The sequence below is a fragment of the Lagopus leucura genome, unplaced genomic scaffold (assembly GCF_019238085.1).
Source record: "Lagopus leucura isolate 7727_CA_CO unplaced genomic scaffold, USGS_WTPT01 Super-Scaffold_100002, whole genome shotgun sequence".
Classification (NCBI taxonomy): Eukaryota; Metazoa; Chordata; class Aves; order Galliformes; family Phasianidae; genus Lagopus; species Lagopus leucura.
The window spans coordinates 71,625,265-71,686,212 of record NW_024962263.1 but is presented as its reverse complement, the minus strand read 5'-3'; the positions used below and the strand labels follow the sequence as shown (position 1 = coordinate 71,686,212).

At 41.6% G+C, this 60,948-nt stretch overlaps 2 protein-coding genes across 2 annotated transcripts in view; both read right to left on the bottom strand.

Annotated features, from left to right (window-relative positions):
* Positions 1 to 275: 275 nt before the first annotated feature.
* On the bottom strand, positions 276 to 28,206 carry FZD6 (frizzled class receptor 6). The gene is made up of 7 exons (XM_042869984.1): positions 28,126 to 28,206; positions 27,333 to 27,714; positions 9,280 to 9,476; positions 6,436 to 7,453; positions 4,352 to 4,500; positions 2,674 to 3,102; positions 276 to 2,221 (listed from the first exon to the last, which is right to left on the bottom strand). Exons 2-7 carry the CDS (start codon positions 27,510 to 27,512, stop codon positions 2,065 to 2,067), a joined length of 2,130 nt encoding a protein of 709 aa, XP_042725918.1. The 5' UTR covers positions 27,513 to 27,714; positions 28,126 to 28,206; the 3' UTR covers positions 276 to 2,064.
* Positions 28,207 to 51,180: 22,974 nt separating this feature from the next.
* Positions 51,181 to 60,948, bottom strand: part of BAALC (BAALC binder of MAP3K1 and KLF4) — a 19,995-nt gene continuing 10,227 nt past the window's right edge. The window contains exons 2-3 of the mRNA XM_042869713.1: positions 54,167 to 54,324; positions 51,181 to 51,285 (exon numbers count right to left, since the gene is read on the bottom strand). Of these exons, the coding sequence (XP_042725647.1) occupies positions 51,181 to 51,285; positions 54,167 to 54,324 (263 nt within the window). The remainder of the gene's footprint in view (positions 51,286 to 54,166; positions 54,325 to 60,948) is intronic.

The following is a 60,948-nucleotide window of genomic DNA, read 5'->3' as shown; positions in this document are numbered from 1 at the left end:
AATAGATATTCTACATAGGGTGAAGGAGGCCTTAAGCAGGTCATGGAAAAAAGAGTGCCATAACTGCTCAGGTAGAAGCTCCAGATCAGTTTCTCACTCTTTCATAACTCTGTGTTCACCTGAACCATTCCCACCACTGTTCTGTTTCCATTCTTCAGGAGGAATAAAAGCATTGCAATACTTACTACCTCATGCAGCCCTAAGTCAGGATACATCAAAGTGTCTTAGGTGCAGAAATGCCCCAGTAACAGAAAAACAAACATGCCGAGTCCAGATAATAGAAATATCAACTCAAGTTTTTACTATACAACAGTTTATTACTAACAAAGACAGTAATAACCAAAGCACTGAACACATGTAGGAAGTTACCCATTTACAAACAGAACGGAAAGAAGAGTACTTGGTGTGCATTTCCACAGACTGTTCAGGCTCTTCCCACTGTCCTCAGCAGTAAGAATATTAGATATTGTTAGCAGGGAAATTACAAAAGAAATAGCACATCTTGTTTTAGGCAATAAATTACAAATGCTAAAATGCACACGACAGATAAAAGTAAATACATTCTATTTGTAATGCATCGTCAATAAAACAAGTAACTTTGGTTTATCATTCAGTGTTTGTATGACTTTTGTGCCATGCTATTTTGCTCCACGGTCCAAAGCATCACCTCGAGCGCTGCACAAACTGCAACCACTGCTCGGCACAGTAGCAAAACCAGAACATCAACTAAAAGCAATTTTCCTGTTGGCAATCAAACAGAAGATGCTGAACATTCTCACAAAATGCACTCAGCTTCTGGTTCACCGGAGCCAGGATTCTTAAGAGCTGAAGAACCCAACTCACCCACATCAGCAGGACCTGCTCTTGTGCCGCTCTACCCTAAGAGAAGCATTAGAGGTTCTAAGGCCTTTCTGAGTTACAGAAATTATACTGTTGCAGTGTGTAGAAAATTAAGACTCTGTAGAAACAGCATTAAGGTCTTATTTTAAATAAATGTATTGTTAAACAAACCTGCATATTAACATAACTTTATTTTCTGCAGGGTACCTCCCTACAGAATTAACATATATAGATATCAAGTGACTTGCATAGAAACAGAAAGGAAGTACACTGTCACTGCAGCTCTGTGAAAAACAACACCAACCACCACCAACACCCAACAAACGAGTCGTTCAGATTCCGCCCCTGTGCTGCCCAGGATCTGAAGCACTCCTGTTTGGCACGATGCCCCAGGACAGCACAGCAGGAGATGCTGAAAGCAGCACTTTCCTGAAGCAGCGCTGCACCTCAGGCCCTGTCCCTCCAGAGGGACGCAGTGCTGTCTGCCCAGCCTTGCCCAAACGTGCAGGGTATGGTGGAGTTTTGCACCCGTTTTGCTCACAACTGAATAACATTGCCCAATCACCACAGAACTGCTGACTTCAGTAGCATCTGACAGAAGCACGGGAACTTGACCACATTTGTACAGTACATACAAAACAGCAGCTCTAAATATAGGCCTTATGCAGTCAGTTATTTACATAATTCATTTCTATGTACAAAATAAACCATTTCGATTTCAGATTCAGTGTAAAAACTACCATAAAGCAGTGCTATAAACGACACATCGTGACACCATTTAGAGAGTAACTTTTTGCATCCCTTAAAGTGATAATGCTGTTTAACAGGTAGTAAAAAAGGAAAAAGTAAAAAACTTGTAAGATATCAAAGCTGCAGATTGACATCTTACACCTTGAAAAGTAACAGTGCTTTTTCTGCATTAATTCAATGCAATTTACTTAATAGTGTTCTTTGCATTGGGAATAATATTTCTCTCATCTCCTTAAATTACTACTAAGCAATCCAGCTGTGTCCCATAGAACTTCAATTTCCATTATTCCTGGATGGGTATAAATACAGTACAATTATTGCCAGTTGTCCCCAACACAAAAACTTACATCTTTATAAGTGCAAAACAAGATGTGTCTGATTTTCAGTAAGGCACAGAACGTCTGCTGTTTTCAGTGTAACAAAATCCACATCAGTTTTATAGAAGGAAAGAGTTCATATAAAAATGTCAGTCTTTCAATGGTTTGAACTGTTTCCTGAATCCAGCTCCTTCCTGCCATCTGCGGCCGAGTAGACAAGCAGTGATATGGAGCCCGACTGGGAGACATCTGCTATTTGGGAACTGCTGCTCTGTAACGGAGGAGACTCAATAAAATCATTCCTGGGAGTTACCCTGTCAGTAACGAGAAATAAAACCATCCATTTTAAGCACAATGCATTAGGCTGGAGGAGAAAAAAAAATACAGCTTGTAGTAATAAACTGCTAATATCTAAAGCTGTTTTCCTGTACAGAGAACACAATGGGGGTTCCGTAGGCTACTTCAAGATTCTCCCACTCCCCTTTTCTTCACACTTCTCTAAAAATGACTGTATTGCAACCAGATTTCTTGAGGATCAACAGCTCAAAACTATCCTACAAGCTGAAGCTCCAGCATTGGACCTTGAAAAGGAAAAAGAATCCAAAACCCCCAGTAAAATAGCCCATATGCTAAAGATACATAGTCAAAGTTTGCAGGAATTACAGTACTTAACAGCTACTCAGGGTTAACTGCATGCTGATTCTTCATAGAGAAGTAGAAATAATGGTAATAGACATACAAAAAACAAAAAGCAAAGGACTCTCACCTGCCTTCACCAATTCTCTTCAGGCTCTCAGACAAGCTACTCATATCACACATGCTGTCTGCTTTGTTTCTTTTTTCCACCTGATCCACGGTCAGCTTAGAAATACTTAACATTTGATTTCCACTGTTTTCACCTTCCTCAGCTTTTTGGGCTGATGTTCCACCCGCCTCCATCTCTTTCTCAGATGTCTCTGGAGAAGTTTTAATTTCTGCAACAGTTTCTTGGCTCAGGTAATCGTGATTGGTGATTGCTACTGCAGAAGTCCCATGATTCGTTGTGCCACCCGTGCTAGTTCCCATTGACTTAGAAATTACTTTCAATCTGTGTGAACTTGATTTGTAGTGCTTCTTCTTATGCTTAACTTTGGAATTGTGCCTCAAGAAAAATTCGCATGATTCTTGTAGTACTCTTCGACTCTCACTGATTGGACTGAAAGAAAACACACAGAGCACTGAATTAACCTGATATGTAACTTGATAACCTGAAATATAACTTGGTACACCAAAATGTAGAAGAACAGCAACCAATGATGTAATCTGAGCTGGATGTTAATGAACACGAGGAAAACAAGTGTATGAGAAAAGAGGAGAAGAATCTGACTGTCATGGTTCCAAAGTAATTATGTCTGTGGAACAATTAAATAAAGCCGATTTCCACATTTCTTACTTCTGCAAGTAGGTCCAATGCCTTCAGTAAGTCAGTCATCTAAGAGAGGAAAGCAGGATTAGCTCATAAGCAGCTGTATTACCAAATTAACCCTATGCAACGTAAACTTTGTTCAAGTGAAAAAATGGTTGGTATTATAAAACCCACTTCATTACTTTAAAGCTCTTGTAGCTGAAAGCAGTTAACATCTGAAATGCAGGAAAAATTATACAGGAAATGGAAAGTGAGGAGAGGGAAAGAAAGCTATAAGCTCACCATCATGGAATGCAGATGCAAAATAAAAGGAGCTTAAGGACTGCTGGCTTGGGAAATTCAAAGAAACAAAAAGACCTTAAAATACATTATAACCTATGAGCAATACAGATGATCTTAAAAAACAACTACATGAGGAATAAAAAGGCAAAATGACAGCTGCAAGAAATGGAGATATTTGTAACCTCTTTAAAATCACAGATATATAATTACTAAAATTAGATAATAAAACTGAGTTGTTCTGTCTCAGAATACAAATAAGGAACAGTACTTTAATACAATAAAGCCTAACTAAGGATGGCACAATGAAAATTCATTTTCAAACAAGCAAGCCGGGCTAACAAGAAAAGCAGAGGATGTTGCTATTACATGATAGTAAACATAGCAGTTATGTACTGTGCCAAATGAAGGAGCTGAAATACAAGAAAGGATCTAAACAACCAAAGTTATCTTTCCTGACCTGGACTGGAAAGCAGAGATGTATTACCCAATGCATTACCACGGTCACACATCTGTATGCAGAGAACAGAAGAGAGGAAAATATTTTGTCTTCTCAGAATGCAGTCAAAGAGTCATTGTGTCCATAAAGTCTCCACAGAGTTCAGCAGAAGTTTTTGCTGATGCCCATATGCAGACTCCAAAAAAAGAAAGGGTTCAAGGACAACACTTGGACTCCTGAGCTACACTTCAGAACCATGTCTGAAGTCCTACATATTTTGAAATACACGTTTCAAAAACCAGGAATTAAAATTGCTCTTACTCTCTTTTGCGGTTTCTGTTGAAGAAATTGGCCCACTCCGAACAGGTCTTTTTACTTCCCACCCAGAACACTGGAGATATGCCAACAATTAATGTCAGCAAATATTTCATCAGAAACAGAAATATTTCTGGTCTTGCGAGCGCCTTTGCCTGGAAGATAAAGTTTAATCAGTACAAAGTCAACAACATACTTGTTGATTCATTTTTTAAATGCAGAAAAACAAATTATGTTGGAGAGATCTAACATAATTGTCCTCACGGCTGCTCTGCTTTGTTGAGGCACATACTGCAGACACACACAAGACATGTACAGACAAGACCTGGTCACGTCTGCTCACACTCTCCGTTGAGTGCAGAGATTAGTTAGAAAGAAATATTTTTCTTTTAAATTGAAAGGGTAATAGTATTTGTAACCACGTTCTCCTGAGATGGCTTGCACGAGTCAGATTCACCCTTTCAGCATAAAGGATGAGTGGATGATCTGGGTGATCACAAGACAGCATCGCTGGAGCCATGGGGAGTCACACAGCTGTTTTCTGGTTATTGCCAGATTTAAGCAACCATCTGCAAAACTGGATCATAGGAGCTCTGTAACAATCTTTTGCTCCTAAACTGCTAATTGAATTTACATTACCTGGTTACCGTGCCAAACAAAAGTTAGCATTTGAGTCAGCCATGTAACATCAACTAACCTGTACTAACATTTATTTTTATTTGGTTCTGCTCTGATCAGTGTAAAGAGGTCTGCAAGCTAGCTTAGAGAAGTCACAGCCAAGCACACCTCTCTAAGTTACTCTACAGTTAGCACATGCTGTTTACTATACAGACAGATCCCAATAATTACATCTTATTGGGATCTGTTATTGTAGAACACTCCCTCTTGCTATTTACTCTTTCCAGTAGGTTAATTCCAGACTAAGAATGCATGTTCTTTATGCCTTATTATGCTAAGATGTTATAATTAAGCACTACAAAACATTATGTGTTTTGGGTTTTTTTTTTTGTTTTTTTTTTTTTCTTTGGTTGTTTTTGGTAAAATGAATACAAGCTTCATTTTCAACCTTGTTTATTCTAGACTAGCTAAGCTGATACTGAGCTCGATCTAAGACTTGCTGAAATGCACTTGTTAAGAACGTTGCAGAGGGCACAGAAGGATGTTTGAGAACATGGAAGGATCACACCTTATCCATGCCACAATGCTTGTGCTTATATTCTCTGATGACAGCTTATTGCAGTAAAAGCATAGATGTTATATACAAAGCAATGAAAGATAATGTGTGAAACTTGCGTTTTCCTAGGAATGGTTTCTACTTTCTATTTGTTCTTATATAGAAAGACAAACCACAAATTACTTCCAGTTGCAGAGAGTTCTGTATCTTTACAAAAGATTTAATCCACTGAGAATACTGAATATAGGATACCTTGACTTTAAAAGCTTCCCCAATAAGTCAATTTCTTTTTAAGAGTCATTTCTGAACATCTCTGCAATTTAAAGCATATTTTTGTTTTTAAAAGTTTCTTCTACGTTACTGAATATCAGCCTACAACTGACAGCTATCATGAAAAAAATACATTGGAAAGGTGTCATTTCAAGTGTTTCACAGTTCTGCACTTCAAAGAAAAAAAGATGAAATTATTTTAAATCTATGGTAGCAAGTAACATTTAAAATTCAATCTAGACTCAATTTTCAAGACTCATTTTTTCCACCTCAATAGAAAATGATGAAAATTCACCTTAGATACTGAAACACTGAGCCAGACATCCAAACACTGAGTAACTGCTCTTAAGAACAGATATGGTGAAAAACAATCCCCCAGCATTATTTGTGAAATGGAGTGGAAGCATTTCCTCTGCTGAGTTGGAACTTACATGCTGAATGCAATCAATTTGCTCAGTCAAAAGCTTCAAAGCAGAAGTGTGATACCATCAACTGTGACTCAAAAAGCAACTTATCACTGTATCTTCTTGAGCTGACTACTTAACACAAAAAATATTTGCTAGGCTACACTGCAGGACACAGCAACGCATAAGGGTTTTTGCTAATTAACTCCACAATATTATTGACAAAGCAAACTGCCACTTGCCTGGTAAGGACAAGGAATATGGTACTGGTCACAGTGGTCAAACACCCAAGTTGTTTCCCAGATCTTCCGGTTCACCAGTTCATAGACATAACATCCAAGCAGTGCCACAAGCGGCACTAAGTATAAACCACTAAAAACTCCAATTCTGATCATGAATTTCTTTAGCTTCTCTTGGTTTCTGCCATCATGCTGTATGACTTGGCGCACGTGATTTAAAGAGATAATACCAGCTAACAGAAGAGAGAGACCAAAGAAAACACAAAGGCATAACGGCAAAAGCACGAAGTACAGAGAGGCATCCACATCATAGAGACCTACAAAACAAACTCCACTGATATTGTCCCCTTCCACTTTGTTCATTGCAAGAAGCATAATGGTTAGAAAACCAGGTATCCCCCACGCAACTGCATGGAACCACATGGCCTTCTGTGCAATAGCTTCACAACTCCATTTTCTTCCTGCTGCAAGGAACCAAGTGATTGTCAGAATCACCCACCATATTGTTCCTGCCATCGTGAAAAAGTACAAAACCATGAAAAGGACTGTGCAGGCTTTGTTCTGGGAGCCAAGAACAACTGTTTCCCCGATTTCTAGCTTATCATCTGCCTTGTTACAGGCAGTTCTATTCCCAAGAAGAAATCCAATAAAGTACATTAGAGACACTATGCTGTAACAGACGGAGTAATAGATGATCGGCCTCTCTGGGTACCTAAACCTTTTAACATCAATCAGAAAAGTAAGGAATGTGAAAAGCGTAGCACAGAGACAAAAGATTGAAACTATCCCAATGAAGCTTTTTGCAACATCCAATTCATAATTTTTGAAGTACATGTTGGGACACGGTGGTGCACACTGATCGATGCCCAGAAATTTGTAGCCTTGTCCATTGGAAGTGTGTAGGTGCCGTGGACACCAGAATCCAAAATCCCTTCGTGTCTGCCCTGGGGTCTTCTGAGTTCCATGTGCATTGGTGGTTACAGGAGCAGTGGCAGGAGCAGACTCGTCACAGTTGACTAGTCTAGAAAAAAAAAAAAAATAACAAAAATATTAATATCATTATCAACTACAGTTATTTCTTACTAATAGTAAAATCTGATTCCAAACACTTCAGTTTTACACATAATGCAAAACGTGCATTATATGAATATCAACTGGCATTTTAAAAAACAGATCAAATACATTGTCAGTTTAGAAGGCTCAAACACAACTGCTTAATGTTGCTCTGTTTTACTGCTTACAACACAGTTTACTCAAACTGCAATTGTTCTGTAGTCTTAATCCAAAATTTTACACCTGTGTACTGAGAATATTTATAGTATAGATTTTATCTTGATAATAATAGACTGTTGGAGAGACATAGTAATGATCTGTCAAAACACAAGCTTCAAATCAAGGAGCAAAGAATGAAGGCTCATAGTAACTTGAACTAACTGATGACTGCCATATGATGGTGATGATTTTGTGTTACGACGACACTTTACTGTCTATAACAGAACTACCTGAGAAAGACAAAAAGCAAAAAACATAAGTACTGCAAAAAGCTCTGTTTCAGCAATTGTCTTCTAGCACCATAATGTTCTTCTAGAGATGGCTCACGACTCAACTGCTTACAGGCTTACCTAGAAAAATACAAACTTTTTAAAAATTACATTAATACAGGATTAGTGGTGTTGGCCAGATCTTCAAACAAGATTATTTAATTATAACTCAGGTAAGCATTTACTCAAAAAGGGATTGATGTTCATTTGCATTCCAAATTTATGTATTTAAAAAATAACATTTTTTGCATTTCAGCTGATAAAGTGAGATTCTGTTGCCTCAAAATGTTCTCTGTCTAGTGCTATTGTGTGCAGACCTTAAATGTAAAAATATTTTTCCTCATCATTAATTTGGAAGCTCAGCTTGAGCTAAGAAACTTGTTCTTACTTTTTCCTCTGCATTATTACGCTGTCCAAACAAAGCCAGGATAATAATTGAGAAAACTGATTCTGTAGCAGGTTGTTTCAATAAACATGGGTCAGACCACTATGCATCAGAACAGCAAAAACTTCATTCACACATGTATTAGGGAGTATTTTTTGTGTCTGTAAGAATATTGGAGTGTGAATCTCAGAACTGCAGTTGAATCTGAGGGCCATCCTCATGCCAGCTGCTCTTCCACAGGCCCCAATAGCAGCATCTCTGCTGTTTTCAGAACATGGCACACTATCACATGGACCTCCCTACCTGTTGGGCAGACAGTGCTTCCCACATGAACAAAGTAAGAACATTTCAGTGAACAGTAGCAGTAATATAATGATTTACAGCTGTAATGACTGCTGAGGGGAAAAAAAAAAAAGGAAATTGAAGTGTAACAGAAAAAAGGGAAATCAAGTTAATGCCATCTATCACGTTCTTTCCTGAACCACCATCTATCAAGAATCACGGCAGAGTACTACTATCCCAGCTCTGCCTCAGCACCAGCATGGTTTAGTAACTGCAGGGGGGCCAGAAACTGGATTTAAGTTTCTATTCCCTGCTGCTTTCCTATACTTCTTGTAAAGAACATCTGGCCTTACACATTTATAGATATCTGCAGGTGAAGGTCAGAATCTCAATGTAGCATAAGTTGCCTTGTCTCCAGAACAAAGACCTGAACAACTGAGAGAAAAAAGCTGTCATCACTGAAAGTGAGACCTCTGCCATATGGAATGGGACAAGTAATGTAAGGATGAATTTGCACACACAGGTGGTTAGGACAAAGGTACGGCTTCTACTATTTAATGCTTCAACTCAGTCTGGGTCAACTATACAACATCTGAAAATTATCACCTCCATCACTTATCACATGAACAAATACCACACCTGCTACATTCCAGCTCTTCAGGCCACGTGATTCCAAAAGTGTCAATCAGTTGTTTGCAGTCGGAATACACTTTCTCACAGAGGTTACGACAAGGGTGAATCACATGAACTTGCTCCAGGCAGGCAGGAACAAAGGCCTTGCACAGAAATGTATGGACGTCTGGTGAACAGTGAAGATTCATGAGAGTAAGAAAAGGCTTTGGGAAAGAAAAAGGCTTTGGTTAGTCATTTCAAAGACACAATTCAAGTCAATAATACGACTTTTCACTATCACAGAATCACAAAATTGTAGGGGTTGGAAGGGACCTCTAAGAGATCATCGAGACCAACCCCCCTGCCAAAGCAGGTTCCCTAAACCAGGTCACTACTAGGATTCATGCTTGTTCCTCTGAATATTTGAAAAGCTAGAGAGTACCATTCAGCAGTTGTGGAAGAGTCAAACCTGGTGGCTTAGAGTGCTGAGGAACCAGACTTCTGGGCTGCAATAGCTCCAGTGCAGCCCCTACTCTGGAATCTTCGCTCACCTGCAACTACTGAAACCTGATTTTTCTTATCACCATTAGAAAACTGAAATCAAAGCCCAGGTTCCTATATTCCTTTATTAGCTACAAAATAACTGGTCTGAGATATTAAAGGTACATCTGTCCTTGTGGATTCTGTTGGAATTGTATTTACAGTTAGAAGTGTGTAGTGTTCATTTCCACTCAGGCTACAGAGTTTGGTGTGCTTCTCTATTAACACGATCCAAATATCACTGTTGCCCATTTTTTAAAATGCATTTCAAAATCTCAACATGACAGAGAGCTTTTCTACCTGCGTTACTGAATGCTGGGCAGTGAATTACTGACAACTGTGATAAGTAGAGCTCACAAAATGAAATATATTGCAACACAACTTTGCCATCCCCTGTTCATTCAGTCCATTACTTAGATACGCTTTAAGGAATTTGCAACCCCAAAACAAACCTTTTCTTTGCATTTTCCCAACATTATTGCTAGGGTAAGAGACTTTAAGCAAAATAGTACTATGCATATAAACTTCAGATAAAGCAGTAGTTATTTTTCATTTGGTCACTTTTCCAAGCACAGCATTGTTGTAAGGCCAGCACACCCAAGGAAGCAAGGATGTATCTGCAGCAGAAGCACTTCTGTGCTCATTAGGAGGCCATACCCACTGCCATCTTGCTCTGCTACACAGTTTGCTCTGCTTTTGACACCAGGTGCACACTCCTGATTCGCCTCATTACAGTAAACCAAAGAGCAAGGGATGCACTGAAAGCAACACCTCCTATATCATTGTGTCAGCCCACTACAGAAGCAGGTGTTGGTGCTGTGGCAGTAGAGGCTCAACCTTCCCACCAATTTTCTGTTGCACATTGCTCCAAAAATAATGCCTCCTGTGTAATTTAAACAGCACTCAGAGCAGGGGATATTAACTGATGGCTGTGGGTAAAACAAATCTGCAAGATATGTCAGGCTGAGCTCTTTGACAGCTTATTTGGTAACTTTTTGATAAAATGTCTTTTCTATTTCAGAAAAAGGGAATCTTTGTATCACATATTAATAGTCCAGTTCATGCATAAGAAAAGCTGTAAGAATATTTAACACATTTTGAAACGTGCTTCTGAATCAGGACAAAATTCAAAGTTTTCTAAGCATGGAGAGCTTCTGCTAAAAATACAACCACTGAGAAGTTTCTTTAGATCACTGCCATTAACAGCCATGTATCTCTGAATTCACCATCCCTTCCTGAAGGGAGGTTGTGATGAGGAGGGGTTTGGCCTCTTCTCCCAGGCTACAAACAGGACCTGAGGAAATGACCACAAGTTGTACCAAATGAGATTTAGATTAGACATATCTTTTCTCTCAGAGAGTGGTCAGGCACTGGAACAGCTGCCCAGGAAGGTGGTGGAGTCACCATCCCTGGCAGTGTTCAAGAGGCGTCTGGATGAGGAGCTACGAGATATGGTTTAGTGCTTGTGGTAGCAGTGGTATTGGAGGGTGGTTGGGCTAAGATGATCTTGCAGGTCATTTCCAACCTTGTGATTCTATGATTTTATGATCAACAAGGGACTGGAAAAGGAGGGTAGGGACCTCTGAGTCTAGATTCACATCCTTATTTTGCCAGCTTTTAAGTATCCCAATAAAGATATACAGGCATGCATCAAGCAACTGCAGTGCAATGCAAGCCTGCAGTTCAGAGAGAAAAGACACTGATAAATAATAAATAATAATAGATGTCTCTGTTCAAGAGGGATATCTTGGTAACAAACACAGGAATGAGGGTTGTGAAAAAAGTGACCCTGAGTTGGATCACACCCTAAACGCTACACTACAGTCAGGAGTTACATCTACATGAATTACTTTTCCTTTGCACAGCCATCACAGCAATCACAATGCAATCAGTGATTGCTGTACATGAGAGGCAGATAGAGGCAAGTGAAAAGTTGATTGCCAGAGTTCTACTACAGCATGTTGTCTTTGGCTACTGTGGTTTAAAGAGATGCTTTTATTTAGAAGCAGAACTGTCTTGTCAGACAAATGGAAAGCTGCCAAATCACAGGAAGAAGGCAACGCTCAGCCTGTGAAGTACTTGAAGTTGAAATCCAAGGACTTGGCTGACATAGACAGTAGTTCTTACAATATTTTTAACAAGCTGAAAAAAAATATATTTACATTTTGATCCCTGGAAGCATGACGAGAAGGAAGTCAGACATTGTGAAAACACAGCAGGGATTTCGCCATCTCATCTTTAGCAAGCTACTGCCAACACCTAACAGCAAGGGAACCATTGCTGGACAAGCCAACAAGCAAGGGCCCAGGACATTCTATGAGCTGCAGGTTATATCACCACGATTGTGGTTAAAAGACAGTGACAGATCCCTTTTCCAACCACTTGTGATATACCCTTTATAAGAGATTACAGCAGTAAGTTCGTTATGTAATTTAACCAGGCACTGCCAAGAAATACACAGCATTTTGTTTATTTTAACTTCCAATTTTGCAACATAGTTTGTGTTTTGATACAGCTAGCAGATCACTCTCTACTTTTTCCACGCCGTTTTACCATCCTGCTATAATCACAGAACCATAGAACTGCTCAGGTTGGAAAAGGCCTTAAAGATCATCGAGTCCAACCACGACCCAACCATACAACCCTAACTCTAACAACTCTCTGCTAAATCATGTCCCTGAGCACCATATCCAAGTGATTTTTAAACGCATCTAGGGATGGTGACTCAACCACCTCCCCGGGGAGCCTATTGCAGTGCTTAACTTACATCTTACATTTTTGTATTAGCATAATACCATTTTAAATCTTGACTTCCATTCCTTTCATGAGGCAAACAGAAGTCTTCACGTTTCCACAGAGCCACGTATCCACAGTGAGTGCAGAGGCTCTATCCTGAGCAACAGTAACCAGCACAACACCATGCCCCTCACCTCTGTACTCATGACCCAGCATTTCCCAACACAAAGTGCCACCTACCAGCCACATCTACCACCATGCCCTTCTGCAGCTCTTCAGTCAGTTCTGCTCCCTTAACTCAATGCCATCCCCTCGCCAGGTCAGTGTTCCTCGCTGTGTATCTGAGGCTCCTGTGCAGACTGCTGGGGAACAGCTCTAGTCACATATTTGCTACAGGACTCAACAATCATCTGATGATTTCACAAATTATACTGTTAACAAGGCATCTGTTTACTACCTCTTTTCTTCTTGTTCTTTAGACGTGGATTAGAAAAGAAAGCCCTTGTCAGACTTCCATCATAGCTTCTTGAACAACCTTCGCATACGACCACGTCAAAGCCTTTTAGAAAAAGGAAGTACAGTACGCTGGCTGAACCACCCCCTTTCCACAGACATATTGAGTCTATTGAACTCCAACAGATTTTATCAGCAATAAGTTCCTTCAAACAAAGAACCCTCTACGAAATGTTTAAAAAAAAAAAAAAAAAACAAAAACAAATAAAAACTCACACCATCTTTGCCGAAGCACAAGAAAATAAGATGTGTAAAAAACAGATTTTCATGAACTTCCCTCTTTTATCATTCAAGAACAACGAAAGAAGTAGAAAGCTGCCCTGGGAACTCTGTTTTCAATTACGTATCTTTGAATGCAGGCTTTGTGTCCGGCCAGTCAATTTGGAAATGTTGCATTACAGAAAATAATAGGTCTGCACTTCCCAGACCACGAAAGCAAAATCTCATCAAACCCTCCTGCTGGACAGCATGTGCACAAAAAGGCTCAAACCAAGAGCACCACAAGCTCCCTTAAGGAACTGCTTGCTTCAAGGCTGTGTTATCTGACTCGTGAGTGACCCAACTTCCAGTTTTTTTCATCCAAGCAGTTTGTTGTGCCCGTGTTCTTCTCTTGAGCATTCACCTCTGAAATTCAACCCACAGCCACACAAAGCTGTTGAGAATGAAATCACAGTCCTCCACTCTCCTCCAGAAAGAGCCAGACATGCAGCTGGCACAGCCACAGGCTCTTTCAGGAAAGCAAGCCATGCACCAACAGCAGCAACTGCTGTCACTCAAAGGACAGTGAAAGCCTGCAGATCCAGCAGTGGCTGTGCCAAAACAGAGTGGAACTGAGCTGTCTGAAAACCAGGAATGGAGCCGCACTGAGCCAATCTAAGTCCTGAAATAGAAACTCTTATCTTCCTGGAAAATCCAGTGAATATGAGGCAAACTAAAATATACTAACAGTAGACCAAAACAAAAAATACATCACTTAATAGCTAGCAGAAACTCAGTAAAACTAAAGATGATGTAGTCTGTAACTGCCTCAAGTAATAGAGGAGAACTAAGGACTGAAACGCAAGCTTTCCCACATTGCATCCCCCATGCAGTGTCCCCATACAGAAACCTCCCAGTGCAAAACCACATGCAGCAAACCCCATGAAGCAAACAGGTGACCGCTGATGATAGTGAGTAGTGTCAGACAACCAAGGGATACAACATCACTACCAATAAGAGCCATATTCTCAGCACTGAGCAAATCACCTAGCTCAGCACAGGACTCTAAGGAAGCAAGTCCATGTTACATTTTCTCCAGAGGGAAATCCGGGCTACCTCAATGCAGCTGTAGTAAAAATGTAGTAATGCGGTTCTATCGTGGTCCTGCAAACAACACCACCAGTGAGATGAGTGAAAAGAAATGGTGCAGAGTACACAATAAATGTCCAGGTACAAATGCTCTCTCAAACACGCTTTATGAGTAATTAAATTGCAGCTTTGAACTCATGATCAGCAAGAAGCTTTTCTGTTTTGTGCTTAGCAGGCTCAGAAATCCAAGGTGTAACAGAAATTTTTATTCCAGGATGCCACTACAGGCGACTTTTTTCTATCTCATTTCTGTTGGTTGTTTTTTTTCCCCTGGAGAAAAGGGCTACCAGCAGCAGCCAGATGTCACCAGGGTTGGGATCAGGGTATGGGAACTACTAATGTAGCAGCAATGGCAAATGGAAAACAGTCCATCTAAATACCAAGGTCTTCATTAAAATCAGCTACTGTAAATCCTAACTGGCAAGAGCAAATGTTTTTCAATTGCTGATAGAACATTTGCTCAGCTATTTGGAGCCAGTTACACAAAGCTAACAACCTACATTCCTAACTACTGAGGTTTAGCTACCATGTTAAAACACTTAGCTCAGTTAACTTAAGCTGATTGTTAACTAAGTTAAAACAGTAAGATCCTAACTGCCTCCATGTTAAGCAATAGTGACTGTTCCATGGCTTGATATGAGTTTTGTGACTCAAAACAACATTACAACCTTGTTACTTAGATAACTGCATATGCCAGTTGTGGAACCAAACATGGGGGCTACATTTGACCTTTTATAATTATACAACACTAGGTACTCCAAATTCCTTTCTATACTGAAGATATACACTGTTATCTAGTGCATTATGCTTGTGTTCTGCAGATCACATACAGTTGTTTAATAATTTTCAATACAAGATTTGAACATAACTACTGTCCAGTAAGTGCCATTACAGACAACTCACAGCCTCAAAAGCCATAACACACCACACTTTACATACACATTTTCCTGCATGGTATGTCAGAAATATGCCCACCATTAAGCACTGTGTATAAAAATGCAGCAATCTCATAAGACTAGGGAGTCATCACTGTCCATACTCACAGAGCTATACTACCTTCAGAGTCCTTAGCCACTTCTATACTGACCATCTATTCCAATTAAGAGGAGTATATATATACATATATGGCACAGTTGATTTAATCCTGCACTGCTGTTTCCATAGAGTTGTTCTGGACTGCGCTGTAAGCAAGATTAACATCATACTGTGAGAAATATAAGACACTGTACTTGTACAATTGTTCATGGCTACACAGTGAATCAGCTACCAAGAATCTGATTTCTAGTTTGTGCACAATTAAGTGATGATAAATAAATGTACCAACACATGAAACTAAATAAAGGACAAAATTTTCAGGTTACATTAGGTTCAAAGCAAAGTCCAAATGAGTCTAGGTTATTCCTATTGAATGCTCTATTGGTGACTTAAACACTGCAAGCTACAGACATTTAAGCTCATGAGGATTCAAACATTTTGCAGAAAATTTGCATTTTGCAAAGCAAAGGCGGTTGAAGCATCAGCACCTTGGTGCTATGTGCCTGCTAGAAGTTGCTACCACAGAATCAAAGAATGGCCAGGGTTGGAAGGGACCTCAAGGATCATGAATTTCCAACCCCCTGCCACATACAGGGCCACCAACCTCCACGTTTAATACTAGACGAGGCTGCCCAGGGCCCCATCCAATCTGGCCTTGAACACCTCCAAGGATGGATGGGGCATCCACAACCTCTCTGGGCAGCCTGCTCCAGCACCTCACCACTCTCATAAAAAAAGAACTTCCCCTGACATCCAACCTAAGCCTTCCTTCCCTCAACATAAAACCATTTTTCCTTGCCCTGCTACTTCAACAGTAGAGCTGCAAAAGCAGAAATGCAGGTGCAGCTCATGAAAAATCAGTGCAACATCAGCCACCCTTCTTTAAGCCACCAATGAAGATGGTGTGAACTAATCTGCTACTGATTTAGCATGCGTGCAGAAGGGAGGGGGGATGTATTCCATATCATTACCTGATCTCTGAATAATAACTGACTACTGACGTCAGCAGCAAACATCAGTCATTTCTCCATTTGGTAATCTCATCAACAGATCTGGCTAACTCCAAGACAAAAAGGTTTTCAGTACTAAAATTCAGTAATAGGAATATAGTATTTACATATGGATGCATTTAATACACAAAGAGTAATCATAGAACCATCTGAATGAGAAATGACCTTTAAAGATCATCCAAGTCCAACTCCCCTGCAAGGAGCAGAGCCACGAGCAGCTAGATCAGGTGCTCACAGCCCTGTCCTGCCTGACCTGGAACATCTTAGGGACACGCATCCAACACCTCTCTGGGGAATCTGTCCCAGTGCTTCACTACCCTTACCATAAGAAGGTTTTTCATTATATTCAGTCTAAATCACCCTTCTTTTAGTTTGAAACCATTTTCCTTTGTTCTATCACAACAGACCCTGATAAGGAGTCTGTTCTCTTCTTTCTTTCAGCCCCCCTTTAGACACTGAAAGAACACTATCAGGTCTCCCCAGAGCATCATTAATGTGTATTGATTTGACAGACATAAAAACATTGCTGAAAGCATACATTTGACTTTTAATCAGCTGCTTTTAAAGCATTACTTCCTGCAGCTTGTGAAATAGAATTAAGGCAAACACCAGTCATGTTTACTTTAAAAGCTCGTAAAACCTTTTCTAAATTACACTGGTTCAGAGGTTACAAATACAGGAATGAAATCTTTAGTCAGAAGAGAAAGGTTATCCCAGCAGCTGAGAAGACAAACACTTGAAAGGTTCCTAACCAAGGACGATCTGAAGGTTCAAGGAGCTGAGGAGAAAAAAAAAAAAGAAAAACACGGCAACCAAACAAGCGGATCAATGTTCTCCTGCAGTAAAAGACCTCTACGAAGATACAAGCCTTCATCTTTGTCCTTCAGCTGAATGGCAAATGGAATGCAGGCACTTGGACTTTCCAAGGCAAGAAGTCACTTCAAGGACCAAACGTGGAACGGGAACAGCTTAACCTGCAACAGGTGAGAGGCTTTAACTGCTCCCACAGTCTGCTCCTCCCACAGATGTACAGATGTGGGAGCTGCTAAGCAGTCAGCACACAAAGTCAGATTTCAGCTTATCTCAAGAACACAGTGATGAAGTCCTGAGGCTCAGGAACTGCCTGGCAAACAGGCCACATGTCCATGCTGTGCAGAGCTGGGGGAAGCAGGCTCTACTGCCTGACTGAAGTCAAACTATGCAGGCGCTGTGCAGATCTCAGGCCATGCAGCCGCTCAAGGAGCTCAACGACTGCAGCTGAACATTCAGTGTAGCTGCAATGAAATCATGAGTATACTCAAGCTCCTTGTTGTCATCCATCCCAACACAGAGTATACTTCAATATCATAATTCTGCTGTGAATCTTCAGGCTAGCTATTCAAAGTTGATGGGAATATTAAATAGAACTTCAACCAGAGTAACTACAGGGGATATAGGGGAAGGTTTGGGGCCCTGCATTGTTTTTCTGTAACTAGCAACTACTGAATTTTTTGTAGCAAAACAACTTAATTTCATTTTTTCTCTTTGAGTATTGCTGAAGTACAAGATAAAAAAAATAATACATATAATCCACATAAACTGTACCAAAGATTAGATTCAATAAGAACAGAGCTATTACATCTCACTAAGACGCCATGAAACAAAGTTCCAACGCTTACCAAAATGGCAGAATTCACTGCATTTTGTGGTTCTAGCCTAAATTACAGCTCGACATAAATTACAGATACTGTAGCCTGTGCTGTTCACAATCCAAAACAGACATGAAAGATTTCCTGAGCATTGCTGAACTGTTTACACAAAGCTGTCAATTACACACAGTGTTATCTCCACGTACACTATATAGAGCACACAAGACAAATACAAGTTTACTGATGGAAAGCACACTGCAATCCCTCAAACACCTGAAGTCTAGATGAAGTAAGCGAGCCCTTCCTTATATCTGGGCTCTGGTAGAAGAAAAATCTCCAAACAATCTGAACTCCTTAATGTATTTGCCACGTGTTACAAGAGTAAATTGATCTATTACTTTTTATAGGACACAGTTCTTAAGATTACCAGTAAAACAACCAATAGCAGGCAGTCTAGCAGAAGATAAAGCTCACATGGAAAGAGTTCCAGCAGAAGTAGTTACTGCTCTGGCTCCAGAAGTCAGACCAAAGTCATATTTGTAGCAGACCAATGAAATACATTTTCTGTGGTCTGTCTGAAACTCAAACATTTGACGAAGTCTACCCAATAGTTTTCCTACGTGGTATCCACAGAAACACACTCAAGAATGACAGAATTCTGGCAACAATGAACCTCACAACTAGAAGATGCTTAAGAGGAGCAGGCATCAGATTGTATGGCTCTCCAAAACCAGGCAACTAACTCCAAGCTCTAAGTAGTTTATTGAATGAAAACTGCCTTAGAACGCTCACGGACCCATGCTCTTTTCCTTCACCAGTCTATAAAATAGACATTCAAGCAGTCAAAAAGAGGCTGCTCACGAGTGGTATGCTCACTAGAGAAGGTAAACGCTCAGCAAAACAGGATTCTTAAGTATTATAAATCAACTGACAGAGGGCCATAGGAAAAAAAGCAAGGTTTCCTGTGCCAGAAAATTACAGCCTAGAGTTACAGCTTTACCTGTCACATCGCTTAGTGTAGAAGGCTCAGCCAGCCCTCTTCTCCTGCAAAATAGTTACCTTCCCTTCTCTAAACCTAAGCCATGATAATCCATTCAATGCCTCTTACCACTGTGGGATCATCATAATGACAAGGCAGGCAGTTCTGCAGACGTAAAGGCATCTTGCCCAGTTCTGCAGAAGCCCAGCCAGCTCCGAGTCCACCCAGGAACACAGTTACATGGCGTAACTGCACAGACACTGAACCTCAGCTACTAAAACCCCAATAGGTCTAATCTGTTTTTGCACCCAGTGGGAGCTGGCTGTCCCTGCAGAGCCCTGCTGGAGCTAGGAACAGTGGGAAGTACAACAGAGCTGCAAGTGCGCTAATTTCCCAGTGCTCAATGCCTATTAGACCTGAGAGCTCTCTGCAGGGATCCATGCTGTTGGAGTGCATCAAGTTTTCCACTCCAAGCACATCTGGGCTTGCCATTCTGTTAATTAGGTGGGGAGCAAAGATACTATGCATGATTTGGAAAATCTGGCTTGCAAGGATAGTTCCCATGCTAACTGAGAATGATAAAATGCAACCCTCAGCCTCCCAACAAAGTTAGTAGCAATCATTATTTGTTTCTATGTCACATGGGCAAGAAATCAAGACAAAGCTCATCTCATGGGCCAGTGCCCCAGTGTATGACCTACTGGAAATTTAAAAAAAAAAAAAAAATTAAAAAAAAAAATCAGAAGTCAGGAAGAGCTGCAGGTAGGAGGGGGAGGTAAATGCAACTTCATGGGCTTGAAATTTAACAACTCAGTCCAGTCATCTGACTTGTGCATGCCAGACTTAGGTCATCTGTTACATCACAGCTACGCGAACGGATTAGGGAAAGTTTACAGGGATTAGTACTTTTAATGATTTTCACACAGTGCTGAATCAAATGCTGTACTCAACTTCAAAAAGATTGGCTTAGTCAGCGTCCTGAAAATCCGTGCAAGTCACCTCTGTCTTGCACGCAGGCCAACAGGCAGGAGGATCCTTTGAATGAAGCCTCAGAGTATAGGTCAACACAAATCAGACACAACACCAGACAAAACGACCTGAGGTCTGAGCCACAAACTGAGTTGAGAAGAACAATGGAAAACCAGGCAGCTGCCTTGGTTGGTTTGTGCTTGGGAAGCTTTGACCATGTCATGAACTTCCTATAGATTTAGCATTCACCACCTCCTGTAAATGGTGATAAAAGTAATTTTCTGTCAAATCACTGCTTCTGGGAAGATCATTGCAGGCACATAATAGAAAACCAAGCCTTCCACTCTAAATTCACTTCTGTAATTATCTTCATTGTATTTTGAAAACAAGAGCAAGTCATTTGTGCAACAGAAAAAAGCAACTAACGTTAAAAAAATAGCTATATAAATTTAAAAAAAAAAGTAACACTTCACATGCACTGTTTTTATTCTGTAACCTCAAAGGAAGACAAGGACATCCATCTGTGCTCCCTCTGCCACAGCTGCTTCTGAAAAGGGGGTAGATGCAACCTCCTCTTTATGAGGGGCTGTGGGGTAGCAGCTGTAGGGTGGCAGATAGGGGGTGATGGCTGTGGGGTGGTGGTTATGGGGAGGTGGTTATGGGGTAGCAGCTGTAGGGTGGTAGATAGTGGGTGGTGGTTGTGGGGTGGTTATGGGGTGGTGATTATGGGGTGGCGGCTGTGGGGTGGTACCTCTTCCTTTTATCCCTTTGTCCAGGCATCTCTTTCTTCAGCTGCAGCAGGCAGCCCACACCAAGACATCATCCCAGCAGCTGCAGTGGCACTGGGGAGGTCAGGCAAACCAGACAGAGCAAACAGCCACTGACAAGCCACCCACCAAGGGCTGTGGAAAGTCCAGAACTGCTCCTGTGCCATCCTGCTGTCAAACTGGTGAAGAATTTTTTGAAGAAGTTTTTTAGCCACACAACATGGGTGGTAAAGACCCTCCCTAAACCTAGGGAGCATGATGGCATAAAGCAGTAAGGAGATGGGACACAGAATCTTGGTCACAGAGTTTTGCTAAGCCATCACGATACCCAGGGGCTTCACGCTCTCTTCGAGCAGCTGCTTTTAACTTTTGCATACAGGAAAAGCTTGGTCACTAAGTGCTTTGTGAACAGGAAAGAGGCAATATTTGCTGGCACTAAAGCAATCTGGTTGTGTAGACCCATTTGTGAATACAGACTGGGACAGTCTTGGAAGGATGTGGTTATTCTCTGAAATAACTTGGTCTAGACAGGAAAAAAAAAGATGATTACAAATATCTTTGGGAAGAGTACCGCCCTTCCGTCCTGCAGACCGACTACTGGATCTATCCCTTGCACCTCTGAATCTCTGCAATTCTTGTTTCATCACAGCAGTGGTTTTACACAGCCCTCATGCTCCCCTGCACATCTTCCCTTCTTCTTATAGCTATGTAGAAAGCAATCAAGTCTCCACTTATCTCTACTGTGTAGTTCAAAAGAAGCAGGCAGACATCCATCTGCTCCATCTTCTGCTCCGGCAAGTCATTTGCTACTAGGACTGAGGCAACTACAGCTGCGTACAATACACGGAAGAGGTCCAAAAAGGCCAACAGCAGGGGAGACAAAGTAACCAGTTTGCCTCAAAGGCTTGGTGAATCAACAGTCCAGTAGCAGTAGAGAAAATGCAGGAAGCTTTCTGGTGCAGACACTCCTACTGAGAAGTCATAATCACATTGCTACACGAGAGGTAAATAGCAATGACCACATCCCCAGTTCCTCGCACTTCTTTCCACATTTGTTTCTTGTGGTCATTATCAGTCAAGGCATACATAACATACTGCACCCACATGTCATCCTGCACATCACAAACATTCCATAACTGGAAAACCAGACAGATTCCACTTCCACCCTGCACGCAGCAAGGGCACAGGCTCTGCACAGCCTCACGACTCCTGCAGCACAGTAGACAAACAGCATCTCCCAGTTGCAGGAAGACCTGAAAACCAGGACAGTCTCTTCAGAAGGGGGGGGGGGGTGATGATCAGCGAAGCTTGCATCAATCTGTTCACTCACAGATATCCTCCTGAACCAGGTTGCAGCTGCAGTGCTGGACCTACTACCCACACATACAAGGCTTGGTTTAGCCAGCAACCACCCCTTTAGCACATGAGCATGGAAGAGGGCAACTGAAGGAGCAGGCTGCACAGTGAGATCCAGAGACCACCAGGACTCATAGTTATGTGCCAACACCACACAGGGCACTGTGGAAAAGACAAGAATCTTCAGGAGATAAACAGGACACCATAGCATTCCAAGAAAGGTTGGCTATTGAGAAAGACCTGGATGACAGCCCTCCTTAGGTCAGCTTCAAATGTCATGCACAGAACTGCTCTGAGTCCAGTTAAGCCCCTCAATCTCACACAGCAGAAGGAACGTACACTAAGCTCTTCACCCTGTGATCCATTCCTGTAACAAGCTATTTATGGGCACAGCTCTGAAACACAGGTAAAGGCAAAGCTCTGGGAATCACATTTAGCACCATCTCAATAAACTACACTTAGCATAGGGCAAAAAATCTCCCTTCTTCAAGCATACATTACTTTGGACCCCATTAGACTCTAAGCAGCATCCTTTTAGTACAGCAAGCAAGGCAGTATTATTCACATTATTGAGTAGACAGGGAATGCTGTTCAGACCAAACATTAGATCTAGCAGGTAACTGATATGCATCAGGCCACCGTAATAAGGCTATACATGTTAGACTTGCTGGTTTTGGACAATGGAACACAAACTCACTACTCCTGATGACAGGCCATGGTATTACTGGAAACACAAACTTTTTTAGTGGCTGTAATTTAGTGCATCCACAGGAATTAGCAAAGGTGGGATAGGAACTGCTGAAGTTCTCACTACTAAGAACTAAGGACACCTTGGAAACACCTGAGAGCAAGTGCAAAGGAGCACCAAAGCAAAGAGCACTCGCTGACTTTGAGTGCTGTACAGAGGGATACGGATTTGTGTCATTGATGCTAGGATCCAGTAGCCAAAGCTTTTCCACAAGTAACACTGTGATGCACAAAGGAGAGTTATTCATGTCCAGCTGCTATTCTCTTCTTCCACAAACTTAACCAGCACAGAAGTCATACTTCATATTCCCTTCGATATGAAGTGTCTATAAGGAATTTCAGCATCTGCAAACATTATTCTAACAAGTAGTACTTTACTTGTTTCACCACTTAAACCTTTTGTTTCAATAAGCTAAATAAGTTAACTTTGTACTAACTGAATGATGCACAGCATGCTACATTCACTACTCTTTCCTTTTTAAAGCCTTCCCTGGCAGTTACTACCACTTATATATGGTAATGAAGCAGCAACAGATGTTAAAAGCAGGAGCTCCTTGTACTTGTTTATACCTTTGTATCTTCTCTCCAGCTTAGGCTCTGAGGTAGTATGAGGAACAAACAGCAACTCCAGGCAGATAATAGAACATCCACTGCTTTCTTAACTGAAGCTGAGCTACCAAGAATTTGAGAGATTTTGGCTTCCAATCCTCAAGTATTAATGGTTCACATATTGTATGGAGAGAGGCAGGGTGCCTGTCTCTACACGTTTCAGTAAATTCACACTTTTGCAGAGCATCCCAGTAACAGCATTCCACACTGAACAGCACTTCTCCAACACTCCCAACCTACACAAGCTTGGAAACCTGATCTTATTCCTCCTGCCAGTGTGTTATGCTATATAAATCAGAATACATATATATATTATTTAAGCTTGCTAGATGTTTCCAGTTTTTCCACACATATTGAATTAATTGCAAACTCATACCTAGAGAAGGCAAGTTAAGAGATCACATTAAAAAAATTAAACTCACTGAATGTACAGAAGTAGAAAGCCACAGAATTTTGGTATCAAACTTTTGAAAGTACTTTTTAATCCACTTCAAGACAATTTTGGTAGATTAACTGACTCTAGTTCTCAGTTCCTGCCACTGCTGCAGTCAGCTCCACCAAACTCATCACAAATACGTGGTTCTATCACAAAAGATTGAGAACTCTGACCACAGAAAAATGTTCCAGAGTTACATTCTGTGTTCTGACAGAACAATTCTTTGTGTTGACACCAACTCTGGGATAGCTGAAGTAATTACACTGAAATTAGAAGTGACTTGTTTTTGAAGAGCACCACGAGAGGGAGTTCCAACTACAGAAGAGCAGCAAAATGCCTGCTTCATTACAGTCATACCTGTCTGTTTCCCCCAGAAGAAAAACTCTACCTCTTCAGTCTCTCAGTCTGAGTTAGTAAGAACACGAACAGTGTCACTGATAAATTGCTGAGGCACAGATACAGCAAGCATCTGCAAATAATTAGAATCCACTGTCACACAGGTGCTTAGATAACATTAAAAGCTTCACACTACTAAGTCATATGGTGGGTCTTTCAAAAAATTTTTGTTTGTTGCATAAACAAAACTAATGCAAACAAAGCAAAACTCAAAGGACTTTAAATTCAGTTCACAAAGCCAAAAATTCAGTAAAGATGGAGGACAACAGGAAATTACAAATTTCCTATTGCAGAAAATAAGAATTCAAGAAAATTATCATCATTAACTAGAAGGTGCAGAACAGCAGTTACTTTAATTAGTTTGGTGTGTTCTGATTTATAGCATGAAGAGCCAACAGATGAGGCAGAAATGCACTACCATGAATTGGTTGACTCCATGGTGATCCAGCTGATTTCCGGAAGGAAAACCACCACCTGAGACTATCTCCACCGTCTTGCAGTAGGACTGGGAAGACAGCAGCCCTAAAAACACCCATTTAACATCCTTCCAAAAAGAAGAGCGCTATGGAAGCTTTTGTGGTCCCGCAGTTGGAAGTCACAGCTCCTCCAGCTATAATAGACTCTCTATAGGAGAGCACCCCTGTTGAGCCTGAGAAGTACGACAGAGGAGAGAATGCGAAGTTTTGGACAGGTGGAATGTCATCCCCTTCCCTGACAATTCTTTGTTCTTCCTAGGAGTAAACAGTCTGAATAAATAATGGAAATAGTTTCCAGAATGCAGAATAGCAGAAAACACTTCCTGCACCAAACACTTCATGACTTCATGAAGAAATCTCCACCATATGTCCTGGGACTGCTTTGACTAAGAAACTTGCTCAAAATCAGCTAAGATCAAGCAAGGGAATTAAAGCAAGCGTCAACCTCAAAACCTTGTGTTTACATTGTAAGACCGTGCCCAGCCTTGAGAACAAGTTGTGGGGAGGGGAAAGAGAGATGGAATTCAAAACCAAAGCCTTTAAGCATTCCTACTGAGGATCAAAAGAAAGATGTTTTAACCAACATATGATTAAAATTCTTTCCTTGGTACAAATGAAGTTTGGACTACCAACCACAGAAAAATTCAAGCTCTTAAGAGTCTCCTCACCTCCCAACCAGCTGCTTTTTTTTTTTTTTATGGTTGTAAAACAAAATAAAAGCATATTTCAGAAATCAGTAACTCCTCCTTCTCTGCTGCAACACCAGCTTCCCTGAAAAGCAGCACCTTTGCAGACCTGAGCAGATCACTGTTGCAATCAATCACTCCCAAAGCATACCAACACCATTACTGAACACCATGTACAATCACTTCAGAATCCATAAGCACACACTGCTCTCCAGGCCCAACCACAAACTGGACTGACCTTACTGCTTAACTCCAGTTCAACTGCTAGCACTACGTTCAATAGCAGCTGTACAAAAAGGAGAGGGGGCAAACTTCCTCACCCCTTCACCAGTAAGGCTGGTGTCTGGCCATTTCTGTTTGGCCAACAAGTCAGGCAGCACAGTCCAGTCACAAACAGTGGAAGGCAGATCACCACACAGGGGCTTCAGGTAGCTCAGAAGCGCCCAGAAAACAACAACAACAACAAAAAAAACGACGGTGGTCTGCATGCTCTAACAGCAGTGTTACTGGAAGGTGTGGATTCTGACGGAAGCCACTCCAGCAATTGTACTGAAGACATGCCTAGCAAGAACCACCACCACACCTGACAACATAAGATGGCAGACACTGTAGAAAGAGAGCATTCCAGACAAACGATGACTGGAGAGGGCACTGCACAGAGTTCAAGCTGACAGCCTGCTTCCCAGTTTAGAATCACATAAATAATCTGAGACCTGCAGCTGAATTCAGTTGCTCACATACAAATATTTTAGCATTTGACACTGGAATTTCCCATACATCTACACAGGGCTGACAAACACAATACAAGACTCTACCCTTCTAGACTGGCAGCTAGAGACAAGAGACAAAAGTGGTAACCCTGAGTATTTCAAACAGCTTTGGCAACTGAACCAAGCTCCTTCCCCAAGCTCAGTAATGAATATGCAAAATAAGGCTTCAGCAATTGTAGCCTTCAACAAGACTACTTTCTCTTTTTTCTCTTTTTTTAAAAAGAAAAAAAAAAAAAATCAACCCCCAGAAACTTCTGAGTTTTAAAACTCGCCTCTTTTTTTCCCCTCTCTGCACAGCACAAGACTTTGAGCTTTTCAAGACCTGTGTTAAGGTGCTCCCCTCCTCTTACCATGAAAAGGCATTACTAAAACAGGTTTTAAACTTGTTTTACAAGCCTCTTACCCAGAGAGGCTCTCACCCTCTATAGCTATTGTAATTAGCAAAGCCTTTCCACGAGGTGGCATTCTCTCAAGGGAGCCATGTTACAGTCAGTTCTGGTAGGAAAGTACTTGGTTTCAGTTTGAAAAGTCAGGATTTTCTATATTCAGTCAGATGACAGCAGAATGTGAAATAAATCAATCAGTAAAATAGTTGAAAGCGGGGCTAAGGATAAGTTTAGGGACGTCTCCTCCATAGATGTCAGCTAAGAGAAGAACTAAGCTAAGAGAAAGAACTAACAATGACTTAGAAATATTTTTGCATCAGCTGAATTCAGGTGGGCCAATACTATAACCTACAATCCTAGAGCATTTCAAGAATTGCTCTCTAGGTACACAGGCTACATGCAACTAGTTTTGTTTCAGCGTGGCTCTGAACAGCCACACTGATGCACCACATTCATTCTTCTGCCAGTGTAATACAGAATCCAAGAGAGTTTGTGTGTCTAAAGCTCCCTTACACAGTCATACATGGCCAAGCAGCTCTAGAGCAGACAAAAGCATCACAAAGAAGTGCCATCTAGTCAGCTTGTCACTTAGTACAACAGATATCACTACTATCAGCTATATCCCTATGACAAATCAGGGTTTATTTCACAGTGTTTATATTTACACACCTACAGAAGGAATGGAAGAACTCACCTCCATCTGGAGTGCAGCAGTGTCCTGATCGTAGTGTCCCATGATATTTGGGAAAAAAGTCATATTGTAAGGCATTCTTGAACACCTGGAAATAGTAATCGGTTCGCACGTGAATAAGCTGTGCCCTCGCACTACAGTCAGAAGCAAGCTATAAGGCACGAAGAACACAAGCACCCCCATTTTGTCAGGCTGTCCCACTTCAGCACATAGCTTCCACTCGCAGTTACACGGACTGTCTTTCCACAAGGATCAGAACACGCATCTTTCTCTTGTCGTTCCAAAGGCGGCAGAGGCAGAAGGCCGATCAGGCACCTTGCTGCTGCTTTCGGCGTCTTCCCATTTCGATCGGCCGCGAGTTCATTAAATCCTTTCTTTCTTCAACCTGCAAACGCAGGAAGAGACGACACGGGGCGATGAACAGACGCGACAACTCGAGTTCGGTCCCCGCGCAGAGCCCGGGGCCGCACCGCGCTCCGCTCCCACCGAGGAGAGCGCCCTCCCGACGTCCACCTGCCCCGAGGGAGAGCTGGCCGCTCCCAGCGCCGCCGTTCGGTTCCCAGCCCCGCCCTGGGAAGCGGTGCCCGCGGGGCCAGGCGGGGAGGCGGCCCAGCGGTCGGCCAGCAGCCGGGGCTCGCTCGCTCGGGCGCCGCAGCCCGACCACGCCCGGGCCGCGCCTCCGCCGCCCCCTCACAGCGAGGCCCGCCTCCCACCGCCCCCCCCTCGGCCTCCCCGAGGCGAACCGCGACCCGCCTCGTCGCGGTCGCCACTTCCGCCGCCCGCTCCCCACGCTCACCTCACCCGGCCGCAGCCCCCAGCGGCTCGATGGCCGCCGCTCCCCAGCGACACCGGCAGGACGTGGCGTCGGGCAGCGGGGCCGCTCACGCGATACTTGAAAGGGCGGCGCGGGGGCCGGGGCGGTGCCGCACCTTTCCCTCCCTCCCCCTGAGGAGGCACGGCGCTGCCCGCCCCTCGGCAGCGGGCGGCAGGTCGCTGCCTGCGCTCTGGTGAGCGGCCGTTGATCAGTCCGCCCGCCCGTCCGCCCGTCCGCCCTGAGCTCGAGGAATCTCAGCGAAGCACTCGCAGAAATACGGGGTGAAAAAATCCCTTCTCTATGATATCTTGCAGTTGTGTTTTCCTGCTTATTACCTATGCAACACGTTGTGTAACCGTGACTTAGAGAATTTCAGGTATCAAGAAGTGGACTTGTCCCTCCTGTCAGCTCTTGCTGAGATCTGTTTCCAGGCAGTGTGCTGAGCCACACTGATGATGCTCTGTCAGGGTCTGACAGCCAATCTGTGTGAGTGTGGCACCTACGCAACGTTCATGCAAAGCACCGGGATCAGCTTGGAGAAAAAAGACAATAATATTCAGACAGAGGAGCACCTGGCTCTGGCTGGCATTCGTGGTGGATGCCTTCTGGAGGCTGAGCTCAAGGGTCTATGCACATCTTCTGTTATGTCTGAGCCCCATTAGATCAACAGCCAGGCCTCTGCTAAGGGGAGGCAGCCATGAGCCACTGTGTGAGGCCTCCTCAGGTCTCATCAGACAGGTGTGCGGCTGCCTGACTCGCTCTGTGCTGCAGGAACAGGAACCACCAGATACCGAGACATGCAAACCAGCCTCAGAAATGGTCCGCAGATGTTCAGGCAGTGCTCCATCTCTGCTGACGTGCTGCAGGGTAGTCTGCAGAGTCAGGCATGCTTACCCAGCATCAAAGTCATCTGCCTATCTGTCTGCGGGTGGTGGAGAGTATGAAGCTGCACACTAGAGAAACTGCCAGCTTCTTCAATAGAAGACTCCAGAGATACTTCACTGTAGTCTTTCAGTAAGTGAGGGAGCTTATAATCAAGAAGGGGAGCAACTTTTTACATGATCTAATAGTGATAGGACATGGGGGAGTGGTTTTAAACTAAAATAAGAGAAATCTAGGTTAGACGTTAGAAAAAATCTGGCACAGGCTGCACAGAGAAGCTGTGGGTGCCCCAGCTCTGGATGTGTTCACAGACAGGTTAGATGGAGCTCTGAGCCTGATCTGGTGGGTGGCAGCCCTGCCCATGCCTGGGGGTTGGAACTGGGTGGGTGTTAAGGTCCCTTCTAACCTAAGCCGTTCTATGATGGCTTTATTCAGAGGACCACAAAATCTCTCTCTCTGTGCAGATCTTCTGTGCGTAATTTCCTGTAGAAATATACACAAAACCTCACTGGATTCCCCTGTGTAAAACCATCTTGGCACCTGTACTAGTCGCAAGAAAACTTATAGCTACCTGCCTCCGATCCACATTGCTCAGTCATTTGAACAAATGGAGTAACTTGATAGCAGTAATGGAATTCAATTTGCTATACAAACAAGTGGGGAGGTGACTAACATTTCCCCAGCGGGTTTCACAGGTGGCATTAATGAAATCTTGTTATGTACAGGTTGTGGAAGTTAATGTGCTCCAGCCTACAAAGGCCTGTGTTATCCTCTGTCGTCGTTCCAGTTCTCAACATCCAGCTGGCTTCTACTGTCTCTCAGTAGCTCCTTCTCATTTGAGAAACATTACATTTTTCTTTTCATGAGTGCTGAGGCGACATATGCAGTGAGTCTGGCAAAAGAGCACTGGGAGAGTACAGGAGTTCCCACTCAGGTTCTGCAGAAGATGCCCTAAGACAAATAGTGCCTAGCTCTTGATGAAGTTACTGAGGTGCTTTGCTCGGGGAACACATCCGTTCCTCAGATACACAACAACTTTGCAGATAGGTTGTGCTCAGTGCAGATTCAGACTCCAGCAGGTTTCTACTGATTTCTCCTTCCTTCTAAATTTCATTGACTAAACCTGGAGGCATTTTCCTGGAAACAAGAAAGGCATAGGACAGTCAATAGCAAGTGAATGATCTCTGCTTCCCAGCACATAGAGTTGACAGCTTCTCAGAAAAGCTTTTGTTATAATTTTAATGTAGGGAAAATGTGATTTTCATGATACCTTAATAAGAAATTTTGCTGACATAGGCACCCTTTCAATAAAACTGGGCAAGTCTGCCAAAGCATCTGAAAATAGAGTATGGTGGGGAGTTTAGCAGCCTTAGCTGTGAGCTCTGCAGGTCATATTGTGTAATATAGCATTGTATTAAGTGATGCCTTAGCTCCTTCTATCAAAATGCACTTTCATACATAAATTAAGTCTCCCGAAACACAGCTATGACTAAATAACATTGTTTTCCTCCCTTAAAAACTCCACTGTTTTTGTTACATGATTGTAAAAAGGCAGAGAAGAGGAAGGATGAGCCCTTTCTTCAATCACACTTTTAATGTATATTGCTTCCTCTGAACTTAGTAGTTGAGCAAGTTATTCCAGAGCCGCAATCTAAATATGTTTGTTTCTGGCTATATAAAGATCTTGACTAACCAGAGAGAGGAATGTGAACATTCTCATTGGCACCCAGCAAAGCTCTTTTAAGTATGATTAAGTGTTTTAAGCATGTGCTCAAATATATCACTGATTAGGGATGCAGCTGCTCAGATGTGTAAGTACTCTGCTCACCTGGCTCAGGAGATACTGTTAACATTTCAGTTAATGTAATACTAATTTTCTGACCTTTCTCTGGCACCATTTCAAACTACTATAGTACTGCAATTTATTTTTTTTTTACAAAGAGTTGAAGAGATTTAGAGCATAGTTCAAATCTCAGGTCATTTTCAGATGTTTTTCAATGGAGTTAGCAGGGAGGTTTCAGCAGTGGGGGGTGTCAGCTCCCCTCCAAGTTCTGCTGGCTGCTACCATCCACATGACAGATGCAGTGGGACAGGTTGTGTGCTGTCCCTTCAGTGCCCATGCTCCATGCATTAGCTTAAACTCATCTTCACCAGAAATGTAAGCAGCCTGCCTGGGCTGTGAATTGCAGTACCCTTCATTCAACTTTTATCATAGATGTCCTTCCTGGAAAGGTGGAGAACACCACGACCACATTTGCTGTGTGAAGATGCACCTTGTGCTCATGCATGAGGGAGGAAGGCTCTAAAATGTTCAGCAACTGTCATGAAGAAGCTTAGCTCTGAGATACAGGGGGGTTTGTGGCTTTGGTGCTTGGATGCTACACATGAGCACTTTTATGCTGGCTTGAGCTCTTTCCTGCTGGTACATCTAAAAGCATCATAACTGAATTATATTTTTGGAACATTGTACCAAAGTTTGACTTAATGTAACCTAAATATTACAGATTTGCCAATTAGATAGTTTGATGTTGGCTGATTCAGTTATGAGGTTCAAGAAGCTCTCGTTATTCTGCATTTAAAACATATTATTCCTAATTTGATGAAATTTAGGAGTAAATAGCCAGTAGATGGCACCAATAAATCCTGTTGTGAGACTTAAAATTGAAATATTTTTCTGAAGTGTGCTTGAAAATAATAATAATAAAAAAAGATACAAAATCATATTATTAAGATATTTTATTCTAATTAGTTTACAGTAATAGTCAGGAAAATGTTTCAGTTTATGGGCAGAATGTGTTTTCTAAGTCATTTAATTGAACACATAGACTGATGAGAAAGGCTTAGAAAGAGCACATAAGTGTTTTACAGTAATTTCAGAGTTCTTTGGTAAATCCAGCCTTTGATCAATTGATGCCTTCTGAGCACTTCTCCAATCACATCCAGCTCAGTCAGATTAAACCTTCCTTTATAACACTGATTTCCTCCTCATAAAGCCTTTAAGCTGGGTGTGCACCACCCGCCCCCCCCCCCCCCCAGCAGCAACCATGAAAACCAGAAAAGGAAGCATTGTGAGAACAGCAGAAGGTTTGTGCATTGCCAAGTGCTGGCTGCTTGGAACCCATGTCAATTTGTCCCCTGAACAAAGTATGACCTATTTTGACTTCAGTCCTTCCGAACATTATGGCTGTGTGGTTTGTGGCACCCAAACAGGCCACGCATAAGGAGATGTTGATTTCCTTTATGCTAGAAACATCTCATCCTTCATTTGTCTGTAAATGACAACACCGTGCATCCACTGTGTTGCTTTAATAAAACAGTGATTATGCTAATATTATTCCTTTCCTAACAGGTTACCTCACCTAGCCTCAGATACTCAGCACAATGCAAAGTAAACAGGAAATACACCTTTAAAGAGATCTTTTTTTTCTGAGAATGATCAAGGAGATTTTGTTCCTCATGGACTTTTAGCAGACTTCGCTCCTGCTAAAGCTGACACTTATCTTTTTGGGTGACATTAACAGTAGCAGCAATGGTGGGCGTTTTCCACAGAGCAATTCCTCTTATCTCATTCTGTACTCTGGAGAATGTCACAAAGGCTGAGGGAAAGGAAATCAGAGCTACCGGGCATGAGTCATTTCCAGTGGCTAACATTGATAGGAGCCAAAAACTTTGCTACAGTAGACCAGAAAGGTAGTGAAGTCACCAACTATAAAATAGCAAATACTGACTTAATAGAGTGTGCTGCAGTTTTATTCTTTCTTACCTCAAAAAAACATATACTGGTGAAATAACTTGAATCAATCTGTCCTGTCTATGTGATATGCAGTTATCAAAGAACAATTGCCTTTGCATGGATTTCAAATGCTGCATTTTATGCTCATAGTTTAACATACTTTTTGAAACATGAGAATGTCAGGGATACAACAAAACAACTTTTCAGGCTTAATCCAAGGTTTTGGATTTCAAGCACTAATTACTTCAAGGTGATTCTGAAGGTTCACCTTGAACCATCGCTGAAAGCAAACTAAGGAGCATTTATAGCACCATGCCAGGTACTGATAATTACATCCATCCCACACCCAGATGGTGTGTGTTGTCATCCCATAATAACAACATAGTTCTGCAGTGACTTCCCAAATTCTTCAGTTCTATGGGATAAAGTTAATGTTTAAAAATCAAGTAAAAAAATCAAGATCCCCGTATCCATCTTCTTTATATATTGCTTTTTATTAAAATGTCATTTTAATCTTTTTTATAATAATAAAATTATTTGACTCTTGTAGTTTTAATATCAGAAATCACAAATTGATCTTCTCCACAGGTACTCCTGCGCTATTACAAAATAGAAACATGAATAGAATAGAATATTATATATATAGAATATCTATATAGAATACAATAGAAGCATGAAGAATACTGAATACATTTTCAGCTGAGATGTAGAGTTTTGTCTAAGATCAATGCAGAACATAAAAATGAGTCACACTTCAGATCCTGGGGTAACTGTAGCCACATAATAACTAATTTTTTTTTGTTAATAAAATCCAGTGCAATCCAGGACTGGTGTCAGCATTACTGCTTTAAACTAGGATTTGTGAAATATACTCCAGTTATACCATGTCCTGGGAGATAGTGCTGATAGCCACTGTATCACTTATGAATTACAGAAACTGATTTTCTCAGTCTCTTTAATCCTTGTTATTTGGGATCACCCGTTATATTGCTTGTTCATATCTAGAAATGAAGCCTTTCCATCCAAGGATTAGTTGTAAAAAATGTTATGGAGCCAACATTCTGAGTGTGAAAGCATTTTGAATACAAATTAGGACAGAAAAACAAAATGTGCAGTGCTGTTGAACTAAAAAAAAAAAAAATAGTAATGGATAAAACTAATAATGACTGAGAAAGAAAAGACTCAAGGATGTGGCAGCAATAGCCTCAGTGAGGCTTAAACAACAACAACAAAAGCTTCATTAGTTGATTCTAAGCACAGAAATACGGTTGTTTGAATATGCTTAATATCCAAATTTTTCTTCCCATCTACCATAGCGGAATTTCAGTAATTCTGATATTGTCAGCTGTGACTGACTGACAATTTGAGAAAAGAGGAGTCTGAGAAGGGGATGGCCATATTCAGTTACACACTTTTACTTTTTTGTTTGTTTGTTTAACAAAGTGTTCTTGTTTCCATGTGTGCGCTTTTATTTTCTTTCTTGGACTTTTTGCCATGTAATTGCTTACATTTAACTCAAAGTGGAAAGGGGAGGCCAAAAGCCAAAAAGCAAAGCATTGAGTAGAGGGAAGACCACAAGTAAAGAGTGAAGGTCAGGCTTCTCTGTGACAGCAGGATCAGAAGCAGAGGAGAAGGGCCAGGAAGACCTTTTCTCCTCTAAGCAGGGCAGACACAGGAGGCTGGGCAAGAGTCTGCTTGCTGGATAGGGATGAATCATATCAAACTTAATTTGGGGCTAAGGTAAGGATCTTGAAATGTGTTCTGAATGCAAAACAAAGCAAAATGCAACACGTAAACTAATAGAAAAATTAAACAGTCTTGAGACACAAGGTGGGATTTGTGCGTGACTGTAATGCAGGAATCCTGATCTCCCCTTCACAGAGTGCTGGTTCATGAAGGCCTGCAGTCTTGGTTTCCAAACTGAAAAAATGGCTCGTAAGTATCCCTAAAGCTTTCCCTTTTACAGAGAAAAATGGGAAGCACTCATACTGTCACCTCTTGGATCCTAAATATCTTCTGTGAGGCAAAGATGCTCAGGAATCATGGGAGACCTCTCTGGCTTCCTTGCTAACAGCAGCCTTATCAGCATGGTCATCTTTGTCCTGAGAGGACTCAAACTGCCTTTGAATGATAGGGATGACCGTATTTCCTTCCATAGAGATGCTCATAAACACTGATACGATGTCCCTGACTAACAGTATCATCCTCACAGTAGCAGAGGACAATGATGTTGCAATAGCTAGGTGTTCATTGTTGAATTTAATTGTCTTGCAAGTCTGCCTCAGAGCCCTGTCTTTAGTCTTGCAGTGCTGCAAATTCCATTTATACCTGTAGTGGCTCATTTGGGCAAAAATGACTGGTGAGTCACCATTTGCCACCAATGGTCTCTTCATGCACTGATCCTTTTCTCCAGTTTTCTAGCAGGCCAATGACCACCTGAGAGGTTCAGTTGAGATCACAGTGTGCTAGAAGTATACATTCTCCTAGAACATGTTTTTTTATGGCTGCATTAGGGATGCATTTGGGATGAGGTTCTGTGTCTGATCCAACTCTTCAGCAGTATCAAACAGTAGGACTGATGATTTTCATGGTGAGAAATGAAAGTGAGCAAAACAATCTCTGTGGAGAAGCTGATCTTGGCTTATAGCTGATACGGGCCCAAAGATGTTGACAGCACTCAAGGGGTTAGGCCAAGCCACCCCAGGGGAACAGAAACATTCAGGGACTGTAACACTGTTTTTAGAGGTCAGAATGACAATGGAAGTGCCATACCAAAGGAACAGAGACAGATCCTGGGACCTTTTCAAAATGTCAGCAATACAAAATGGATAGACAAGGTCAAATTCAGTTTAACTTAACTCAATTTCTACTGGAAATGCAATTAGAGTAACTCATATACGGTTGTTCAGCCTGATTCTTACATGCATAAATCTGATGTTACTGTCTCCATGCATATGTCATAACAGCTAGCACAGAATAAGAACTGAAAACAAATGTCTAGGAGCTTAATTTTTCACTTCAAAAGCAGGTATTTGTTCCTGTACAAACAAGAGCCACAGAGTAATTTATATTAAAAACAGATATTACTGTTTTTAATAGAAAACAGAGAACAATTTCTGTTATAATATTAAAAAAAAAAATTCATGGATTTACATTGGCATAACAGCATCAGGATTTAATCCGATGGTCTGACATTTCCATAATTCCATAATTCATGTGTTTTCCTCTTTCCATTTTCCTCTTTGTGCATGCTTTGGCAAGATGTACATGTTTCTGCATCTCTGCCAATTGCATTGTGCTATGCCTTCAGCAGCAAATCCAAGGTTTCTACATGCCTGGGAGTACAGAAAATAATTCAGCTAAGCTTTTGTTCCAGCTCTGCATGAGTTGTATGAGTGAAACATCAAAAACAAGCAAAGAATTTGCATATTTCTAGTGATTTGGAAGAACCCAATGCTACTCTGTATTCAGGATCTCTAGCTGCATTTAAAAAAAAAACGAGAGAAAGAAGAAAAACATGCATTACTCGAGCTTTCTAATTTCATATTAATTCCCAGTAGACAATGTGTTTTCTTCTTGATTGCAGGCTATTGCAAGAGATCAGCAGCGGCGTAATACGTGTTACTAGGATAAAGAAAAGAGCTGTTTTCACTTGTAAACCTGCACCAAAGTGATTCGAATTTACATTTTATAAAAGTATGTAAAGAAATACAATGGGAGAAAATCATGGAGTAGAAACAGATTGCACTGAATTGCACTGGTGCGTATAAGCAAGGCTTGAACTTGCCTGCCATGTGAAGAAGAAAATCATTTTTTCTTTTATTTCAGAGACAGCTGAAGTGAAAGGCACTATTACTTTTCCAGGAGTCTGACAAGCAGCCCAAGAACAGTGTCAAGATATACATATTTATTGCCAAAAGATGGTCACTTGGGTTTGCTCAAGCAAAGCTTTCTTAAGTTTTTGAGAGAACAGAAATTTATCTAAGAATTCAGTAGCACTGAGTGTTAAAGTATGTGGGGTAAATGCCATTTGAATTCAACAAGAAACAATTCAAAGAACTGAGCAAACATAGATCAAGATATCCTGGACTAATAAGAAAAAATCATTAGTTAACCACAGGAGACTTCTATAAGGTGATGATAAATGAAGTGAATAATAGCCAGCAGTATTTCCTCTCAGAGAGCAGCTTTCCACCTGCTTCAGAAGCATCCAATCTAGAAGTCTTCAAGTATTCACATTTGTGACAGTGGATTTTCAAGACACAACATGTTTGAGACAGCATGAAAAAGTTCTCAGATAATCTAGCAAGTGGTAACCACAAGTGATGGAGTACATCTGAAAAGTTACCACGGTTCAGCTCTGCATGAGCAATCTCTTATCTGAGATAGGGTAGCTGACCATACCTATGGTGATTTCTCCTTGCTTAAATGAAGGGTTCTCTGATGTATGAAAAAAGATCGATCAGTTCAAACCACTGCAGGATCTTCTATGAAGGAAACAGAGACTGTGACGTGAGAGTGGTTCACACTCTTCTATCATGAGGCATGCTTACCTCAAAGGATATTGAGTCAGAGAGGCAGTACTGACATGACTGAGCTGAGAGACAACTTTTAGGCATACGCTAGTCTCTGAAGGGTGTGGAGACTTTACAGGAATTAAATCTCATTGCTTGCATCATGCTGTGGTCAGGACAACAGAACTTTGTATATTCTCTGTAAGTATACAGGAACTACCTCAAAGTTATCTGTGTCTGTCATTGAATTCCCCTTCTAAATCAAATGATGTGAATTCTACCAGTCACTTTGATCAAAAAAGGGTAATACATGGTTGTTTCTGAAAGTATTAATTTATTGACTTTCTCAGATATATAATTAAAAGTAACCTAGACTTTACAAATGTATAGGAGCAGAGAGAAATGAAAAACATGGCCTTTCATGTGAGGAGTATCACCCGAACTTGGCATTAGTTCCAAATTCATCCAGTTCCATAGAGCTGGCAACTATGTTTATGAAGACAGCAGCCCTATTGTAGCTTATCTCCAAAATGTTAGGGTTAGTCCAAGCTATCTGTGTGCATACTGTGTATCTGCAGAGCCTGGTTTGGTCTGTTTCCAGCAGGCTTTCTAGCATCTCATCCCTGCTATATTTGACTCCTACCCTTGTATGTAGCCTCCCCAGAAGAAGTTGAAAACACGAGAACAAATAGGCATTTGACAACTACCATCCTTCCTAGAAAAGCCAGCAAAACATCAGTTCTGGTTTGGAAAACTTAACTGCTGGTTCAGTAGGACCATATTCTTGCCAGTTTCTCTGTAGTTCAGAAAAGACTTGTGACCCAGGACAGCAATGTCCCTGGTGGGACCAAGATAGCCAGGACTGGATACCAAATTCTTGTGTATGGTTACCATCTCCAACAGTTGATGGAGGCATTTGGCAGCAGCCCATGGCAGAGGAAAATGCTCTGAAACCTCATCACTCATAAGACCACCAATCTATGTCTACATAAATATGGTCATGGTGGAAATTACTGAGGCATAATCCAGACTGTTTATCCATTAGAGCGCTGCAGCTATAAACCAACTCATCAGCGCCGCCGCCATAACTAGCAACTAGAAGCAAAATATTCTGTCTGTGTCTGTGTATGTCTTTTGTGTCTCTTCTGAAGGCTTGTTATTCTTCTTGTCAAGTGTCAGAATTGACTCTAAAGCAAGGATGTATGGGTGACTAGGAAGTACTGATGAACCATTCATTAGGTTATCAGGAAACCACAGCTTTCTGTGATTGAAGGAAAACGGGATTAAAAAGGAGCCCCTGAAAGTACAAGTATGTAATGACAGGAGAAGGCTTCTTCTACCAGGGGTGCCGTGACTGTAAACACAAATCACACATTTGTGTGGCCAGCTATTAATCACTGAAGGAAAGGAAGCTTGTGAATTGCATTTTTAGGGATGACAAACAAGGAGCCTCTAGCGTAAGTAAAATACACTATATCCAGGAAGTTCATATATGGCATGGAATTACAAACTAATGAGGAAAGAGCAAGTAAGCAGACTTGTCAGAAACCATTTCAAATGACTCCAAATGGACAAAGAGTGAAGAGAAAACCTTCCAGCATCAGTCATACTTCTGGAGGAGATGAGGTGAAAAAGGATGAACACAAACATATCCCTGGCAGTCTGCAACACCCTGCCTCCATCACAGAGCAGGCTGGTGCCAGTGCCCTGAGGACACAGAGGAGCAGTGCAGGAGCACAGCACCACAGTGGCGAGGAGGCTGAGCAGTGTGCAGCAGGCTTAGCTGAATCCTAATTGGGAATGAGCTATAAAAAGTGGACAATTTGGACTTTTACCAGTACATCATTGTATAACATTGATAGAAATATTTCTATCGGACTGTTCTGTTTCTACTAGCCTGGAAATGCATTCTCATCTGGTTGAGTATGAACTGTGTTTCTTTAGCCCCTATGAGTTGTATCAGCTGCTTAGTCTGGTGCCCTCTCTTTGAGAACTGGGTGTTAAAAATCAAGGCAGCCATGGATGGAGAACACAAAAAGCCTTTCTGTAAACCCTCTGGCACTTTGTAGGCATAATCACACAGGACCACATTACACTCAGGTGGTCCTGTGCAATCTTGCTTAAAAATTAACAATTGATTTTACCTAGACTACCATCACTGATGAAGGAAGCTGTGTACTCAGAAGTTGCCAGTGAGCACACTGACTGTGTAGCAGAGTGGACAGGATCCATGCTCGAGCGTGTATGCCAAACCAGCTCCAGACAGTTGCACTGGAATTTTCATCAGCTGCATACATCAACACTACTCCTGAGGTGACTCTGAGACTTTTTTTCTGAGGCCATCAATATGAAGAGCCTGAGCAAGCCTACTAAGAATGTTGGTTCCCCTTCTGCTTGGTCTCTTCATGCTCCCACAGTAACCGAAGAGTGTCCTCTTTACACCTGTGGGTTCCACATCAGCTCCTTGTAGCATGCCAAGGTCTCAGCTTATATTAGAGCAGTGTGTACACTAGTGAACCGGACATGGTTTTTCTTCAAACTGGCTCTTCTCCAGGTTAATTATAGGACCGCTGTACAGCTCACAGGAGCTGTTTGTAATACACTGCCCATGGTTTATGAGACATGCCCTGGGGCACAAATGAGGGCATCCATGGGAGAGTCAGGCTGGGAGGCATGTGGGGTGGAAGCAGTTTCTGTGGACAGAGAGAGGCAGACACAACTTAGCCCCTACAGCAGCTCTGAGCACAGCCCTTCTTGGTCAAAGCCCGAGTTTGCTGAGAGGGAACTAGCTGTTTTGTTCCAGTGTTCACTGGGAGTCAGCACACGTATGTGCGTAGGTACTGTGCAGATGGCCTGGGATTGAGGAGCAAGTATTGGAGCTATGTGACTTATCACATTTTATCACAAAGTGAATCTATGCTGCTAAAATGCATTTGTCATATGAAATTCTTATGGGAGGGAAGTGGAAAATGCCTACATAGCACAGGCTTAACAATTTGCTTTCTTACGATGGATGCAAACAATATTAATGTATTGTAAGAAAACACAGCACCCAGACAGATAAGCAGCAATGACAGCAACTTCAGCTTCATGCCAGCTGGAAAATGTGGCCCAGCACATATTCTGGAATTTAATTTCTTGCATTTATTACCATTTCAAATTGTTGAAAAACAAAGGCCAAAGGACAGAAAATCCTTGTTTACAAGGTGTGGAATCCCAGAGCAGTAAAGTACTGCATTCCAGAGGTGGGTGTACTTGCCTCAGCCAATTAATTTAAACATAAAATTTCACCTGAAAGATAGTTTAGGGTCAGAAACGCGGATGATTAATATCATTTGCATCAAACTCTATAGTTATCCACTAATATTTAACTCCCTACATCCTAATTGTTTCCAGAGGCTACGATACTGCTTGCATGGCATTTTAGCTGGATAGTGAATCAAGGAGAAGTAACTTTGCTCTCATGCTCAGCAGCTTTGATCATGTGCTTTAGCTTGCCCAGGTCCACATCTAACCTGTGTACAACTATGGTTGCTATAGTATGAGAACATACACATCCATATGCTGCAAAATTTATTACACATTAATACCCTGTATGAAGTTTCTGTGGGGAATTAATTGGAGGATAATTGCAGGAAGCATTGGTTTAGAGACAAGGGCAGGATTCACCTCTTGGCATTTTAGGATTAAACCACCCTTTCATCCCTTGAGTCAGCAAAGTGAACAACCTGCTGATTACCTAAGGTGCCTTTTCTTTATCTGTTTTTGGCTGTGGTTGGTCTTTCTACCCATGCAGTAATGACCTAGACCTATATCTAAGTATCTATGTATAAGTGTTTTGCAAAGGTTAATGGAAATTAAATTAAAGCTGAACAATACTGATTATAATGCAAAAGCTTGCAAGCAAGGCTAATTAATACAATTGGCAGCACACAGGTCAGCTTTGTCCTGACCTGTGACACCACTCTCTTTCTTTCTCTCTCAGCCCTATTTTTTTTCCCTAAACAGCCACACTCAGCAATCTAAAATGGATTCTTCCAAACATTATAGCCAGCTTGATACAGACAGAATTGTAAGGGCATCACGTAGAATGTTCAGTCCTCCATTAAGAAAAGAAATTATGTTCTCCCTTCTCCCTTCTTATGAATAACCTCATTGTACCATTAAGATTAGGGTATTTCTTACATTTAGTTTGTTTAGTTTTTCTGTTCAAGAAGATGTTGCAAATAAACAAACTCAGATTTTATTCTATTAAAGTGACATGCTAAAGTCTTTTCTGGCGACTCAGCTCACTTTTTATCCTTAACTACTTAGTTAACAACTTAGCTTTGGAATAAGTTTGCTCAGAGGCAGGAGGATGGCTTTTGACATGTGGAGACTGACTAGGAAAAAAAAAAAAAAAAGGAAAACCAGATGAGAAGACTTGAAAAATCCTGGATGATGATGGGATACAACAAGAGGTTTGCACCTCTGCCTCTTAGGCTACCAAACGTCATGGTTTCTGGTACCTATTCAGCATTCCTCCCTGAAAAAATGTGTAAAGAAGATGCTTCATTAGGTGTGAGTGCAATGCGGGATGCTTGTTGGCCTGAGGCCACTGAAAGTTTGATTCTGAAACATTGCAGAGTATTGACTTCCTCAAAATACGAGGTCAAGACTGAGTCAATGTGGAGTACAAAAATGCAGTAAACGCACTGTTTGTTTGCACAGTAGTATACATCCCCTAACACCTCATAAGTTTCAGTTTTAGAAATGCCCTAAAAGGCCGTTTTCTAGCTAAGCCTTGGCAGTTTAGGTGGTTTCTGTTGCAATGAGCTTTCTCCCTCTGTCACTCCCTGCAGAAGAAAGGGCTCTGCTTCAAAGGCATTGTCTGACCCCTAAATTCATTATATCCTATTCTCAGGGTTCCTGTGGGGTTCTACTTGCCTGGCTGATGGACTATGGCTCCATTCTGCCCCCACACACTTTTGCTTTTTGGCACCTCTAAAATTTGTTCCTTTGTACTGTTCTTCCTTTTCAGCAGGAATCAAACAAGGTGCTGCGTCAGCATCTTGGCCAGGGATCAAGGAAGAACAGGGTGTTTAAAAGAGCACCCTAGGCATCAACAATGAGAGTAAAGATGATATTTCAGCAAAAGTAACCCTTTCTGGAGTTAGGGGAAAATATCTTAACAATTTAGTGCCATTGGAAAGACTAGGCAAAATAAGCGTTACCCATAGAATTTATGAGTTAATCTCTATGGCACAGGTTAGGCAACGCTTGGCCGTTTTCTTTGATCTCTGTTTTCCAGTTCAGCCAGGATGTTAAAAGCACATTCTTCAGTATAATGTGACATTGAACACGTTTGCCACAGGTTCAGGCCCAGCAGTGCCAGTGGCTGAGGAAAGGGCTGTGCTACTCTGCTCACCTTGAGCATTGGGCACAGGTCTGGGTGTCACAGTACTGGAAGGACAAAAGACCATTAGAGAGCATCCAAAGTAGGACAGGAAAGATGGGCCTGGAGGGTGAGATGTACGAGGAGCGCTGAGGCCGCTGTGTTTGTGCAGCCCGGAGCAGAGGAGCTGAGGGGAGGCCCGATGGAGCGGAGGGGCAGCGCTGAGCTCTGCTCCGTGTGACAGCGACAGGGCCCGAGGGAACGGCATGGAGCTGCGTCAGGGGAGGGGCGGGTGGCGGTCAGGGACAGGGGCTGCAGCGGAGGGCGGCGGGCACGGAACGGGCTGCACGGAACGGGCTGCACGGGGCAGTGGAGGACAGTGGGCACGGCCCCATGCCGGAGTTCAGGGAGCGTTTGGGCAGCGCTCAGACACCGGGTTTGGATTTTGGTGGCATATATTGCCATCGCTTAGGTACTCCATAATCCTCTCCTCACATTTGGCTACCTTGTGGCATTTGCACGTTGTTCACTCTTTCTATCACATTGTTATATGACAGGGTCTTAAACATGGCAGAAAATTCTCATCTTCTGAAAAGAAAGATGATACAGCTGTATCAAACATATCTGAAATGCTTAGTTTCTTCTGCAGAAAGACAACATAGCTACACTTGAAGCATGAACTGAGACAAGGCTATCCACTGTCCTACTAAGTTTTTGAACAGCATTTCTCATAGAGCTGTTCTGGTGAGCATATTATGTCCTGTAGCCATTACTCTGGGTCTTAGCTGAGCACTGAACAGTTCCCCATGATTCAGAAGTGACTGCCATTTTCACAGTGTTTGAATAAACATTTTCTTTATTATTCTATATTTTATTGTTATTTATCGTGTTCCCTGTGGAACAGAGACACTCCTTCCTTCTTCTTATACAGCAGTCTTAACAGCAGGTTGAGGGAGGTGATCCTCCCCCTCTACTCTGCCCTGGTGAGGCTTCATCTGGAGTACTGCGTCCAGTTCTGGGCTCCCCAGTACAAAAAAGACAGGGATCTCTTGGAAAGAGTCCAGCAGAGGGCCACAAAGATGGTGAAGGGCCTGGAGCATCTCCCCTATGAGGAAAGGCTGAGTGAACTGGGTCTGTTCAGCCTTGAGAAAAGGAGACTGAGAGGGGACCTGATCCAGGTCTATAAATATCTAAGGTGTGGGGGGCAGAATGGCGAGGCCGGACTGTTTTCAGTGGTGAGTGGAGACAGGACAAGGGGAAACGGCTGGAAACTGCAGCATAGGAAGTTCTGCACAAATGTGCGCAAGAACTTCTTTACAGTGAGGTGACGGAGCACTGGAACAGGCTGCCCAGGGAGGTGGTGGAGTCTCCTTCTCTGGAGATGTTCAAGACCTGCCTGGATGCCTACCTGTGCGACCTGCTGTAGGGAACCTGCTTTGGCAGGGGGTTGGACACGATGATCTCTGGAGGTCCCTTCCAACCCCTACAATTCTGTGAAATCTTCAGAGCATGGCTGGTAAAAATAACAGGAGAGGAAGACGGACAAATAGGTTTTATTACCACCTAAGGAGGAGTGGGGCTTTAATTACGAGTGTGTTTTTCTCACGGTCATTATAATTGAATCATCCCAGAATAGCACAAAATTAATGCTGTATGTCAAATGTCTTTTTTATTCACAAGTTATCTCTAGGAAGATCTACCTGGAGAATGAAGGAAGGTAAATTCAGGGTTCTGGAAAATGTAGTAGAGCTGGTGTTATGATAGAATGTGAATGGCATGAAATGGAGGATCAGTTGTTCCTACATAATAGGGATGTAGGGACACTGAACTGCTGTCATCTTACCAAACTTGCCTAGATAATCTGTCATAAACTTGTCATTGAAGTTTTTTGTTTTCTAACAATAATCATTCTAGCTTCCCCATAACTTCTGTTGTTCTTGCAAGTCATGGTAAAGAAAGGAGATAGAAATGTTTCTCATCAGTGTGCTCATTTCTGCACTAAGCCAGCACACTTCAATATTTGCCCATAGACTGTCTTCTGGACAGCTAACTGCTCTGGCTTTTCTGGGCTTTCTTAAAGTGAGGGGCCTGGAACACAGCTGAATGCTTTAGCAGAAGCCTTGCTGAGAATGCATCAAGTGGAAGGATTACCTCAGTGTGCACAGCATTTCCTATTCATGGAGCAACTCAGAACTCAAACACAACATCTGAGAATGTCTCAGATTCCCAGCGTCTCCCACAATTCCACTCATTTCTGACATCGTAAATCATGTGTGACAAATGTAGCTATTTCTAATGTGAAAGATGGGTATTTTAGATTTTTTTTTTTTTTTATGTTACCACACAGTCCATGAGCCACAGCCTGAGAACATCAGATACAAAAATATTCCATAAAGAGAGGCAATGCAAACCATTCATTATAACTTCTCAGTCTTAAAGATAAATCAACTAAAAACACCGGAAGGGAAAATCCAGAGGAAAATGAACAGACACTTAATTTTTCTTTATTTCTGTTTTCAAGTTCAAGATGGATCTTCAATAATTTGCAGCTAAAATGAGAGTATAAAAATGCTCCTTCTATTCTGGTTTGAATTCCTACTTGGATAAGTCAGTTTTTTCAAATAAAACTAAACCTGCTCTTTCAAATGTCATTTCTGTGCACAAATTACAAAGCTAACTCTTCTAATAAGTCAGGTAAAGCAGATTTCAATTCAAATATTAAAGCCTTTTACATTTGGGTAACAGAACTAAAAACACAATTCAAAAGCCCACAGAAATGCCATGCAAGAACTGCAGAACAGAAGTGCACCTTAAAGAGGTAACAGGGTAAACAAACAGACACACAAATGGATATATATGTATCTGAACATGCTGGGAAGATTAGAAAAATTGGCTCTTCATTTTATATGTGATCTTTGTCATTCAGATAACAAAAATGTATACTCAACCTAGTACTTACATATTGCTTAGACATTAATTGTACTTTCCTCCTTTTCAGTAATAGGACATACTTCATAATGTTGCACAGTAAAATTGTGTATCTTCCAGTCAATGTCACACAGTAATGGTGAAATTATAAAATAAAAGGAGGAAGTATGAGGGACAGCAGGCAGTAGTAAAAGACCAAACTACAACAAATTCTGCCTGCTGGTAACTGTAAATTGTCTTTACCCAACTTTCTTTTCAGTGATTAAATTTCTCACATATAGGAATAAAATGTATTTTACATGTATGTACATATCAGAAGAAAATCGTATACATATTTTGTATTGGTACTGCGAAAATCCATCAAAATAATGTTATTTCTATTTAAAACGTGACTACAGTAGCTTATAAAAATCTCACCCAAGGTTGTGTCAGCTAGAACTCCTTTAGAAATCCTCCTGTGCAGACAAGGAATGTGGAAAAATTAAATGGCATAATGTAGTCTGTAGAAAAATTGTATTTCAAAAATTCTGACAAACAGGAAGAAAGATGTCAGCAGCTTCTTATCTAATAGTGTATACCTCCTAACATGGAGGTTTTACTTCCTGTATTTGGGCCTTTTTTATTTTAAAGATACAACGTGAAGAACAAATCCTGCAAATAAGACTCTTCAGTCCTAGGAAGGTCAGTGGAAGTGAAGACACCCAGGTGCCTCTTTGAGCTTGTTTCTTCCACTAAAACCAGCACAGTCATTTTTTTTAGGACTTTAAATTGTCTTGAGTTCTATAGGCTAGATTCTATCACTCTTAATTACACAGAGTGGTCTATTATTTCATAAGCAAATTGGTCATGGCTACTGGTGGTTGTCTTTAGAAGAAGCAAAGTAAGAAAAACAAATATAACTCTACATACAGAGGCAGGATTCTGGTGTCCTCGATGCATTCTTACTTCTATTAAGGTCATTGGGAACTTAAATATCAAGGGCTAAAAAGCTATCTTAGACATAATAATAGAATCATAAAAATCACAAAGTCTGGAAAAGAACTCCAAGATCATACAGTCCAACCTTCTATCTACCACCAGTATTTCCCACTAAACTCTCAGCACAGCATCTAAACATTTCTTGAATACCTCCAGGGACAGTGACCCCACCACCTCCCTGGGTGGCCCATTCCAGCACATGACCACTCTTTTGGAGAAGTTCTTCCTAATGTCCAAACTGAATTTCCCCTGCCTCAACTTGAGGCCATTCCCTCTAGTCCTATCACTGGTCACACAGGAGAAGAGGCCAACTCCCAACTCACCACAACCTCCCTTCAGGCAGTTGTGGAGATCATTAAGATCTGCCCTTATCATCCTCTTCTCCAAACTAAATAATCCCAGTTCCCTCAGCTGCTCCCCGTAAGACTTGTGCTCCAGACCCCTCACCAGCTTTGTTGCACATCAAAGGTCCAGGACTTTGATGTCATTCTTGTAGGGAGGGGCCCAAAACTGAACACAGTACTCAAAATGTGGCCTCATCAGTGCTGAGTACAGAGGGATTATCACTTCCTTGCTCCTTTTGGAACACTATTTCTTATACAAGCCACAGTGCTATTGGTCTTCTTGGCCACCTGGGCACGCTGCTGGCTCATGCTGACTAACACCCCCAGGTCCATTTCTTTACACGCTCTTCCAGCCACTCTGCCCCAAGCCTGTAGAATTACCTGAGGCTGTTGTGACTGAAGTATAGGAGCCAGCACTTGATCTTGTTGAGCTTCATCCTGTTGGCCTCATCTAAGCTGTCCATCCCACCCAGATCCCTCTGTAGGGCTTTCCTACCATCAGGCAGATTAACACTTCCTGCCTACTTGGTGTCATCTGCAGACTTCCTGAGGGTGCACTCAATGCTCTCATCCAGGTCATCAATAAAGATATTAAACACAACAGGTCCCAATATAGACTGCTGGGGAACAGCACTAGTGGCATCTCACTAGCTGGATTTAATTCCATTCACCATCACTTTCTGGGCCTGATCCTCCAGCCAGTTCTTTACCCAGCAAAGAGTGTATAATCAATGAATGTACAGATGTTATAGATATACCAAAGAGTTTGGCTAAGCAGTTATTATACCAAAACAGAATAGATAGAATACTTACCCATATCCTGGGCTTGCTATGAAACTCCATAGGAGGGAATCCCAAGAAGAAACCCTTCCCTGCTGGTAGTCAGCTCTTAAATGGGTCCAGGAGAGGTGGAGCCAGGCTCCACCCCTTCCGGCAGCACAGGTGAATTGCCTTCACCTATGCACCCATGGCTGACCTATTGCTCGCCTCAGGTGATCAATCAGAGGTTCAGGCTGTGTCTCAGCAGTTCCCATACAAAAGAGTGTACCTGTCCAAGCTATTGGCTGCCAGCTTCTGCAAGAGAATACTGTGGGAGACAGCGTCAAAGGCTTTGCTGAAGTCTAGGTAGACTACATCAAGAGCCTTTCCTTCATCCACCAGGCTGGTCACTAGACTGTAGAAGGAGATCAGGTTGGTCAAGCAGGACCTGCCTTTCAGGAATCCATACTGGCTGAGCCTGACCTCCCCGTTGTCTCACTTGTGCCATGTGATCTCCCTCAAGATGATCTCATGACCTTTCCTGGCACCAAGGTCAGGCTCACAGGTTGACAGACCTGTAGTTCCTACTTCCCAAGATCTCTTAACAACACTTCTTGTAGATGGGAGTCATATTAGCAAGCCTCCAATCCTCTGGCATCTCTCTGATTGACCAGGAACACTGATAGATGGTGGAAAGTGGCTTGGCAATCACTCTGCTAGCTCCCTCTGCACCCTGGGGTGGATCCCATCTGGCCCAATGGACTTGTGGCAGTCCAGGTACAGTAGTAGGTCTCTGACTGTTTCCTCCTTAATCGTGGGGGATTTATTCTGCTCCCCATCTGAGACTTTCAGGTCAGGGGGAGGAGTATCCAGAGGATAACTGGTCTGATTTTTAAAGACAAATGCAAAGATGGCATTGAGAAATTCAGCCTTGTCATCATCCTCAGTGGTCACATTCCCTGCCACATCCAGTAAAGGATGATAAAGTAGATAATAAGGAAGTTTCTATTCAGAATGAATCAGAAGACTAATGTGTTACAAGAAAAGAGTTTATGAGGTCATTTGTAACTAGACATGGCTTGTATCATGAAGGTTGGAGCCAGTCTTTGAATATCCTGAAGTTAGATTTCAGGATATAAACATGCTTATGGAGCATTGAAGTAGCTGAAGAAACTAACCATAAGCAGGTAGAAGGGCAATGAAGAGCAATTGGCCTTCCCAGCTCTACAGCTGACACACAGATGGAGAACACAGCCAACGTAAGCAAGTAACAATGGATAATGAGGCACCAGTCCAATAACCTCCTGCTAACCGCCTTCACATCTCACACTCTGAATGAGACTCAGAAAAGGCTCTCTGCTGACTGTTCAGATGCAGGCAGGGCTCTCCCTCATACCTATGTGCTATGAAGCATTGCTGCCTTTCCTTCCTCTGTAGTGTGACCCAACACGACATACGCTTTTGGCCAGCACATCAACTGGAATGATTTCTCAGCCAGAAAATAACTCACTGCCAGGACTCCTCTGTCATTGCAGCTGCTTGCCCTAATATTGTTAGGCACCTCTCTGTGGAACAGTGTTCTATGTAACGCAACTTCCTTTTGCCTTCTTTAAAAATCCACTCTACCCATTACACATCATTTATTCCTTTCCATAGCTTTCCCATAGCATATGGGTTTATGCTGTACTCCCTTTGCTCATAAATTCTTTGGATCAGGAGTGGTTTACAAGTTTGGCACAGATCTGGGTTGGTTCACAGTCTGCTCTGCACAGAATAATCCTGCAGACTCCTGAGTGTGTGCTTTCAATCAGATTAGCACATGGCCTCAAACAATGGCTATCCGTTCCTACATGAATGTCACTAAGCTGCTTCAGCCATTGCTTATTGTTAGAGTGAGTCAAGTCCCTTCCTGTCCTGTAATGTTGCAAGCACATTGGCAGAGAGCCACAGGCTGGAGATACATGCAGACTGCACTTAGTTTACTTGTATAACACTGTTTTCAGTACTTTTTCATTCTCTTACATAAAAACCTCACAAAAGATCACATTCCAGATAGCACAATGAACTGTGGAAGGTTCAGCACAGGTGGGTTTTTTTTTCATTTTTAGGACAACTAAAAAGAAATACTTCTTATAAATATGTCTTCTATTGTATGCAAAAATCTCTTACTGGCTCTGGATTTTGCCTTGCCTTTGTGTCAGAACAATCAATAAACAATTATCTATTGCATAGACTTGTTTTCCAAGAAACAATTAAGTAATCATAAACCATAGCAGCAAGTGGTTCAAATGTGGATTGGATTCGGTTCCACAATTCTACTTATAATAGTTTTTCCAAGTGCAAATGGGACTTAGTGCAGTTTGTACGTGGATTTTCTTTCCACTGTCATCCATTTGTTATGAACAATTTGTAAATACCTGCTTCAAATGGCCCTCTAAGGATATCCATATATATTTGATGGAGGAGTCAAATAAATTTGCCTACTCTATCTTCATAAAAGAACAAACTTACAGAGAATATATAGTATTATTTCCATATTGAGAAATAGGTTGAATTAATTCCTGTTCTTCACTGCACTGAAAATTTATATTCCTTTTAGCTGTATATTTATGATAAACATGGAGTCGTGTGGTTTGGGATGCATACTGTGCAATTAAATGCATTATTCACACCAGATCTATTACTACTGATCAAACAGGGCTAATATTTCTGAGCTGTTATTGATGGAATGTTGTTTTAGAAGTTAAGGTTATTTTCAAGTAAAGTTGGTGATCACTATTTTACAGTGCCTTGTGAAGTCCATCTGCGTCTCCACATAAGTAAATGTGTCTAAAAATCCAAAACAGACAGAACTTTATCTGCCCGATACAAATAGGAACTTCAAGAGAGGTCAATATGAAATTCACCATTCTTAGGACCTAAATCTGTCCATATATAAAATAAATTAAAGTGAAGTAATATTAATATATAAAAAGGGCATTATGTGACTCACTATATATAAGTGATATATATAGTTTAAAATATATTTCATGGAAGCCACCTGTCTTGCTGTCTCCAAGATATCTGGGTCTGAGCTGGGTGAAAGCGAGCTCTTTAGACATTCAAATCGACTGTAGATTCTGTAGATTTGAAAGTGCACACTCAATACATCGTGTCTAAAAATGCTGGTTCATTTTCTTCATTTGGTGTTTTAAACCGGAATGAGCAATACCCGTTATCCTCCAGTCTCATCCTTCCAGCAATGCAGAACAGAACACGAGTAGCCCACATAGCGCTTAGCAAAGAACAACTGGCACAAATGTCAACGTTTGTCTGCATGGTGCCACCACTGCCAACAAATGCCATCTGAAGGCCCTGCAGTGTCTGTGGCTGTTTCCTACAAAACATGATTCTGAAGGCACTCAGCAGCAGCTGCCTGCTCTATCCAACACAGTACATCTGGAGATCTTCAAATCATCAGTGACTGACCACATGTAAAGTGCAGCAAAAGATTCTTAGGTCCATCCTCACTCTGGTGTTCCTTTGTTAATTGACACAATTCTTTGTCATCCTTCTGTCACTGGGCCTGTTGTTTTTTGAGACATTAATGGTGACTTCTTTCGTTGGCATTTTCTGTGTGTCCCGTTTACTCTGTGAAAGTTTTAAACAGTACAGTCAGTAGTAATACAGTGAGTGAACAGAGCCATTGACAACTGCCTTCTAATTTATGGAGATGGCTCTAATTAATGAAAGACCTCAGCGTTCTCTTCACAATGCAGTGACATGGAGCAACTTTCTTATGCAACAGAGACGTAAACTTTTAGCTGCCTTAACGGCTGTGGATATCAGTAGGCTTTGGATCAACCCTTGTGGTTATCTTTAGCATTTCCATATGCGTGTATTCTGAAAGTGGAACAAATCTTTTTTGAGTTCAAAAGTGAAAATTAGGGCTTCCTTTGAATGTCACTTGGAAACAAGTGTAATTAGCCTAAAACAGAATTTTCTCTAGTGTCTCTTAGATTTCATAAATCAAAACATGGTTTCAAAATAACACTTATTTCTGCATATATTTAAGACATATATACTTGCATATAAGACCTCTATATACCTTCCAGAACTTTATCAGCTTATTTCCAAATATTCAGGAAAGTCCATCTGTCTGGGGCATGCAAGTGCAGTCCTAATTTAAACTAACCCTTCTTCATGTCTTAGTTTGTCTGCTTGTTTCCATAAACAACGTGCAATAAATCAGATAAGTGTAGCAAAGGACACTCATAACCAGACAGATATAAACAGAATGGAGATAGGTGTTTTTGACAATTGCTCTTCCAATGTTCCATGACACGATTTGCAAATGTAGATAATGCCAAGTAAGTGGAGTGTAATTTGCTTGGTAATAATGTTAGAGGAAATAATAATAATGTTAGAGGTAAACTTCCACTGACAATAATAGAAAGTATGTATCTGTCTGAGAGCAAAACCGGGGACTCTCATAGACCAGCGCATATTCCTTCTCATGTACGCAAGCTGAATACACCTGCTCCTTTCCTGTCTGCTCTCCCAGTGCTCTCTCACACAATGATTCTCCAAATGCTACATATATCACAAACATCAAGTAGGTTATTGTCAGACAGTGACATAACCTGGACTCCACCTTTGTTTCTGAGGTTGATGGACCTTCACTGTTACTAGGACTGCTTTCATCAGCAAAATCTTTTACTTCCAAGCCATCTTTACAGTATGGTATCACAGAATGCCAGGCTGGTTGATTCCGTTCAGAGCTGGGTGCCGAGAACCATGTCCTGCCATTACCCTCATGAGAGAATACTAAGTTTTCCCAGACACAGCCCACATCATATTTCCCTGCCTTTCAACACCACAAATTAAACCTGTCATGTGAACAACAGTATAAAGAAGTGGAGGCTGTAGAGCATGACGCCTAAGAGAATGGGACAGAGGAAAAGCAATTTACCCCACAAGCCAGTGGGAGAACCCAAATCTCCTGTGAGCAGCATGTGCAGCATCACATTGCTTTCTACAGCATTTAGGAATAATAGGAAAAGTGCTGTCAATGTGACTACTCAGATGAATGAAATGGGCACATTTTGAGTTGAAGGGGTGGAAATAGTCACCTTCTATCCACCAGGCATCTAAACTTTGGGTATCTGAATTGGAAACCTATTATCTTATGCTTCTCTAAATACTCAAGAAATTGAGATTCAGAATGGCAATTCAGAGCTGGAGCCTGATGCAGGTAATATGCCTTGCAAACTGTAGGAATTTGCATTTCCTTTTTGGCTGTAAGAAATTTAGACAAATTATCTTCCTTTCTTAGATGCATATATTTTGTATATTGCATATACATATGTAGAATAATGTTAACACCTTACTAAAAGTGCTACAAGCACTAACTGATGCTAGGGTTCAATAATACAAATACCTTACTGAGTGTATCTTAACTAGAAAAAGGTGGGAGGATGCATTCAAAGCCATGAAGTTCCGGGTCAGGAACCTACACTTTGCTAAGTCCAATTATAGTGAACATTCACACTGTTAATATGTTGTGGAAGTTTGCCCATATTTCCTAGTAAGCCTAATTTTTCAGTTGCTTGCAAAATGAAAAAAATGTCTTCCCTAGCGATATGTCAGATATACACCAGAATTCTCAAGTGAGGCCAAGTCTCTTTCAAAATGGATTAATGAAGATGTCAATTGTGTTCAGCCACTTTCAGACCGACCAATAGATTTTTATCTGTGGGCTAATGTTTATGACAGGCATTTATGTTTTTTCTTCACAGCAACCTGTGTTCTAGATGTCGTGCTGATGTATGACATGTACCTCTATTTATGGAGCTGTGGCAAGCAGCAGGATTCGTGTCACTGGGAAATGCTTCTGCTCTACAGAAGCGCAGCAGGTAATACAGTGAAGGTTTAAGATAAGCACAAAGGAACCAATCCAGTGTTTGTTAAAAAATCCAAGATAGAGTTTAACATAGACTGTGTTTTCCATTTGCTTGGACCTCAAAGCCTTGCTTTTTGTTGCATGGTCATTACACTGGATGATCCTTCTACAAAGCTTACAATGAGTGAAGAGAGAAAGAGGCAAGATCTGATCCAAAACCTAGGGACATTGCTGAAAGGACTCCCATCGCCTTCTTCAGACTTTGCATTCAGCCATGAATGAACCATGCAGCACACACAATTTCAGCAAAGCAGTAATGAAGGAAAAGCACATTCCCTTTCAGACTATTGGTCCAAACAATTTGCACAAGACATGACGCAGAGGAACTGAGCTGAAAAACAATATGCTTTTTCTCTTTTTTTCCCCCATAACAACTGCTAAATTAATCACCAATTCTGAGGCCATTCAGGCGTGAGACATCACCAGAGATGCTGGGCCTAATCACGCTCTGGTGTGGTGCAGTCATTGTACCTCATCCCATTTTAACTGCGACCAGGAGGATTATCACAAAAGTGACGCTTACTCAGCTGAGGCCAGAGCCCAGCAGCAGGCACACAGCTGCACTCTCACCTCTGCTGCTCGGAAGCTGCTCTGCCGTGGTGGCCCAGCTCCAGCGGTGTTCACACACTGAGCCCCACTGATGGTCCTCTTCTCAGTGCTCAGAATCCCTGTGGTGGCTGGCGTTGTGGTCCCTCCCGTCTGAGTTGATTTGCCATCCTCCAGAATACCTAGTGAGGATATGGAAAATTATCAATTAGTTCTGAGCAGTGATTGGTAACTGTGGCTTCTTCCTATTTCACCCCTTTTTGTGACAGTACAAGCCAGAGAAGGCACTTCATGGTACTGTGGTGAGAGCATCCTACCTCTTTTTGTAGCTTTGTAGTTACATTTTGGATTACTTGCCCTTTCTCCTATAGTTCACCATGGTACATTGGCTCAGAAAAGATGGAAAATGGGTTAATGAGTGTAGTACATTGGTTGCAGCTCCCCATCTGCTTCAAACATTGCAACTTCCCACACACAGCAGTCTGCACGACCGAGGGTTTGTCTCAGGACCCGGAGGCAAGCATCAGAGAGAGCTCCCCTTAAAGCTCTTTCACTCACAGTAAATGTAGGGCTTAGAAGTGACCATAACAGATGCAACCAATATGGATGGGAAGATTATTTCTGGCCTCCATTTTTTTAGCCAGAATTGGAGGAAAAAAACTCAGGGAAAATACATTTCATACTCTTTTGAGTATCAGTAATCAAATAAATGACTAATTTACATTCTGCTCTAGCTGAGTGGAGAAGACAGGCATTGTACAGTATGATACTGACCAGCCTAAAAGAATTTTCTCATTTTATTGCATTAACAAAAATCAGTTCTCATTTATGGGGAGTGAGAGCACTGTGTCTGGCTACGACACCAATTCTGAAATCCAAACGCAAATTGCAAGTGAGATGTATGACTGTAGCTCTTTATTTTATTTCCAACAAAGCTTGTTTATGAAGAGCCTTATCAGAATAAAGTTAACAGGAAAAACTGACATATAGATTTACTAACTGGCAGTGCAGATATCAAAACTGAAGAAGCAAGGAGTAACAGATTCTAAGGGAAATACATGTGAGGAAAACCAAGGACAACTTGTTGCTACTTGAAGTATGCACTGCATCACAATCATGTGCATTCTGCCATGAATCAGGTGGGAATCCAAGCACAGTATTAAGAATATTGAAAGTGAAGCAAAGTAAAGCCTGAATTATTCCCCAGAGATCTGTCAGAAAAGCTGCTTTATCAATAGAAAGCAACATTGCTTTCAAAGGCAATGACCGAAATCAGTGAAGCTTCACCCAAATATCCAAAGTCGTGGTTTTGAAAATATGTAAAGCTGTGTAAGATTTATGAAGCCTAAATCACTTCCCTATGCAGTCTTGCCATTGCACTTCCCTAAGCAGTCAGAAGATGGTGTTAGAGTTTTCCTAGGACAGCTTAATTTGTGGTGGTTACTGAGAATAATGCTAAATTGTCTTTTTTGATAGAAAAAAAATACTGATTTGAAACTTGAAAATGTTATAGTTTATTTATGAAATTAAAAAAAACCCTTGCATTTTGAAGCTGCATTCTGCTGCTAGGTATAAAAACTAACGCTGTTCTTACATATCTACAGGTCACTTCTCAGAGACACCAGTAAGCCATGTCTTCTGCATCTCCAGAAAGTCCATCTCAACTTGAACTTTAGGTCCTATGTCTTTTCCTATCACTCCACAGTGCACAATGAGAGAGAAGAGTGTCATGAAGCAGTACAGACTGATGCAACACAAAAAATCAGTTTTCAAGAAGGAGAGGCCAGTAGCTAAGCCTGAGTATGAGCTCTAAACCACAGCATAGTTTGTTTAGTCACCTTCCAGTGGAGCTCTGTGAACAAGCTGAAGCACAGCTGTGAACAGGCAAAATGCGCTGGGCATTCCCTACTAATTTCATTAATTGAATCTTGGACATTTTAAGCATATATGAGTTTTGAGATTTTCATTCTATGGAATTACCTTACTGAATTACTTCCTACCATGTGTCTCTTTGTCTACCTGGCCTCTAACTAAGTTGTCTTGTGAAACAGCTGTTCACTGAACAGTAGCTTTGTTATTAGGCACAGTTTATGCCTTCTGGTGTCTATAGAACAACTTTTCTTACATCAGTACATTTTTGGAGGCTGATGGAAGATCTCAACCCTGCAGATGGTGTACATGGTTCATTTTGTGTCCTCTGCTTGTCTGCAATCCAATTCTCATCTTCTGCAATGTTAAGACATCAGAAGTGAATGAGGTATCAGCATCTGAGTCTTCCACTGCCACTCACTGTATATTTATGAAGGTGACCTCATGGTCACCAATACTAGATGATCTCACTTGTGCAGCAAGCTTTCTTATTTTATTCTGAAAGATGTTTGCTGTTCTGAAGTTAAGAAACTCCAGACTGCAAACCAGAGATGATGTTACAGAAAAGATAGGAGCAGATTGTTGCTTTTTAAATAGAAACTATTTTGCATTGCTATTTGGGGTTAGTCACAGTACACAGAAAGGGAAGAGCTGACTTTCTTCTCCTGCACAGTCTGGAATTTGCAACCTAACAGGCTGGTAATACTCAGCCCTGCCTCAGTGTCATTTAAAGCAAGTTAACTGTCTGGTTACTGATATCAGCCCCACAGTATGGGTTCAGTAAATATCCTTCACAGACTGTCACTGTAGAGCTTTAGTAGAAATATAACTGAATGGGCTCAGTAGTGTTACTTCTCTCCTGCAGTCTGTCAGGACAACCCCTGCCAGAACTCTGTAGGCCTCCTGAGCCCAAGGAAAATAGTAGATCCCATTACAATGCTCTGACAACTCCACTTTTTTTTTTTAACTTCACATGAACTGGCAAGTCTAGAATATTCTTCTGTCTCTGCTCCCAAAATCAGCGTTTCTGAGTGGTTATCAAATCTCCATCTTCTCCTCAGGAATGACAAACAGTGTTTGGTCCCCTTGATGGCTGCAGGGAGAGCACACACCAAGCAGCCCCAGAAATCCTAATCTCACTTTGCAGTGAGAACTGCACTTGGAAGGAGTTGTTTTCCTCCAGCAATAGGACAGTTTCAACTGGCCTTCTAGGCTGCACATGCAAGTTAATGCTTGTATTTCTTAGCAATTCTGATGAAATCTTTTAGACTGTAGTTCAACAAGCACCTCTTTCAGTAGCATCAAGGGGAAAAAAAGAGCTTATTTTTAACTGAACTCAATCCCCAGGCTTCATCATCCAGTGACGCAGGTGGTAGCCTTGGCACAGCTTAGATGGTAATGAAGAAAGCAGAGAACAGCTGGAGCTGGGATGGTCACACAGCTGAGCCCACTTGCCCAGCTACACCTTCTTCTCACAGAGCTGCCTTGCTGGGCTACCTTAGTCCTTCAGAGGTGTGTTCATGTTGCTCCAAACTATCCCAGAATCAGGAGACATATATTTACTTCATCCAGTCAGCATGGATTCACCAAGAACACTTGGTATGTAACAGGAGAAAGCATCCCAAAACTCCTAAAGTTGCTGGTGTGGAGAAGGGACGTGACAGACTGCTTATACAAGTCTGGTGGTTTAGACCAAATTATCTTCAAATAATCTCTTTTTTTGTTATCTATGGATTCAGAATTTGAATAATTTTGGAATAAAAAATTGCACGTTTCTGCTTTTTTGTTTTTATTTTCCAATTAGAGTATTGGCATAAAATACTGTTTGAACTTTCACAGATATGACAGTTCAGAAAAACTTGGATGGAGTCAAAAATCAACTTCAGTTATTTAATGTGTCACATAAAAATTAAAATTGGTCTCTATGATATCTGTGCATCTTCCAAGTGTTCCACAACTTAAAAGAAGGGTATTTAAGAGCAATTTCAAGAGCTGTATGAATATAGAGTGAACAAAGAGATACCTGAAATGAAAGGTGTCTCAATAGAAGCACAAAGACCGGTGGTGTAGGAAAATTTGTCTGAAATATATGTCCTACATGAAGAACAGAAGGCCTATTAAAGGTAATATAAACTCGTAGAGCAGGACAAAGGAGAGAGAACACCATACTTCTCTCACTATCAATGCAAAAATTCAATGGTCTTTTCAGGCAGCTTATATAAGCAATATATACATTCTTTATACCAAATAAATAACATTAGCCCTCCAAGAACCACTGCTGCTCATACCTAATAGTTTATCAAAGCTCAGAGTATTCAGAGTCATAGTAGGAAGCAGAGTTTTTCCAGTCTTCATGGGATAACTGCCTACATTCTTCACTGTAAGTAATGAAAAAATCAACATGTACGAGCAAAGATCAGAATTAGTTTTTAGAAGGGGGAGTCTGTAAGCTTCAATCATTCTGTTACCTTAGCTCTACCCCAGCTCTAAATCTCTCTTTGCTAAGTAACCATTGCTACTATCATCGAGCTCCTTAGTATTTCAGACTTTTAAATCATGGATTAGAGAGGGACAGGACACTGCTAATGTTGCCAAGAAATTTGGAAGGGGTTTGAAGCTTGTAGAACAGAGCTAAGTTAATCTTAGCCATAAGGCTCAGAACTTTGAGAATAAATGATTTCCCATATGTTTCTCACGCTGTTCTCCTCCCTGGAGTCAGAGGATCAGGTGGTGGCAACAGCTGGACACAGATCTGACCGCAGTGCGCTGCAGGTCTAACCCAGCACTGTGCACCCTCTGCTGTCCTGTGGCACAGTCATGAACAAAAAGTATGGGATTGTTCAATGGTCACATTTATATCTTTGCAACTGACTCAGCCAAACCAGTAAGGTTGCACTTTCAGGTTCAGCAGCGCCTTTTTTTTTTGTTTGCTTATCACGGCTGCTATCTCCTGAATAATGCATAAGATACCGGTTTGCAAAATGCCTGCATCATGTGATAGCCAGGCACACTGCACTGTAAAGACTCAGAAAACGTGCAGTAAAGAAGACTGAACACTGCTACCACAACATGCAGCTGCTTCCAGAGAAAATAGGTATTTGGTATCATCACTGAGTTCTTTGCTTTTAATGACACACAGATGGATAATAAGTATACAGAACACTGAAATACCTGTCTTCTATGTGTGCTCTCCTGATTTGAATCTACTCATGCTTGGAAAAAATATGCATCTGCACGACTGTATGTTCTCCTATAACATAAATGCAGTATGGAACAGATCCTACTGAGGTGGAGAAGAGGCTGTGAAATCATTGCCTTTGAAACAGAAGCCTGAGGGATGAGGCCAGAGGGCCAGAAACACCACAGTAGATTTTTTTCCCAACAAGGAAGAATTTAGAAACTTTCAGACATAACAGTGAATCTGTGTGTGAGGATGAAGGATCCGGGAAATCTGCAGAAGGAGGGCTTGTTGGGCCAGGAACACGCTGTCAGAAACAGCAATCTGTGTTTAGAGAATGAGCAAATATAAAAATGCAATACATTTACTGCCCGGGCATTCAGAGAATCCAGAGAGATTTATCTAAACTCTACCGTGATGCAAATTGCAGATGGTGAAGCAAGACAAAACAGAAGTGTTTGCATTTCCAGCCATGGGCCCCACACTACCCCCAGCTCACAGCCTGCTCCAGCACTAGGGGGCTGTGCCCGACAGCCTGCTGCCTTCAGGATGCTTCTGGAACTTGGCTTGTCCTAGGAGCAAAGGCAGACACATTTTCTGTTTGATATCTTTACCTTCAGTGCTAACGAAGTAGGCAGTAAGTACGAGGAATATGAGAACATCTATGTTGATGCAGGACGAGAGGACTCAGATAACACCTAATAGACAGCAGAGGGCAAATCAGACTTTGATCCTCTTCTGGCCATGATTTTGTCACATTCAGGAGCCTTCATAGAATCACAGAATGGCCTGCATTGAAAAGGACCTCAAAGACCATCTAGTTTCAACCCCCCTGCCATGGGGTTGTCAATATTACTGAGAAGCAGCAAAATGCAAGGGTTTCCACCTTGGCCTGTATCCTGTGTGTCTTATTTGTGGTACACAACCCAAGGCCATTACCTTCTGGGGTGGTGAACCTCAGGAGGTCACTACTTAGCAGACAACACACAGTGGACCCATACAGCCCCATATAGCCTTACGGAATTATGCTCTCCTATAAAACAACGGCATTAATTCTGTACTGAAGGAACCTTCGTGGTGAATACTTTTAATACTTTTAAACGTATGCACAATGGGGTCCTGATAAAATGGAGAGATCCAGCACTCCACCTCGGTTTGCTGTTTTCCTCTTTCATTTCATTTCTGAGCATCAGACAAAAAGGATTCTTAGAGATCTGTACAGTTCAAAACTTCTCTTGTCATGGCTATTTTGAAAGATGCTCCTCGTTGGTAGATAAAAGAAAATTTTGAAAGATTCCAATACTGGAGTTTGATATGCACATGAATAAACAAGCATATGAAAAATAGCTCTGAATGTCTAGGCAAATTTACTGCTGTCATATTAAGACTTCTGCTATAGAATATGCAGAATTCTAGCAGACAAGAGCAGCATTAAAGCTGCAAACCTTGATATTCCCTGAATGGTTATTTCCCAGGTACAGGCAGATGCTAACTGAGTATTGGTATGTTTTTGTTTAAAATTATCATCAGAATCATGGTACAACTGCCTTGTAAACAAGCCTGACAATTCTGCAGTGTGTATGAAATGAAAGGGGAATATAAAATTTGTATTTATACCAGATAAAAAAAAGCACACTGCAACCATCTTTAACAACATGCCTCTTACTGCAAAATGTAGATCTGGGTTTTAGATTTGTTGAATTGTCACACTGCATGGAAATTTGAATGCTTTGAAGGTGTGGTGATCATTTCAAGAATC

Coding starts and splice junctions, on each gene's coding strand:
- FZD6 (XM_042869984.1), bottom strand. CDS start 27,512: ATGGGGGTGCTTGTGTTCTTCGTGCCTTATAGCTTGCTTCTGACTGTA. Junction 7,454..9,279: donor GAAGAGCTGGAATGTAGCAG/GTGTGGTATTTG, acceptor TTTTTTTTCTAG/ACTAGTCAACTGTGACGAGT. Junction 3,103..4,351: donor AACAGAAACCGCAAAAGAGA/GTAAGAGCAATT, acceptor GTTTTCTTTCAG/TCCAATCAGTGAGAGTCGAA.